At 49.0% G+C, this 68681-nt stretch overlaps 1 protein-coding gene across 8 annotated transcripts; it reads left to right on the top strand.

Annotated features, from left to right (window-relative positions):
• The first annotated feature begins 15109 nt into the window (after window positions 1–15109).
• SMOX (spermine oxidase) lies at window positions 15110–52880 on the top strand. 8 transcript variants are annotated; one of them, XM_036321985.1, is made up of 8 exons: window positions 15111–15297; window positions 41345–41578; window positions 43862–44088; window positions 48095–48268; window positions 48429–49188; window positions 49887–50047; window positions 51877–51966; window positions 52407–52880. In XM_036321985.1, the coding sequence occupies exons 2-8, from the start codon at window positions 41371–41373 to the stop codon at window positions 52542–52544; spliced, it is 1758 nt and encodes a 585-aa protein (XP_036177878.1). In that variant the 5' UTR covers window positions 15111–15297; window positions 41345–41370; the 3' UTR covers window positions 52545–52880. The 8 variants fall into 8 exon arrangements, with proteins under 8 accessions (XP_036177885.1, XP_036177878.1, XP_036177884.1 ...); XM_036321990.1 differs by lacking the exon at window positions 15111–15297 and adding an exon at window positions 16145–16251; XM_036321986.1 differs by lacking the exon at window positions 15111–15297 and adding an exon at window positions 21755–21992.
• The last annotated feature ends 15801 nt before the right edge of the window (window positions 52881–68681 follow it).

The raw sequence follows: 68681 nt of genomic DNA on the forward strand, positions 1-68681 counted from the left end.
TCAGAAAATAGTTAAAACGATTGAAAGATGCCAATTTACAGATTATAGAAGCTCAATTCTAAACAGTCTACATAAAAAAGAGATCTGTACCTAGATACACCACAGTGAAACTACAGAGAAAAATCTTAAGAGCAGCCAGGAGATAAAAATAAGACAGATTCCACTTAATTAGATGGCAACAGAAGGGAGAAGAAAGTGGAATGATATTTTCAATGTGTTGGGAAAAAAACTACTAGAATTCTATACCCAGCTAAATCATCTTTCCATTAAAAAGAAGTAAATATCTTCATGTGTTTTTCCATTGCCTTCATTTTCCAGCACTAAACCACACTCCCTTGTTATGGTTCTGCCATTTGCCCAGTGCTCAGGAGCTTCTACAGTAGAAATAAAACCACAGCTACCAAATGCTTTAGGCTGTGGTTCTCAACCTTCTGGCCCTTTAAATACAGTTCCTCATGTTGTGACCCAACCATAAAATTATTTTCGTTGCTACTTCATAACTGTCATGTTGCTACTGTTATGAATCGTAATGTAAATATCTGATATGCAGGATGGTCTTAGGCGACCCCTGTGAAAGGGTCATTCGACCGTCAAAGGGATTGTGACCCACAGGTTGAGAACCACTGCTTTAGGGTGTTGAGAAAAAAATAATTTCAAGGCCAGAGTATTTGCTGTCATCAGAAAGATGATGAGTCTCTCTCTCTTTTTTTTTTAAATGTGTGATGGAAACCACAAGAGAAAAAACAGAGAACATTTTGACAGTTACCAGATGGGAGGGGGGTTGGGGAGATGGGTGAAAAAGGTGAAGAGATTAAGAAGCACAAACTGGCTGTTACAGAATAGTCATGGGATGTAAAGTACAACGTAGGGAATATAGTCAATAATGTTTAAATAACTATGTATGGTGTCGGATGGGTAGGAGATTTAGTGGGATGATAATTTAGTAAATTATATAATGTCTCATCACTGGGTTGTACACCTGAAACTAAAATAATATTGTATGTCAACTATAATTGAAAAATAAATGATTTTAAAAACAGAAATAAAATAAAAATGACAATTAAAAAATAAAATAAACAGAACCTGAAATTAAAAAACATATTGACATCAATATTGGCTCATCGATTATAAAAAATGTACTACAATAATGCAAGATGTTAAAAATTGGGAAAGTTGGGAGAGAGGGTGAGAGAGTACACAAGAACTCTGTACTTTTTGCTCAAATTTTCTGTAAACCTAAAAGTATTTTAGAAAGCCTATTAATTAAAAAAAAAAAAAATGCCTAGCCAGTGTGGCTCAGTTGGTTGAGTGTTGTCCCATGCACCAAGAGGGACAACAGTTTGATTCCTGGTCAGGGCACATGTCTGGGTTGTGGGCTTGATCCCTAGTAGGGGGCGTGCAGGAGGCAGCTGATGGATGTTTCTCTCTCATCAATGCTTCTATCTCTCTCTCTCGCCCTCTCTTCCTCTCTCTAAAATCAATAAACACATATTTTTTAAAAAAGCAATGCAGCAGATGAGCTTTGGGTGAGAAGTTTAGTTAACCAATTTTATGTTGCGTGAACTTTCCTTCTTCTGCATGCACAAAAGTGATAAGCCATAACTCATTGATCCTAAGTCACAGTTTAAAAAAATACCTGAATAAGGATGCATCTTAAACTAGATAGCATTTTCGATTGATGAAATGTAATATGTTAAAATATATATGTCTAAATAAGCCTAAAGAAATTCTTTCAATAACTATTAAATAAAATCTAAGATTAGAAAATATGGTGTCATAGTTTAATTGGTGGTGTTTTTATTTTTAAGTGGAGCTTAATATAATAGTGCATTTTACAATTGATGTGTCTCCGATTAGATTAAATATAATATAGGTGTATACTATAAAATTGGCTAGATGGTGCATATTTAATTTGTCAATTGTTGAATCTGGTGAAGGGGTTTGAAATAGGAAGACAATTTGGATTGCAATGCTTTACTTTTGTATTTAAAAATGACAAAGCTACTGACATAAAATGTTAATAATGATTAAATCTGAGAAGCAGGAGCATGCTGTTTTGTATTTTTTGTCTACTTTATTTCCTATATTAAATTTTTTATTTTGAGGGTACATTTATGAAAGCTGGTGTCAGTAAATAAGAAAGGGCCTAGGTTAGAAGAAGCAACAAGAGAGACTAGGCGGGCTGCTTTGGCTCTAGAAATGTTATAGGAAAGAAATGAGCCGAGGCAAGGCTGCTTTAGCTCACTGAACAGTCACAGAAAAAGGGGGCTTGGAGACAGGGTTTAGGGGGTTAGCCTGGGATGAGCCGCTGCTGCTCTTTGCTTCCCTGGTTGCAAGACTTGCAGGGCCCTTAGAGTTTAAGTAGGAGATGCATGCTTGTGGGGTCGATATTTAAATTTTTAAAAAATATATATTTTGATTGATTTCAGAGAGGAAAAGTGAGGGAGCGAGAAATAGAAACATCAATGATGAGAGAGAATAATTGATTGACTGCCTCCTGCACATCCCCCACTGGGGATCGAGCCTGCAACCTGGGCATATGCCCTGGCCAAGAATTGAACCGTGACTTCCTAGCTCATAGATCGATGCTCAACCACTGAGGCATGCCAGTCGGGCTATATTAAAAAATTTTAAACAACAAAACAGAAATATCTGAAAAAAATAAAATTGAAGAACAACAGCTCAGAAACTTATTTGCTGGGGACTGTTCTTGGGCAATTGGGTATTGGGGGAACTTGGGGGAGGAAAAAGTCAGGCAGGCAGGCAGACACAAAAAGACAAATATTGCCTGATTCCACTTATATGAGATACCTGCAAGAGTTAAGTTTATAGGGACAGAAAGCAGAATAGTGGTTACCAGGCACTGAGGGCCGCGGGTGGAGGCAAAGTGGTGTTTTCATTGAATGGGTACAGCGTTTCAGTTTGGGAGAAAGAAAAGTTTCTGGAAATGCATTCTGGTGATTGATGGTTGCACAACATTGTGACTATACTTAATGTTATTGTGAATTGTACACTTAAACATGGTTAAAGTGGTAAATTTCTGTTATATATTTTTTAACACACACACACACACACACACACACACATACACACACACATACACACACACACAAACACACACACACACGCGCGCGCGCGCGCTGGACCCAGGAAGTCAAAAGAAGTCTTATTTTGGGCATGTTGAACTTGAAATGCTCACAGGTAGTTGGATAAAAATCCTACCTCAGGTAAGTGATTATGGGTTGTAGATGGGAATTTAACAGACACCATGTTGGAGTCAAGAGGCCAGAGAGAGAGTATGGAGAAGGGGTGGTGGTTGGTTTCAAGACCACGGGCTTCCAACACTCAGAAAAGGCCCGTCAAGTGAGGTAGGAGGAAACCAGGAGAGGTGGGGCGGAGGAAGCCAAGCACAGAAACCCTTCTCAGCAGGAGGCAGTGGTCAGCAGTGTAGACTGCTTCTGAGAGGCTGAGTGAGGTGAGCATCACTGGATTTGGCAGTGAGAGAACCATTAAGGTTTCTGCAGCATGAGAAGGAGGAAAGGCAGGCTGAGGTGGGGTGGGAAGGAAAGAAGTAGTGATGGGAACCATCCGCATACTTTGAAGAAGTTTTGCTGTAAATATTAGCTGAGTAATGGGGTGGTAGCAGGAGGCAGATAAGGAGACCTAGGGCAGCCTCTTTTGTTTTTTAAAGATGAGAGATACTGTAAGAAGTTTGTATGCTGGTGGGAGTGGGTCAATATTTCCATAAGAGAGAGAGAGAGAGCGAGGGCAGAACTAGGAGAGAAGGGAGAACAGAAGGAGAGGAACATGAGTGGTGTGCGTGGCCGTGTATGGGAGCTGGGCACCTCCTCCACCTGAGAATGGGCAGAGACGGTGGGCCCTGGGTGGGTGGGTCTGAAGATTTGGTGGTGGGAAGATGATAGCATCTGTTTCTTCAATGAGGAGTGAAGCAATGAAACAATGGTTTCTGCTTCCTCACCGCTGAGCTGGGCACAGGAGGGGGTGTTTGAGTACAGAGGAGACATGCAAATAAGTCACAGCAAAGAATGGGGAAGGCTACACAGGGGGTCTGTGGAGCCCAGTGGCCCTGATTATAAAAGGAGACCAGTGACAAGGTTGAGTGACTTTCTCTAGCAGCAAGCACAGGCAGGTGGGTCTGACTCAATTGTGATTCTTTTTTCTTTTCTTTTCTTTCTTTCTTTTTTTTTCATTTGTGATTCTCATAGTGTGCTTCAAGGACCAGTGGCATGAGCTTCACCTGGGAACTTGTGAAAAAGAAAAATGATCAGTTACCACCCTAAACCTATTGAATCAGAACCTTCAGGGTGGGGCCCTGTGTTTTTCACAAGCTCTCCGGGTGATTTGGAAAGTTTGAGAAGCTCTGAATTATAGTGAAGGAATGAAGGGCACTGGGGTTGATCTGCAACTTGTAGGTGCCAACTGGTGCCATCCTCTGGGGCGGAAGTTCCTAGTATTATGAGCTCTGGGTGTGTCTTCTCTCTTGATTAGTGACAGATCTATAAGCAAACTCTGGAAATTGCCAAGAATGGAAGGCCATTTAAAGGAACTTTGAGCTTTCTAATAAGAGATTATTTTGCAAGGCAAACACCATCTTTCAAATATACTTTTATTTTTTGAGTCTGAATTTGAATATTGAGTTTCCTGTGTCTTGATGTTCACACCTGCCCACAGTGCTGTGAAAGGACCCTCGACTTTCCTTGCCCTCCCCATGCCTCCCAAGAAGCAAGCCCTCCCCGAGGCCTGTTCCATCTTTCCACGGGGCTTGCTTCCAGGTTTCAAGTCTCTGGGGAAACGCGGTTGAACTAGTCATTCTCCTATATGTGAGGACTTCTCCTCCTGAGCTGAAATAAAGACAAGGATGAGTCAGCCTCTCCCAACCTGTAGGATATCCCAGTGACTCAGAGGATGGTCTGTTTAATGGATAAGAGCTCCTCCCAGGAAGTTGGCAGCCCCAGCCTCCCCCTACCTGAGTCACTGGCCCTGGGTGCTCCCCACCACGTATTGCCACCAAGATCTAGGGATATATGCCAAGAAAGATCAGCGATAAGGAGACCAGGAAAGAGGATGGAGTTGAAAGTCTAGCATGCAGGAAGGTAAATTTGTTTTTCACTTGCTGGTTGCCTTGGGTGAACCCACAGAGGGCTCAGTGTCCTTTTTTGAAAATGAGAGAAATCATGTATCCTACAATGTGGGCTACCCAGTAGTGGCCCAGAAGGAGAGAAGATGAGTCCTCTGGGAATATGTCTGCCTGGAGACACACTATGGAAGTATTCTGTGCCAAAGGAAGGGAGCCGTGGGGTGGTTCATCCTTGAGGATTTCTAGGATAAGCTGTAGCCTGAACAGGGCCTGCAGGAGAGGAGGGAGGCCTGCCCAGGAGGAGAGGCAGGAGGTCGGATGTGGGGAGGCTGGCCCGAGGCAGGGGAGCTTGGCAAGTAAGGTCTCAGAACAGCTGGTGGAAACACAGCAGTCCAAGACCTCGGTTTCGGTACTGCCTGTCTCCTTCACAGCCTGTCTCTGTCCATCTCTGTTTTTCTCTCTGTTGGTCTCCTCCCCTTTCTCCTACATCACAGAGTGGTGAGGGCTCCCCTCGTCACGGTTGAGTGTTTTCTTTCCTGTTTAGATGGTGACTGGCATCTGCTTATGGAGGCAGCAATCAACCCATCCTGTTTACTTATTGCTGACACAGAGAGCTGTCTGCCACAGCCTCCCTGGGTGGGGTGGCGACACACACAGGCACACACTCAGCCATTACCAGGTCAGTCTGCCCCACAGAACCAGTGGGTCCCGAGCTTCCCGCTCTGTTGTCTACGATGCTGTGGAACAGTCAGCTGGGCTGAGGTCACCCCCTCTGCTGCTGACGTCGGTGGCCCTGCATGCTTGGCACAGACTCAGGGCTCAGAAAAGATCTCCTGACTGAGGCTGAGAGCACAGTGCACAGTCCCTCCGAGGGTGGGGAGGTCTCAGATGGGAGAAGTGCAGCGCCCAGAATGTTAGAAGGCATCTTGCTCAGAGTTCCCATTTCTACACGAGGGAGTTAGGACCACAGAGTAGGCAAAGGACTTTCAGGTTGGGTCACCCTTTACCACATCCTCTTTCTGCTCTGCTTCTCAGGACTGGGCCCCTCCTTCCTTAATTCATGTGTTTTGAAACACTTCTCAGTTTGTTTTTCTTGGCCGCCCCCCCCCCCCCCCCCGCCCCAGTTTTTGGCAATTGCTGCTGTTCAGTGTTAGGTAGAGATTGACAAGGTTTCCAGGGCTTGGTGGTATGAATGGGGAAAGAGATGGGAGCAAGGCCAGTTCTGTGGGGGAACAGATGGCGGTGGTGATGAGCATTTTAATAGAGGCAAAGAGGAACCAAGGCTGAGAAGACAGTGCTCTTATGTTTTCAGAGTGTTTGACTAGGACCTAACTCCTAAACACAGGGCACAAGGGCCCAAGCAGACAAAGATTGTCAATCAAAAAGGCCAAGGAACATAGTTAAATTCACATAAGCTGAGAGTCTAGGTGGTTCTCAGAATTGCTGTGGCCATCTGGAGCTTGCCAGGCTTTGCCTCATGGCCTGATTGTAGACCAACTGTGATGGTGAAGAGCCAGTAGACCAGGGCTTGGTGGGAGCAGCTTTACCACTCACAGCTGTGTGACTTGGGCCATGCTCATTCTAGGAAATTATTCATTGTCTGAAATTCAGATTGAACTGGGTGTCCTGCATTTTCTATTTGTTAAATCTGGCCACCTTTCCAAGCCTTCCAAAGGTCAGCCCCCACCTCCAAGCCAAGGTAATAGCAGCAAACCCTGAATTACTTTGAAGTCTGGGATTTCATCTCAAAAATTCACATAAAGTTTAAAGTTTTCTCCATGTTCCTATCCTTGTTTTGGTATAAGCAGGTATTGAATTATCATTTTTAAAAGGTAAATATCTCCCACCTATTTATACCCAGTTGTGGATTAGTTAAGACCCTGCTTATCTGGATGGCCAACACAAGGAGGAAGACTTGGGGTGTCATCTGGTCACATTTGCTCAATTAAAAATATATATTCTTATTGATTTCAGAGAGGAAGGGAGAGGGAGAGATAGAAACATCAATGATGAGAGAGAATCATTGATCAACTGCTTCCTGCACGCCCACCACTGGGGAATCAAGCCCGAAACCCAGGCATGTGCCCTTGACCAGGAATTGAACCATGACCTTTGGGTTCATAGGTCAACGCTCAACCACTGAGCCATACTGGGCCACATTTGTTCAATTTAAAGGATTCCATTTGCCTTTTTGATATATGTTTAATTGTCTCTTCTTTCACAAAATGAGGATTATCTTAGTTAAAAAATGCAAATTCCCTTAGTTGGTAAAATAAAGGGTGGGCAGGCAGAGAGAGCCAGAGCTTCCGGGAAAAAGTAGGAAGGAGGCAGGAGGGTAAAATCCCTGAAAACAGCAAAAGGTGCTTTGAGAGCAGTGGCTACACAATGGAATAACCAGGAGGCCCAAGTAGCATCCCAGACCCCCTGCATCAGAATCTTGGGGTGCCATCGGGTGGCAGTGCCTTTTGAAGCTTCTTAGGTTATTCCAATGTGCAGATGAGAGTGGTATCATTGCTTTGAAACTTTTCTACTCAAAGTCTGGCCTGAGGACCAGGGGCATCAGCCTGCCCTGGGAGCTTGTTAGAAGTGCAGAGTCTTAGGCCCCACCCCAGACCTGCTGAATCAGGACTTGCATTTTAACAAGGTCCTCAGGTGCTTCATATACATGCTGAGAAGCCCTGCTTTAGTGGACCTGTCAGGAGCCTCACCTCCAGGGGGTGGTCTCAGCAGGAGCTGGCCTCCTTCAATGGGGACCTGAAGGTCACAGGTGCTGGTGTCTCCATCAGAGCCCGCTATAGGATCTCCCACTCCTGGGTGTATGAAGTTGGAGCCTTGCCCACAGTCATGGAACTTGTATCCTTTGTCTGGGTCTGTTAGTGTCTTTTCACTGACACATCATTGTTCCATCAGGACAGCCATACAGTAACCAAGGATGTTGGCTAAGGATCAGGGAGTCTTGTGCTGGTGGAGAAACCTAAGGACACCAGTCAGGATACGTGGAGAGGCAAGAGGAAGTATACAGCGTGGCCTTGACTTCGGATGCAATCTTCACTTGTTGCCTGGCCATGCAGACCTGGTTTTGAGCCATGTACTCTCTTGTTTTCTAACTCTTCCTTCAACCAGATGGACTCAATATAACTTATGAACAAATCTGGGTGAGCAAGGATACTTTTTATTTGTGCTTCTCTATCAGTCAGATAGAGAAATTTACATCCTCCAACTGGGAACAACACTCCCTTGGGGATTTGTGACCCATCCCTTCTAGAACTTTATAAACACCTTAATGGCAGAAACTGCTGCCTTTTACCCCCAAATCACTCCCCCCCCCCAAAAAAAAAATCACTTCCCCACTTCCCGGGCTCACAGCTGGAATGCATTTTCCAGCTTCCCTTGAGTAAGGTGTGATTATGCGGCTCTTTTGTTCAATGGTATGTATGTATAAGTAATGCCATTTTTCAAGCTAAGGCTTTTTTCTGCTGCTGGCTTTGTTGCAGCTAATGGTTGCTGGAGGTACAGGTTGGAATGAGCCTCGACTGCTGAATGTACAGGAAAGCCATCATGAAATGGGAACACCTCTTTATTGTGTGGGTAAGACTTGAATTTCTATTATGTTTGAAGCACTTGGGTCTCTTTGTTACAGCAGCCAGCATTACTGTAACTAACACTTCTTCTTTCTAAAAATATATTTTTATTGATTTCAGAGAGGAAGGGAGAATGAGAGAGAGAGAGAGAGAGAGAGAGAGAGAGAGAGAGAAACATCAATGATGAGAGAGAATCACTGATTGGCTGCCTCCTGTACACACCACACTGGGGATCAAGCCCACAACCTGGGCATGTGCCATGACGGGGAATCGAACCGTGACCTCCTGGTTCATAGGTTGACGCTCAACCACTGAGCCACGCCAGCTGGGCTGTAACTAACACTTCTTAAAGTCCTTCTTTGTTACTCTGCCCTCAGCACAGGGCATCCTGCTCCCTGTGACGAGAGTGTGGAAGTGCTTTGTAAGTTGTGACATGCTCTACACATGAGAAATCTGACTGTGATCAGTGCTTTGCTAATGTTTCAACACAAGACAGACTCTAAGTCAGCTGTATCAATATATAGCTAATAATTACTGACATCTTAGAAGGAGCCTGATGGCTTAGAAATCACTTCTTATTCCCTTTATTACTTGCAATACCTACCATAATCCTGAGAGACAGGCTTTTATCTTCAGGCCCATTTTAAGGATGACAAGAGGGAACATGCTGAACTTACTCAAGGACTCACAGCTGGTCAGGTGCCTGAGCCTGACCTTTTCCCCTTTGTTGTTCTGGGAGGAAACAATGAAGAACTGTTTTAGCTCTAATCCATTCTGCATCAATTAGGCTCTCCAAAGGCCACCTTGAGAGGATAGGAAAACAGGTTATATCCAAGGCTGTGGATGCAGAATTCAAGAAGTGTTTGAATTCAGGTTTATCCCTAGTTGAACCTGCCAACCCCAGGAATATGTTCTTAAAAATAAGGGAGAGGTATTATTGTTGAGTTTCTGCTTCATGGTAGATTATCTGCAATGATGGCTACCAAGGAGCCCTTCCATTCCTGTATGTGCATTTTTTATGGGTTGAATCATGTCCCACCCTCATAAATTGGTTGAATATATTAGAATATGTTGTAGTCCTAGCATCCACTACCTCAGAATATGACCTTATCTGAAGATTGGGTCTTTACAATGGTAATCAAATTAAAATGAAGTCATTAGGGTGGACACTAATCCCCTCATCCTATTTGATAAAGAGGGAATGTGCTCATTGACCCTCATGCCTTCGAAAGGATGGTGGCACCCACAGCCAATAATGAGGGAATATGCTAATTGACTGCCCCGCCCTCAAAGATGGCAGCGCCCACAGCCACAAGATAGCGGCGCCCAGTCCCCTCAGCCCCACTGGGGCAGCAGGCGTGCGGCAAGGCTGGGCCCACCCCCAGGTAGACCCAGCTGCTCTGCGTGCCTGCCTCCGGAGTCCCTCAGTCCCTCAGCCCCCCAGCCGCCCAGGGCTGGCCCGAGGCACAGGCAAACCTTGGATGGAGGCTGCCCAGCCAATGCCTGAGGCATGGGTAAGCCTTGGAGGGCAGCTGCCCAGCCGCCCAGGGCCGCCCGAGGCTCAGGTAACCAGGGCTGGCCAAGGCTTGCACTGCTGGCAGTGGCAGCAACAGAGGTGTGATGGGGTGTTGCCTTCCTCTGATCGCTGGATTGCCTCCTGCCCCTGAGGGCTCCCGGACTGTGAGAGGGAGCAGACCAGGCTGAGGGACACCCTTTCCAGTGCATGAATTTTCATGCACCGGGCCTCTAGTATCCATATAAGAAGGGGAAATTTGGATACAGAGATAGGGACAAGCACACAAGGGAAACTCATGTGAAGATGAAAGCATGAAGGCAGAGATCAGGGTGATGCATCTACAAATCAGTGGACATAAAAGATTGCCAGCAAACCATCAGAGCCAGGAGAGAGGAATGGAACAGATTCTCCCTCATGGAAGGAACTACCCTGACTGACAGTTTGACCTTGGACTTCCAGCCTCTAGAACTGTGAGATAGTAAATTTCTGTTGAATAAGCCACTCAGTTTGTGGGACCTTGTCATAGAAGCCCTAGTAAACGAATACAACATTCCACTCTTCCTAGCAAGATGTGGAGTCAATTTACCCTCTCCTTGAACCTAGGTTGGCTTCGTGACTTTCTGTAGCCAATAGAATGTGGCAGAAATCATGAAATGGCAGTTCTGGGCCTAGGTCTTAAGATGCTTGGCAGGTTCCATTTTTTCCCTCTGAGAAGCCAGGCTGCCATGTTGTAAGGAAGTCTAGGCTATCCTGCTGGAGAGGTCACCTGGAGAGAGAAGCCATTCACATTGTCCTAGGCCCAGCCAAGCTTCCAGCTGATGTCCTTAGTTAACATCACATGCAGCAGAAGAACTGTCTAGCTGAGCCCAGTCAACACAATATGTATATATTTATTGGGGGGGCGGGGACAAAAGTAGGTTAACAGTTGTGAGTATGCAAAATACAGAGTTTATTCTTTACTAGAGGCCTGGTGCATGAAATTCTTGCATGGGTAGGGTCCCTAGACCTGGCTGGTGATCAAGGCTGATTGGGGCCTTCTGGCTGCTGGCCAGGGCCTTCCTTTGTTCCGCGCCAGCTCCTGTTGGTCATTGTACGTCACAGTGAGCAATCGAACTCCCGGTCTCCCGGTCGAACTCCTGCAGGGACAATATGCATATTAGGCTTTTATATATATAGATTATTTTTTATCCTCACCTGAGGATATTTTTCCATTGATTTTTAGAGAGAATGGGAGAGAGAGGAAAAGACAGAGAGAAGTATTGATGTGAGAGAAACACATTGACTGGTTGCCGCCTTCACACACCCTGACCAGGGCCCAGGCCAGGGAGGAGCCTGCAACCAAGTTTTGTGGCCTTGTCTGGAATAGAACCCAGGACCCTTCAGTCCACAGGTTGATGCTCTATCCCAGTGGTCGGCAAACTGCGGCCCCTTGAGTGTGGCTCTTCCACAAAATACCACGTGCGGGCGTGCACGTACAGTGCGATTGAAACTTCGTGGCCACACTCAAGGGGCCAAAGAGCCGCATGTGGCTTGCAAGCCGCAGTTTGCTGACCACTGCTCTATCCACTTAGCCAAACTGGCTAGGATGAGTTTACTCTTGTATTATCATTTATTTTTTTTGTATGATCCTAAATAATAAAGAGGCAATATGCAAATTGACCCTCACACCCTCACAAGATGGCTACCTACGACCAGGCTGGCAGGGGGGTTAGTGAGGGACAACCAAACAACTGAACAGCAGGTTGCATGGGGCAATCAGGCTGGTGGGGGGGGGGGCAGTTGAGGGCGACCAGGCCAGCGGTGGGGGGGGGGGGGGCAGTAAAGGTGACCAGGTCAGCGGGGGGAGGGGCAGTTAGGGGTGATTAGGCTGGCGGGGGGGCAATGAGTGGTGACTAGGCCAGAGTGGGGGCAGTTAGGGGTGATCAGGCAGGCACGCAGGTAAGGGATTAGGAGCCAGTGGTCCAGGATTGTGAAAGGGATGTCCGATTGCCTGGGATTGGGCCTAAACTGGCAGTTGGACATTCCCCAAGGGGTCCTGGATTGGAGAGGGTGCAGGCTAGGCTGAAGGGGACCCGCTCCCCGTGCATGAATTTTGTGCACTGGGCCTCTAGTTTATTTATATTTGTTTTAATATTATTAGTTATTATTTTGTATCCTTACTTATGATTTATCTTTTAGGTAATGATGGTAGTAATTTAACCTACTTTTGCCCACCTCTGTGTGTGTGTGTGTGTGTGTGTATAAAATTTTTAAAAAGATTTTTTATTAATTTTTAGAGAGAGCAGAAGGGAGAGGGAGAGAGAGAAAGAAACATCGATGTGAGAGCAAAATTGACAGGCTGCCTCCTGCATGCCCTTTACTGGATCAAGCCCGAAACCTGGGAATGTATCCTGAACAGGAAATGAACCAGCAACCACTTGGTGCACAGCATGATGCACAACCAACTGAGCCACACCGGCCAGGGCTAAATTTGTGTATGTGTCTGTGTGTGTGTGAACCTACTGTGTGCTTGGCACACAGTTCTGGGTCCATTTACCTTGGAATTGTAAACAGTACTCTGACATCACCCTTCCTCACTCTCCATCCCTGTGGTGGTTTGGATAACAGGGTTGGGCATCTGATTGGATCACATATCATTGGATCACAATGATATGTACTCCAATCAGAACCAACTTGGTGTAACCTTGATTTTTTTGCTGGGACAGTTGAAAGAAGTGAGGTCTTGGGCTGTGAGGATGGAGCCTAGAGCTGCTGGCAGCCATCTTGCTACTGCAAGGAACAGAGATGAGAGGTGAGGAGAGAAAGACTAAGTTTTGATATTTTTTGTGCTTCTTGGTGCCCAAATAAATTATACCATTGGAGTCTTCTGTTATGTGAACATATAAATTTCCTATTTGCTTATACCAAGTCAATTTGAGTAGATTCTCATTATTTGCAAACTTTCAAGTCCATATATATATATATATATTAATGCTATTTTTTTATTAAATTCAGAGAGGAAGGAAGAGGGTGATAGAAACATCAATGATGAGAAAGAATCATTGATCGGCTGTTTCCTGCACAACCCCTACTGGGGATGGAGCCCGCAACCCAGGTATGTACCCTTGACTGGAATCAACCAGGGACCCTTCAGGCCAACACTCTATCCACCAAGCCAAACCAGCTAGGGCTATATTAATTTTCTTACTGAATATTCATAACAAGTCTTTGGAATAGGTATTATGTATTAACCTCATTTTATAGACGAGGAAACTGACACACACACAGAGGCCACATGGAGGCAGAATTCAAACCCAGGAAATCTAATCCTGAGAGCCCACTCATAAACATTCTGTTCTCCTTGGTGATGGAAAAGGATTCACAGAGGGATGTGTGACATCTAACCTAACATTTAACTCCAAGGGGACATAGAGGTTAGTCAGGAGCAAGGGGGAAAGACTTCTAGGTGGAGGGGATAGCTTGGGCAACGACAAGGCCTTTTCTGCGAAGAAGAAACCTCACCTGAAATTCACCATGTACATGCCCTTCAGCCTGTTGTGGAGGACAGACTGTTCCTGGTGTGACCGCTGCCAGACCCACCAGCTAGATCCTGGCCAGAACAGGGATTGCTTCCTCAAATCCCCCCAGACTGTTTAATTCACCCCTTCCCAGTAGCCCATGGTTCATGGGCTGGTTCATGGAACAGGCCTTTGCCCTAGCAAGCATGTAAGGCATTTGCCCACTATCTGGAGTCAGTCACCAACCAGTATCCTTACCCTTCCTGCCGGGTCCTATATAATTCTTTCGGGCCTGCCATGTGGTGAGCAGAGAGCCATGCCTTCTTGCCACCCCTGAAGATCAGCCTGGCATGTAAGTTCCCTTACTCTTGCCTGGGAAATTTTCCCAACACCTGTACCCAATCGGTCCCTCCTGCAGAGGAGCATCAAAACCCCTTACTGCAGGGAAACCTCTGTCCTCCCGGCCTCTGCACCCAGGGGGTTCTATGCTCTGCCTTGGGGCCTGGTGGGTTCATTGTGGGGTCCGAGTTGGGTGAGGCACACTCCTCAGTCTGAAAGACAGTTCCCCTGAAGGCTTGCACCCCTTGGACTGGGTCTCTATCAGCCCCAGGAAGCCCAGAAAATGCTGACAGGGCTAAATAGAATGAAATTGTAAGAGCCCCTGCTCCCCCCTCCTCCAACTGAGCAAATGAAAAACTGCAAGGGACCAGAATCTCAAACAGAAACCAAATAAATAATTTCCAAAGAATTCTGATTTAAAAACAAAAGTGACCCTGACATTTGTATTAGCTTCGGTTTTTATAAAATCAAGGATGAGGCAGTGGGTACCAGCAAAGGATATTTTCTTAAAGATGCCACTTCCACTCACAGTCGTGGGCTGCGAAGGGACAGGCGGTGGCGTTTTGGGTGCCCCATCACCCACGGCTGTTGGGGGTTTGAGATCGATTCTCGGAGGCTGGGGGGTGGGGCGGAGGGTGCAGCAGGGGTGTTGGGGAGAAAATGAGTTTCGGGGTGGCCCTTGGGCACGAGCCCTCTGACCCCAGGGGAGGGTCTGCGGGGGTGAAGGCAGCTCCAGGAGGAGAGAGGTGCCCTTTCCTTCCGAAAGGTAAACTCCGCGGGTAAACTGAGGTCCGCGTCCCGGCTCTGCTGGTCGCTTGGGCCCTGTGTTCCGCCCAGCACGGGGCTGGGCCGGCTACTTTTCCTTCGGGGATGGGTGGGGACTTTGGGCGCTCAGCTTGGCCAGGGGAGGGGGCGTGGGGCCCCGGTGGGGAGCGCTGGGCCCAGAGTTGGAGGTAGGAGCACCCGGCTTCTCATCCCGGGCGGTCGCCAGTTTCCCCGCCCCCGACGGGGCGGGCCGGGGAGGAGCTGCGCGCGTCCCCGCCCAGAGGCGGAGCGGGAGCCGGGCAGGAGCGGACCGGGCGGGGTGGGCCGGGGACGCGAGGCGGAGCGGGGCCCCACACAGGCCGCGGCGGCTGGCTCGGGCCCCTACGGTCTCGGTGGCGGCTGGAGGAGGAAGCCCGGCGGCTGGAGAGGAGGGGAGGTGGAGGAGGTCGAGGCTGGAGCGCCGTTCGCCGCAGACTCACTTCCCCGGCTCAGCAGGGAAAGGTATGGAGAGCCCGCTCCCCGCTCCCGGCCCCCGGCCCCCGGCCCCCGGCGCCAGGTTCTCGCTCCGGGCAGGCAGGGGCTGCGGCCGCCGCGGGAGGGCGAGGGGCCCGGAGCGGCCCCGAAGCCGCGGTCGGTGCGGGGCTTCCGCGGCCAGCGCGCTCGGGACGGAGGGCTGGGTGCGCGGCATTCCCCGAGGCTCGAGGGGAGCGGTGGGCGCCGCGCCCCCTTCGCCCGCGTCTGGGGAGGCGGTGGTCGGGCCCGGGGGTCGGTGATCTCGAGAGGGGGCTACGCGGGCCGGGCGAGCGCGCCGGGATGGAGGGCAGGCTGGACCCCGCGGGCTGCGTGCTGCCGGGGAGCCCGGGGTGCCTGGTGGGCGCGCTTTGTGGGCGCAGACAAAGCCGGGCGCCGACGCTCCGCGACGACTGGGGCCGCCCAGAGGGTGGTCGCTGGGGAGAGAAGAGAAGGCTCTGGGGCCACGGCCGGGACTAGGGGAGAGGCCGGGCCGCCCTCCCTGCGGGCGTCTGCGGGTGGGGGGACGCCCTACAGGGTGGGAGCAGCTCTCGCCTATGGGCCAACCAGCAGCTCACCGGCTGCGACGGGCTTGGCGAGAGCCAGGCTCAGGAAAGGGGAGTGTGTTGGAGGGCTCACTTTGGGGGAGGGGCTGAGGGACGACTCTGTCCTGCGGGTGGGGGCTGGGCTTCGGTGGGACCGGTGGGGGGCCCGTGGACCCCCTCCAAGCTTGCACCAGGAAAGGGTACGGCTTGATATGATAAGCCTTGTGGCTGACACATATGATGAGATATGTCCACAGGTTGTTTGCGGAACCTGCTGGTGGTGGCACATCCCGTGCCAGTCTACGGGAGGGCCACTTGTCCTAGCAGTGAGACAAGGCAGACGCCCCCGGGGCCATGGAAGTGAGCACGCGTGGAGGGGTGTGTAGGCATGCATCTGAGAGTGAGTACAGTGAGGGTCCCACAGCTGCATTCAGCTGCGTTCCATCCCCTTCGCCTCCCCTTCCCTCTCGTTAGGGACATGAAGAATCCCAATTCCTGCCACAGGCCTACGCCTCTACTTGGGCTCCAAGGTGCTCTGCTCCTGTCCCCCATTCTTCAGTGACTTCCCCTCTCTCCAGTGTTAGAAGGGGCTTCTCCCCCTCACCCCCGGGTTATTCACACAGTGTAAGAACATGCTTTGGCACCCTCCTCCATCACACCCTACATTTCCTAGTCCCCCTTTTGCCTTCATCCCTCATTCTCCCTCAGCCACAGACCCACCTCTCACAGCAAAGCTTCTCCAGAGAAGCTTCTGTCCCACCATTCACTGAAACTGCCCTGGCCCCCCCCCCCTCCCCCCTCCACCAGTCAGTGTCTCCAGTGATTTCTACACCCCCACAAGCAGGTTTTCCTTGACCTCCCATGGTCTTGTTGAAAATTCTTTCCTTCTAGAACCAATGATCTCTCTTGGCTTCTCTTGGTTGTTTTCTCTTTCTCTGCCTAGCCTTTCCTAAGTCATTTTTGGGGACACCGTCACTCAACTTTGAATGTTGGAGGATCTCAGGGCTCTGTCCTCAGTCCCCTCCTCTTCCCCAATTCCCTTCTGTTGACATATACTCCCCTGCCCCCTCCAGCCCCCCACCCCCCGCCCCCAAGCTCTCATTCTTTCTTAGACTTTTAAAATCAAGCATTGATTTACAAACACAAAGATCTTAAATGTACATAATTTTCATTCTCATGATTTTAAGTAGCAGATTTTATCTCTAGCCTATCTATCCAACCACCCATGTGATGATTTATGGTGCCCTGATTGTGTCAGAGGTATGAACAACTTCATATGGATGAGACGGAACCCTGACAGCAGTCCCCAAACACAATCCTCCACAGGCCTTCCCATCTCAGTAAACCCAGCTTTAAAGACAGGAAACCAGGTGGCATCAACTCCTCCCTTTGCCTCCATCCCCACAACCAATCCAACAGCATATCCTTTTAGTCCTTTCTGCAAATTCTATCTCAGGCGTGTTCTTTAAGCTCTGACTCCACTGCTACCACCCTAGGCTTCTGCCTCAGGACTTTTATGTCATACCTGAATGCTGCTCTAATCATTTTTAATAAAGAAGTATTTAGGAAAATATTGATTAAGATACTCTTGTTCTCTAAAACCCTCAATAGCTCCCTATTGCACATAGAATAAAGTCTCAAAGTTTTCCCTGGCCTATGAGACCCTTTATGATCTGGCCATCTCTGACTTCCTCCAGCCTTATCTTGTCCCTATGTCTGCTTCCGGACATCCACACCTGAATCACTTTGCCCTGGAACATCCCAAGCTTTTTTCTGTCCTGGTGCCTTTGCTTATGCTGTGCTCTCTGCCTGTAATGTCCTTCCAGGGTTTTCTACTGGGTTGGCTTGGCTCCTTATTTTTCAGGTCTCAACTCAAACCCCTTCCCAGTCTTGGTAGAGGGCCACTCCCCAGCCCATAATTCACCAAAGCTCCTGTTTTACTTTCTTCATTATGTTTATCACAGTCCATAACTGTTTGTTACAATTATCTTTCTACTTTGCCTGGCTGGAGCCTTGACTGGGTGGCCCACTGCTGTATCTGGAGCATCTACACAGTGCCTGCCTGGCACACAGCTGCTGCTCAGGAAATCTTGAGCCAGGTGGGAAGGTTGGCGTTGGGCTAGGCAGAAGGAGGTGGGTATTGCAGTCAGCGCAGGAGTCCCCTTAAAATCTCAAATGACCCCTAACATTTTATTTTATTTCCATAAAAGCAGTTGTGCAAATGGCTGTAACAATCTGAGGCGTGTGAAGAAGGTAAATGGAAAAGGTCAAGTGTCTCGAAGGTGGGCCTGTAAGCCCAGGGGGGAGATTCGAGAACCTGGGGGATGTGGAGTCAGTGTGGGTCGCTGTGGATTAGGGATAAATGACTTCCTTTGCTCTCTTTGGTGGGCATCCAGGCTAGGTTAACAGAGGGATGTGTGTGTGTGTGTGTTCTCTAACTCGGGAGATGGGAATGGTCTGGGAAGCTGGGGATTTACCTCAGGCTGCTCTCTGGCTGCTGGGTGCCCATCCTCGGCGGACAGGGAGTTGGAAGGGTGGGACAAATGGGCTGGTGGTCTCACTATTAGACTTTTGTCTTTCCTCTTTGCACAGAGGAGCCAGCTGAGAATTGAATTGTGTGGCTGGTGCTCCCAGAATGCAGGGCCAAGAGCCAGGGGACCTCAGAAATAGAGGTAGGGGAGCTGGGCCCTGGGCAGGCAGACTGGTGAGGAACCAAGGTAACACTGTGAGATGAGCGCTGGAAATAGGGGCTGGAGGTCCAGATCTAGAGCTGGGCCGGCATGTCTGAGAAAGGCCTTAGCCTGGGATGGTTGGGAGCAAGGAGGGTATCCTGGGTGGGAAATCAGGCAGAGGACAGGAGGCTGGGCAGGGCCCTGCTATATACTCTGGGGTGCCAGGCAGTGTTTTAAGGACTTTGCAAATATTAACTCTTAATCCTTTCACTAGCTCTATAAGGCAGATCTTTTTTTTAAAAAAAAAATATAGTTTTATTGATTTCAGAGAGGAAGGGAGCGGGAGAGAAAGGTAGAAACATCAATGATAAGAGAGAATCATTAATGGGCTGCCTCCTGCACGCCCCCTACTGGGGATCGAGTCCGCCACCCAGGCATTGCCCTTGACCAGAATCGAACCCGGGATCCTTTAGTCCGCAGGCCGCTCTATCCACTGAGCCAAACCAGCTAGGGCATATAAGGTAGGTCTTACTGCATTTAACAGCTGGGAGGACTGAGGTGCAGTCGTACAACACAATAGTGACAGAATAAGGAAATGAACCCAGGCAACCTGGCTCCAGAATCCATGCTGTAGCCAGTGGTCGGCAAACTGCGGCTCGCGAGCCACATGCGGCTCTTTGGCCCCTTGAGTGTGGCTCTTCCACAAAATACCGACTTCTGCGCATGGGCGCGCATGTACAAGCGCATTGAAACTGCGCGCCATGCGCAGAAGTCGGTATTTTGTGGGAGAGCCACACTCAAGGGGCCAAAGAGCCGCATGTGGCTCGCGAGCCGCAGTTTGCCGACCACTGCTGTAGACCATCCTACTCTACCACTTTTCTCATGCCTCTCAGGTATGCACCAGCTGAAGGCTTCTTCTTAACAAGCAAATGGTTTTTCCAGACTTGCAGTTTGACATGCAGACTGCATATCTTGGAGACTGGGGAAGGTGGGAAAGAAATCATAACCTCTAAGGTAGGAGGGATCCTTGCTCAACGAGTTTCTCTGCTTCATGTCCTGGGGAGATCAACTTCTTCTGGTACTAAAACAGTTCCCTGCCTGAGATGCCACCATGAGAATGCCACCCCTCTGGGTTTAGCACTGACCTCTTCCTCTGCCTCTGGAGAGCCCGGGGCGGCCAGGTAGGGGCTCTAACAATACACTGGCCTGGTTTGGATTCCGTCTGGAATGTTGTGAGGTAGAGATTCAGACTTGGCCGTGGAAACCTGGAGGGGGGTCAGAGTAGGGCTGGGTCAGATGTGGGAGCCGAGATGGGGGAACAGAGAAATAGGAACGGAAAAGAGCTTAATCCACTTCATGGTTGGGTCTGTCCTTACCTCTTTTTGTCCATAAAATGGGATTAGAGAGGCTTTATTCCTTTGCTCTCCAGCGGTTGTGGAAGCCAGGAACTCCTGAATGTCTTCTTGCAGGCTCAGTATGAAGGAGGGCTTCCCATAGGACACCAGCTCTGAGGAACTGGGCCAGGAAGGAGGGAGCCAGGAGGTGTGGCAGCCCTGTCCTGCAAGGCTTTCCTGTTTGGTTATGAAAAGATGCCTCTAGCCTTAGCCGGTTTGGCTCAGTGGATAGAGTGTTGTCCTGCAGACTGAAGGGTCCCGGGTTCGATTGTGGTCAAGGGCATGTGCCCAGGTTTCAAGCTCAATCCCCAGTAGGGGGTGTGCAGGAGGCAGTCAATCAATCATTCTCTCTCACTGATGTTTCTATCTCTCTTTCTCCTCCCTTCCTCTCTGAAATCAATAAAATTATATATTAAAATAACACACACAAAACGATGCCTCTGGACAGGTGACTTGGCCTCCCAGGGGCCTGGCTGGCTGGCCGAGCAGAGGTTTGCTGACCACACAGGGATGGAGTCCCTTTTCTCCAATTTCTGAGCTTCAGAGTTTAAGGGATCTGCTCATCTATCTTGGCAGACTCTGCCAGCCCACCAGGAAAAGAGGAAGGCAAAGTTGGTGGCATTCTCTTCTGTATTTTGGGAAACTGAGGCACAGAGCAAGCAGACTGCTGCTGGAAGCTCATCAGGCCCATCGTTTTGGGAAGAGTCCCTTCTCCGGCAGGGAGTATGCAGGAGCTTATCCACACTGCCCGAGTCCTTGTCTGCTGGGTTGAGGTGAAAGCTGTGGCAGAGCCAGAGGCTGGCAGACTGGAGCTGAAGGTGGACTTCTTGACAGCTGGACATGGGCCCTTGTTACCTTCAGGCATCATTTGACATCTCCTATGCCCCAGCCCAGTGTTCACAACCACTGGCAACACAGGACGGGATCCTCACTCTCCAGGAACTAAGAGTGAGCCATGCCAGGTGTGATATGATGAGGTGCAGTTCCGACCAGCTTCCTCGAGGAGGTGGTGCTTTTACAGGGTGCTGAGCGACTTTGGCCAACAGAGGAGGAGTTGGCATTCCCAAGGTGGAGGGGGAGCCCAAGCCTGGAGTAGTGGGTGGAAGGCAGGTTGGGGAAGGCCTTGACTGCCAAAGTGCTGAGTCTGGACTTGATTCACTAGGCCCCTGGGAGCCACTAAAGGCTATGGGTGCAATGGCTTGATTAGAGCAGTGCTCTATAAAAGTGCATCTCAAACTTCAACATACACCTGGGAAGTTTGTTAAAAGCGCAGATTCTAACTCAGTAGGTCTAGGGTAGGGCCTGCGACTCTGCATTTCTAACAAGCTCCTGGGTGGTGTGAAGTAGCCAGTGGCGGGGGGTGTTCCCTGGGCCAATCTTTGTGTAGTAAGGGCTGAGATTATGGACTCAGGCCAGGCAGGTGCAGGGATGGGTGCCGGTCAAGTGAGACCTAGAACAGGTAAAGGGGACCATCCAGGCTCCTGTGGATTGTGTTGGGGGAGGTGTGGGGACTGCCTCTTTGGGGGCTGAGGTGGAGGTAGGGGATAGTGTAGAGGATGCAGGGTGCTGGGAAGTGGGGCTAGATGAGAGGGGGTGTCTGGGGCTTGAGTCTCAGGCCAGGAACCAGGACTATCTCCAGGGTGTCTGGCAGTGATGAGTTCCCAAGACTATCATAAGGTGTGTTAGGTAACTGCCCCAGGGCAGGGTGACATGCAGGCGGCACGTAGGCATCTTATCTGTGCCCACAGCTGAGCCCAGCCCTGTGGGTAGCCAATCTGGGGTGAGCATTCTTCCTCTATCCAGGCTTGGCCCAAGGAGATTGGGGAAATAGCTGACTTCAGCCCCAGACATAGCATCTTCTCCTAGAAGCCCCCAGAGTCTCCTCAGCGTTCGAGCCATTCCCTCCAGCAGATGCAGCATCCCTTATCCTGGCCTGCATTCTTGCAGCCGCTGCAAATGGTTACATGAGCTGCTGCTGTTGAGGCCTTCTCCCACTGGGCCCCCTCCCCGGTGCACCTGGAAGTGGGGAGGCCTAGATGCTTCCCTCTGCTCCGACCCTGGCTGGGCCACTACAGGCAAGTATCTGCTCCCCTCTGAGGCCTCAGTTTCTGTAAATTGAGGGATTCCATCCTCTCCCTGGGGAGCAGGGGAGAGGGTCACAGGATTTGTTGTGTAGGGTATGGCTTCTTCCTAGAATGGCAGCTGAATACATTTTAATTTTGTTTTAATATTAAAATTTGAATGGAGCAGAATGAGCAATTGGCATGAAAGAACTGTCCAGTGTGCTTTGGGGTCTCCCAAGGCCCTTTGCTCTCTGGGCTTGGCATGGCCTGGGGTTCGGAATCTTAGGGCACTGGTCAGATGAGGTCTCTTTAGACCCTGGCAGGAGGGTAGTCAGTCACCTCACCCAAAGGAAGGTGGTACGGTTCTGCTGCCCTGGGCAATGTCAGGAGGGGCTCTCAAGCTGAATCCCTCAAATATCCCACACACTTCCTAAAAGGACTGTAGGACTCAGTGTCTGCCTGGGTGCCCCTGCTGTGCCAGGCTCTCCTGAGGGGGCGGGAGGGGGCTGCATTTTTCAAAGACTGCTCTGAGAAACTTCAAATAAGGGTAGAAACTGGCAAATTCACTCCACCACACAACGGGAGGTTCAGAATGCTCTTTAAGAGAATTAAAGGCTCTGACAAGTCCTGCAGAAAAGAAGCCATTTGGTGTTTCCCAAAATGATTTGACCACGGAAATCTTTTTTTTTTTTTTTTCCAACTTCCTACTATCCCACCAACCAGGAAAACACCCAATGGGAAGGGCTGACGTGGAAATGCGCTGCTCCATGAAAGACTACAAACATGGGTAGCGTCCAAGTCCAGAAGTGCTGGGGAGGGAAGGAAGGGTGGATGGATAACTTCCTAGGGGAGGTGGACTTGGTAAGATGGGTACCATTTGGACAGTCAATGGAAGAAAAGGACACTGCAGAAGGAGGGATGGCGTGGAGGGACATGGGTCAGAACCAGCTCTGGGTTTTCATGGTGACAGTTCTGCTTCCCTGGGTGGGTGAAGAAGAGACCTGGGAGGACCTGTCTGGTGCCTAGGACCCAACAGTTGCCAGGCCCGGGTCTTTGGGATTCTGGCAGTGCCTCCCAACCCGCTGCTCCTGCCATCTCCTCGCTCTGCAGGTTCTCTCCCAGCTGTTCATCTCAGAAGAGAGCGGGTTGTGTCCTCTGGGCAAGAAGCTAAACCTCTCGGTGCCTCAGTTTCCTCGTTTGTACTGTGGGACTAACATTATTTCCCTTGTAGGGTTGTTGTGATCATTGAATACGTATTGGTTGCTCTTAGTGTGGCTTAGAAAGGGGACAGTGGTCAGGGACGTGAGAGGCACAAAGGCCAGCAGAGGGCATGGTGAGGCTTGGGGTGGGGTCCTGATTAGACCAGAGGAGGGGTCTTCCGTAGCGGAGGCAGAAGTGAGGGCAAGGTAGCCAGGACTGACTTCCTGGAGGAGTGGCGGGCAGGGTAAGGAGATTTGGGCAGAATGAGGAGATTTCACAGGCCACTTTGGGCCCTAGGGAACTGGTCTGGGTGTGGGAGTCAGAGGATCTTGTGGGAATGGTGGGTGGGTGTAGGAGAGGGGAGCTGAAGACAGGGAGGAGATGTCGGGGACCTGCCTTCATTCATTAGACTATGGCAAACCATTGAAAGTTTGTGTTTATTTATTTTTTAATCCTCACCTGAGGGAATGTGTGCGTGTGTGTGCGTGCACGCGCATTATATGTATGTAATTGATTTTAGAGAGAGAGGAATGGGTGGAGAGAGAGAAAAACATCGATGTGAGAGAGAAACAGCGATCGGTTGCTTCTCATATGCTCCCGAATGTACCCTGACTGGGGAATCAAACCTGCAACCTAGGTGTGTGCCCTCACCGGGAATCGAACCAGAAACCTTTGTGGTGTACAAGATGACGATGTTCCAGTCAGCTCAGCCACCTGGCCAGGGCCTGCCATCGAAGGCTTTTGAGCAGGACAGTGGTTTGATCAGAGTAGTGTTTCGGTGAGAAACATGACAGAGGTGTGATGGTGGGTTGAAGGTGCAAGACATCTTCCCCAACATTGGACCTCCTCACTGACTAGCTGTGCCCCTTTACAACTCAAAGCATGGGCAGGGGTCAGGTTGCTTATATGACCCTTATCCTCAGATTCTCAGAGCTCTGAGTCATTTTCCCCAAAAGGTTGGGAATCTCATCCTGTTGCCTTCCTGGAAGGGGTGTTGCAAGTACAGGAAGGGGGAGGGGGAGTTCCAGGGCCCTTGCTCCCTTCTACTCCTCCCCTGTGGCTGGTGGGGACCGTCCTGCCTTGCTCCTTGCTACACCTCATTTCCTCTGGAGTGTGAGGACTCTTTGTGCAGCAGCTCAGGGGGGGTGACGGGGGGGGTGACGGGGGGTGGCATTTCAAACAGTGACCCAGGAGGAGTTCCTTCAATGGTACAAAGTCGGGCAGAACGGAGGGCCCTGGCAGAGGATGCTCAGTGAGCCTGCTCACCCAGCCCAGCCACACTCTCCTGTCCTGCTTTGCCCTTCTCTTTCTTTTTTAAACAAGCAGAGTCTGGGGCTTTTCTGGCTCTCTCTAAACATGCTGGGAGGGTGGAGAGGGAAGAAAAGCATTTAGTTCAGCCAGAGCAGGGTGGCTTGGCTGGGGGAGCGCAGCACCCCTGATATCCCAATCCAGATTCCTATGTCCTCTAGCTACTTCTCGGAGGAGGGTGTAAAGGAAGGTGTGATTTAGCCCAGGAGAGGAAGCACTCGGAAATGAGCTGTAATTTATTAGAAACAGAACAAAGAACCTAGCCATCCCCTGCCAACTTTGTACCAGGCCCTGGCAGACCCAGAGTGCCTGTCCTCTCCTCATGATGCCACACTGGTAGTACCAGCAAATGATATGTCTGGGTCTCTAACCCAGGTTCTTGGACATCCGGTCCAATGTCCATTCTTCATCTCAGACCCCTCAGAGCCTGTCCACAAACCTTTAACCATGCCTTCTCACCACAACCAGACCTCACTTCTTCCCCTCCCCCACCCCAAGCTAGGCCAACCCAGCTCCCCAACTTCCTGACCCCAGGGAGGAGGGGCTGCTGGATGCTTTCGGAACTGCAAAAAGCTAGACCTTGAGTCAGCTAGATTTTAAGATGACTCAAGCAGAGACACTCAGGACCATCAATGAACAAACATTGTTGAGAAAGCTTTTTAAATGAGGCCTTTAAATGTTAAACATACAGATCCCCTTTACTCTCTTTTTTTTGGAAAACTAATTTAAAAAATCATACACAATTAATGGGAAATTTTTGATTTAATATGAAAAAGTAACACAAGACAATGACATTGACTCCTTGGGTTTTAAAAAAGAGTAAAACTTGAGCCTTAGTATCTTACTAAGTGAATTTTGGAGTGCCTTATTTTAGATGGCAGGCGTGGGACTTCTCTTGACCTGAGTTTCCTCTTCTGTAGAATGGGGATATTGACTGAGGATTCACTTATACGTACCATGTGAAATGCTTAGCACTGCGCTCTGTACCTCAGATGTGCTTAGTGAAAAATAGCGATAATGATGATGATCTATAATAATAAAAGTGTAATATGCAAATCGACCGAATGGCCGAACAGCGGAACAATAGATTGGATGACCTTCTGGACGACTTTCCAGAGAAAACCAGGGCTGTGAGGGCTGAGCCCCTTGCACACATTTTGTGCATCGGGCCTCTAGTAGAATTATAAGAACAAGTATTTGTGGTTTTTTAAAATCTGTTTTAATTGGTTTTTTAGAAAGAGAGGGAGCAAGAGAGAAACATGGACTTTTTATTGATTTTTTTTTTTTTTTTTTAGAAAGAGAGGGAGGGAGAGGGAGAAACATCGATGTGAGAGAGAAACATGGATCAGTTGCCTCCCACAAAACCCCCCCTCCTCGGGGATTAAGCCCTCTACCTGAGCATGTGCCCTGACCGGGAATCAAACTGGTGACCTTTTGGTGCATGGGACGACATTCAACCAACCGAGCCACACTGACCAGGCAAGCATTTCTTGATTTCAAAGGCTGGTGAGCTATTAAGTCTCTCTTTGAATTCAACAAAAGGACTTGAAGAATATGTTTAGTATCCAAGCTGTGTCTTAACTCCATAGGTGTTTTATGGGTTGAATCATGGCTTAAGGACCAACGTGAGCTTTTCGAAATGAACACCATTGGCTTTTCAGACCTGGTTCCAGCTCCTGCTGGGGTCCTGCTTCATTGTCGAACTTAATGGAGAGCCCTTTATTGATGATCCTGTGTTAGGAGATCCTGTGTTAAGACTTGTTAGAAGACCACAGTTACACCGCCCTGTAGTTACCAGGCAGGGAAAATCTTGGGCCGTTGAGAGAAGAGGGGACGATCTAGAGCAGGGGTGGGGGCCATCCGGCCTGCGGGCTGTATAAGGCCCATCAATCATTTGGTCTGGCCCTGCCACAGCATTAGGGGCGAGTTAATGAAAAGTTTCACCCACGAAAGCAGGCTAATTTTTAAGTTGATAATTTTGTATGGCCTGCAAATGATGTTATAACTATCCAAATGGCCCTTGGCAGGAAAAAGGTTCCCCACCCCTGGTCTAGAGGGTAGAAGGAGTGAGTTGCTCTTAGAATTTGTGTGTGTGTGTGTGTAGGCACAGCAATTAGACCAGCATCCCTGTCCCTGTTTTTGGAGGATAAAACCAAGGGCCAAAGGGTTATGGCTTAGTGTAGTGCCTGGCAAACCTTGAGCAAGCCCCTATGAGACAGGGAGACTCAGGCAGCCCACTGACCACCCCACCATCACCCTGGGCAGGAGGCAGGTGGCAGCCCTTGTTTTTGGCAGTGCAGCCAGGTTGAGCCGCTAGGCTTGGGGATGCCTCCTGCCGGACAGCCCCGAGTGCCTGGCACAGTGTGTGCAGTGCCAGTCTGTGGGGAGGGGTGAGACAGTAGAAGTGCCAGGTGGAGGGCAGTCCGTAGGCCTGCTGCCTCTGGAGGCCATTGGGCCTGAGAACTGAGCAAGCATTGGGCAGAAAGAGATGAGCTCAGTGTTGTCAAGCCCTGCTCTGCCCTCACTTTATCTGGGTGGCCTCCATCACATCTGTTGACCACCTTGAGCCTGCTCCCTCATCTGTAAAGTGGGCACCCGGGTGTTTGGGAATATCAAATGTTGCCATGAATGGAGAGTGCCCAGCTCAGGGCCTCATAATGAGGGACTCCATAAATAGGGGTTTACTGTGTGGTTCATCTGGTGGCTGGATTTTTGGGGGATGTTTTCCTTTTTTCCTCTTGTGATCTTGCATGCCACCTTCACTCTGTGATCTGTGCTGAGTGGGGGCCATAAGAGAGGCAGCTTTGTGGGAAAAGAGTTCACAGTGAAGGGGGACCCCCTCCCCACAAATGCTGCTTGGACCCAGCAAGCCTTGGGCACTTAGCTCTGCCATGTGGGCTGCAGTGTCTCTTCGGGGGCAGAGAGCTGGCAGAGGGGGGACCCGGTGGCTCTGGAGAGAGGATGGGCTTGCAGGCGACCCCCTCCTCCTGGGGGCTGGAGCTGAAGCACAGTCAGGCTTTGTGCAGAGTCACGAGGGGGCGGCGGGGGGGCTGTGCCCGGGCTTGGGCTTGTCTCACAAGTCTCAGTTCTTGTCAGTGGTTTTGAAAGAGTCAGTGGAAAGTGCTGACGGGGCAGTCCTCCTTCACCCCAGAACTGCGGGGCTGCGGCTCCTGGCAGGGAGAGGGTAGAAACCTGGCAGGGAAGCCACCTATCATCTGCCAGCTCATACCTCCCAGGCTTCAAGTGCCCCAGGTGCAGAATGGGTGGGTGTCTGTGTGGAGACACTGACCCGGTCAGGAGCTGGTCAGGACAGTGCCTGCAGGTGATGCCTGATGGAGTGGGGTTGGCAGAGGGACCTGAGGTTGTGTGTTGCGGGGTGTGCTGGGCCCTGCCATGGGAGGTGGCCTCGGGAAGTGTTCCCAGTGCTGGTGTAGGCTTGAGAAGAGAACTGGGTTCCGGAATGAGACCATCTGGGCTCCCCTCCCACCTGCAGGTCCTGCCCTAAGTTGTTTGGCCTCAGTTTCTTGTCTTTCTTACCCCACAGGCTTGTTGTCAAGGGGAGAGGGATGACCAGTTGACATAGAACTTGTCAAGGCTGGTTCCTGCGGAGTCATGACTGGTTGCCCAAGTCATCCTTGCCCTCATCCCCACATCCTGTCACTCAGCAAGTTCCCAGAAGGTCACCATAGCACTTCTCCCTCTGATCCCGTGCGGTCACTCCCTCTGCTCCATTGTCACCTCTTCAGAGAGGCTTCCCTGACCTCCCCGCACAGAGCAGCTGCGTCCCCTCACCCTGCTTTGCTTTTCTTGTGGCACCTGTTACCTCTGTTTGGTTAGATCCTCGAAGGGGAGGCTGTTGTTGTGTCCGAGGGCCTGGCACATAGTAGGGCTCGCTAAGCTTTTTGTTGTTCTTATTTTTATCGTGGTAAAATAGACATGACATAAAATTTACCATTTTAACCATTTGTAAGTAGTCCCTTCTTATCCACAGGGGATATGCTCCAAGACCCCCGGTGTTTGCCTGAAACTGTGAATACACTATATAGACATTGTGATTTTTAGTGTACATACAGACCTATGATAAAGATTATAAAGTAGACGCAGTAAAATTAACAACAATAACTTATAATGAAGTAGAATAATTATAACAATATACTATAATAAAAGTTGAATGTGGTCTTTCTCCCTGTCAAGTATTTTATTGGACTGTATGTCCAGTGTGGATACACTGGACACAGGGATGATTCACATCCCAGGCAGGATGGACTGGAACGGTGTGAGATTTATCATGCTACTCAGAAGGGTACACAGTTTAAAACGCATGAATAGTTTATTTTTGGAATTTTTCATTAAATATTTTTGGATTGCAGTTGAACGTGGGTAACTGAAACCTGGGAAAGTAAAACTATGGGTAAGGGGGGACCCCCAGGATGCCCCGTGCCCAGCCCAGACTGCTCGCCGCGTCGTGCATTGGCTCTGCAGTGCCTGCACTGTTGCTGAGTGACCATGCTGCCCACCTCCCGCTTTCTCTGGATGGTTGGGACTGCAGGTGATGCCTACAGTGGAGGGGCCATTCTCCACATTCCTCTACCTGTAGGATCTTGTGCAATCTGGGGAGCTGGGGCCATTCTGCCCTTTCTCTTGTGTGCCCCATGGGGGTGTGCTTACATGTGTGGCTGACTGGCTTGGGGAAGCTCAGGGCAAGCCCTCCATGCCTGCATTGTGGCTTGGGTAGTGGCTGCTGCAGCTTCGGAGGAAGGCCAGGTGAGTGGCCATGTGGGGCTTGCAGGGTGGTGCGTGGAGGGAAGGAAAAGCGGTATTGAGAGTTGATCTTACTAGTAAAAGCAGCACCTCGGAGTCTTTGCACATACAGTTCCCTCTGCTGGAATTAATTTCTAATTTCTTTCCTAGAAATCGTCTCTGACCCTTCTCCCTGCCCCATTAGGCACCCTTCCTCATCCTCTCCCACATTGTTCATTACAGTCCTTATCAAATCCTTATCATTGCATGTGATACCTGTGAGTTAACTGGCTGTGTACCTGTCTGTTTAACCCATTGCTGTGTTCTTCCCTGGGCTGGGAGCCTAGGACCCCTTAGAGAGCAGAGCAGTGGTGATGTAATTCCCATTTTTTTCAGATGAAGAAACAAAGTCTTCCCCAAGATCACTCAGCGCTAGATCCCATCCTGCACCCTGGTCCTCTCGAAGGAGCAGTCCCCAAGGGCAGAGGTTGGCCCTGTCTAGCTTGAGATGCTTTATAGACTTGGAATGTACAGGGCTTAGGGAGCTGGGCAACTGTGGGGAGGGGGGTAGAGGGAGACCCTCAATTTAAGCTGGGGGTAGAGGAGTGGAGCTTGGACACTGCCTGGCTTGCTGTTCTCTCTGCCTCCTCCTGTCCTGCATAGGCAGACATGATATTTCTGGGTAGGCTTGGAGTCTGCATTAGGAGCCTGCTATACATTAGCTTCATGTAGGACCTTTTTTTTTTTTTTTTTTTTTTTTAAATATATTTTATTGATTTTTTACAGAGAGGAAGGGAGAGAGAGATAGAGAGTTAGAAACATCGATGGGAGAGAAGCATCGATCAGCCGCCTCCTGCACACCTCCTACTGGGGATGTGCCCGCAACCCAGGTACATGCCCTTGACCGGAATCGAACCCGGGACCCTTCAGTCTGCAGGCCGACACTCTATCCACTGAGCCAAACCGGTTTCGGCTTCATGTAGGACCTTTAAAAAAATATCCATGCTGGGACCCCAACCCCAAACAGTCTGATTTAGATGATCCAGTTGAGGGGGGGTGGGGTGGCAAGAGGGGGGCTGGGTATCAGTCTTTTATAAAAATCTCCACTGGCTGGGAAGGAATTCCTGTCTCCTGGGCCTTGTAAGTGGTAGGGGCTGGGCCAGGCTCTCTGCTCACTCCACCCCAGACCTGAATTTCAGAAAAGAGGGAGCTGGGGCCCTGAGTGAAATGGGGAATTTGCTCTGGGTCCCCATCCTGGGGGTGTTCCCCCGGGAGAGAGATTTGATGACTATATTAGTTACCTAGTGCTGTGTAACAAACAACCCCAAAACTTAGTAGCTTAAAACAGCAGTAAACATTTATTATCCAAACATTTAGTATCCTCACAGTTTCTGTGGGTCAGAAACTTGGGAGTGGTTTTGTTGGATGCCCTTCTCTCCTAATCCTCTGTTTCTCCCCTGTCGTCAGATCACAGCAGTGCCACTGCAGGGTGAGGTGGTCTCTCCGAGGCCTGGAGGTCATCATCCTATAGTAGGGTCTTTGACCTCTCTATTGGCTGGACTTCCTCCTGCTCTTAGCACATTTGGTGTCCTGGCCCAGCCCTCCCAGTGGTCACCCGACTAGTGTGCAGACTCGGGCCTGTAGGAATATAAATATACCAATGCTGTTACCTGCCCAGTTGTGGGCTAAGCACTCTGCATTGTCACACTCAACCCTGTGAGGCAGGTATTCTTTATCCCCATTCACTTGATGAGGAAACTGAAGCTCAGGTTATTGGTCTAATAAGTGGTAGAGATTCAAACCACCGGTATTAAAAAACAAGTGATCTGGCCCGGCTGGTGTGGCCCAGTGGTTGAGCATTGACCTATGAACCAGGAGATCACTGTTTGATTCCCAGTTGGGGCACATGCCCGGGTTGCAGGCTTGATCCCCAGTGTGGGGCGTGCAGGAGGCAGCTGGTCAATGATTCTCATCACTGATGTTTCTATCTCTCTCTCCCTCTCCCATCCTCTCTGAAATCAAGAAAAATGTGTATTAAAGAACAAGTGATCTGACCCCAGGCCTGTATGAAAACCATGGTGCTATAAGGTGTCCCCTAAGGAGGGGACTATCAAGTTACATCATCAAGTGGAACACAGTAAAGTATGTTTTTGTGATTATGTTTGTGTGTATCTGAGACTCCTCCAGGGGCATGGTGACTTGGAGGCTTCAGAACAGGGTTGGTGTCTTTTTTTTTTTTAGTTTAAATATATATATTTTTGTTGACAGTATCCAGATGTCTCCCATTTTCCTCCCTTGTGCCCTCCTCGGTCCGGCCCCTATCCCCTACCACTCTATTTTCTGTGTCCATAGGCTATGCATATAAGTATATAAGTTTTTTGGTTTATCTCTCCCCATCCCCTCTGAGATAAGTTGTTCTATGCCTCCATGCCTTGGGACTTATTTTGTTGGTCATTTTATTTTGTGCATTAGATTCCACAAGTAAGTGAGATCCTGTGATCTTTGTCTTTTTCTGACTGGCTTATTTCACTTAGCACAATAATCTCCAGATTCATCCATGCTCTCTCAAAGGGTAAGAGATCCTTCTTTTTTACAGCCCCACAGTATTCCATTGTATAAATGTACCACAATTTTTTTTATCCACTCATCTACTGATGGGCACTTGGGCTGTTTCCAGATCTTAGCTATTATAAATTATGCTGCTATGAACATAGGGGTGCATGTATTCTTTCTGATTGTTTCTTAGGATATATTCCTAGAAGTGGGATCACTAGGTCAAAATGGCAGTTCCATATTTAATTTTTTGAGGAAATGCCATACTGTTTTCCACAGTGACTACACCAGTCTGCATTCCCACTAACAGTGAGTGAGGATTCCCTTTTCTCCACATGCTTATCAGCCGTTGCTGTTTGTTGATTTGATAGTAGCCATTCTGACAGGTGTGAGGTGATACCTCATTGTCGTTTTTATTTGCATCTCTCTGATGACTAATGACTTTGAGCATTTTTTCATAAGTCTATTGGCCATCTGTATGTTCTTTTTGAAGAACTGTCTATTCAGTTCCTTGGCCCATTTTTTAATTGGGTTATCCTCCTTTTGTTGAGTTGTATGAGTTCTTTATATCTTTTGGAAATTAACCCCTTATCAGATATATCACTGGTAATTATACAGTAGGTTCCATACAGTGGGTTCCCTTTTCATTTTGATGTTGGTTTCTTTTGCTGTGCCAAAGCCTTTTAGTTTGGTACAGTCCCAATTATTTCTTTTTTCCTTTGTTTCTCTTGCCCTAGGAGATGTATCGGTGAAGCTTCTTCTACATGAGCTGTCTGAGATTTTGTTGTCTATGTTTTCTTTTAGGATTTTTATAGTTTCTTTACTTACATTTAGTCTTTCATCCATTTTGAGTTTATTCTTGTGTATGGTGTAAGTTGGTGGTCTAGTTTCATCTTTTTGCATCTGCCTGTCCAATTTTCTCAGCAACATTTGTTGAAGAGACTGCCTTTGCTCCATTGTATATTCTTGCCTCCTTTATCAAATATCAATAGACTAATGGTGTGGGTTGATTTCTGGGGTCTCTGTTCTGTTCTGTTGGTCTATATGCCTGTTCTTGTGCCAGTGCCAGGCTGTTTTGATTACGGTGGCTTTGTAGTATAGTTTGATATTGTGACCCCTCCAACTTTGTTCTTCTTTCTCAAGATTGCTAGGGCTATTTGGGTGGTGCCGTGGTTTTGAGGCTGGTTTTCTCTCTAGGATCAGCCCTTTTAGGAGAACTTCCTCCCAGGGAAGTGAGTGATTGTGAGTACCATTTCATATCCGTCCTCTTGTGCCCACAGTCTGGTGTGCTGTCCCCAAGGGCAGTCTGGCACCAATGTAGTAAACCAGGATAGTGACCAACTTTGTGGTTCCTTACAATCCTGGGGGTGCTGACTTCCTGGAAGGGGGTCCCAAGTTGGGGTGTCAGGTACTGCTTAAAAGGAGGGAACCTAGGCCCTGGGTGTCTCATCCTAAAGTTTGCTTAAGGGAGCCATAGTGAAAACTGTGCCTTTAGGACTTTTCTCAGAGACACAGGAGACTGGCTAATAGAGTCTGGGATCAGGGCCAGCCTTGTTAAGGGTAGGAGAGATTATTCCCATTTTACAGATGGGGAAACCAAGGCTTAAGCCAATGGACTCTCCAAAGGCCACACTGGTTAGGGGCAGAAGTTACTGTCTGGACAATTTTATCTCCTCCAGGCGTGTCCAGAGGTGGCATAGTCATCATATAAAACCCTGACCTGTCTCTGGGCTGAGGGAGAATGGGATTTGCCTGTTTCTGTAAGATCTGGGATCTTAGTGGAAGAATGTGGGCCCTGCTGGCAGACAAGTGACTGCCTATCCTGCCAGACAGGACATCTACGGGTAGATGCACACACAGATGGGAAACCAGGGCATGAGGTTGGAGATGGAAGCTGAGCTCACTTTCCAGGGTGTCTGGCCCAGATTTTTAAAGTTCATAGGAGATGTTTAGAAGCCATCAACACCAGCACTTGATCTGCTCTATTGTCAGAGCATGATCCACTCACATGCTTTTGCTGAAGGTAGGATCTCTAGGGTGGAGTTTGGGGTAAAGCTGTTGGGGTTGGTATGGGAGCAGGAATTCAGTCGTAGGCTCTGTCCTGGCCCATCTCCACCTCTCTTTCTCTTTCCAGCCATCAAGACTGCGAGCTGAACGTTATGCCCATCAGAGACCTTACCCTTTCTCTGGCTTTTTTCCATGTTTGCTTCCCCCTCCTCTGTCCCCAAGTAGGCTTCTAGCCAGAGGCTGGTGGTCTTCAGGGTCTGTCCCTTCAGGCAGCGATAAGCTGAGGTCCTGGAACAATCCACCTGGGTCTCTCTGGCCTTGCAGAGCATCATGGGAAATAGAGGCTGGTCCAGAGTGCTCACCTCTCCAAGAATGACACTAGTGCTTATGTGGGCCGTGCTGTTGGCCATGTCCCTCCCAAATGTATAGTCGAAGGCTGCCTCTCTCCACGTAGTACAGGCTTCCCACTTCAGAAAAGGCTTACAAAGACTTTCAAAGCTGTTCTTTTAGGGACTTTACACATCTGGCTGTGGGGAAGAGATGTGGCTGACAAAGACGCTGTGCTTGGAGAGAAGTGTGAGTGCCAGGAAGGATGATGGGCCCTCCCCAGAGCTTCTTCCTCATCTTGGTCTCGAGGGGGCATAGCTGGTGGGAGGGCTCTACGGAATGAGGCACCCACGCCTTGTTCCTTTTATGATCCCATCTCTGATACCTGTCCCTACCCCCAGAACTGGGTAAGTTGAGACAGTGTTGAGAGTAGTCTGATTGATGTCAGGATCAAGACAGAGAGTAGTCTCTTTGAGAACTTTTTCCTTTTGTTCTCTCTCTGAGTCCCACCAGGTAGCTGAACCTGTCCCCATTTTATAGATGGGAAAGCTTCAGGTCTAAAGGAGGCAGTTAAGCATCTGATGGGACGTAGACATGTATGTCCCGGAGGCGGGGTACAGATGCTGTGCCTTTGGGGTGAGTTCAGATGTGTTGGCCAAGTATTTCCCAGAGAAGGTGTCACCTGGCAAAGGAGAGACTGAGCTGGGGCCTGGGTCTCTGGGCTCCCAGGCCCATGTTCTCTCCCTCTCCTTGTGTCTCCTGGGCTCATAGGCTGTCCTTGTCCTGTGTCTGCCTCTCCCACTCCACCCTCCCCCCCCCCCCCCCCCCCATCAGTCACTGGCCAAGCCTGGCTCAGCTATCCTGCCTCTTTCACTTCCTGATTGGCTGGGCAGGGTGAGGAGTACTGGGGAGGGTCTGGCTAGGGGGAGCTCAGGCCCAGCCCCTTCCTGGGTTGAGGGGTAGGAGGGGCCTTGCAGGCAGACACAGAGCCCCTTTGTCTGGGCCGCTGTGCAAAGCAGCTGGTCTGGGATTTCTGGGTGTTTTTACATCTGAAGAATAATTGCATTGTCTGGGGGCCCCTCAAGAATCCAAATTCCTCCCAGACCTGCCAGGCAGTCCAAAGAGATTCCCTTAAAAGCCCCCCTCCCCTCCTGTTGGAAGCTGAGGCAGAGTTCCCTCCAGGGAAACTGAGGTAGGGCTGCTGCCCTCGAGCACTGAGCACTAGGAGTATCCATTGAGAGGAGAGACTTGGAATTCCCCAAGGTTGCTTGGGGAGGGTGCAGGTGGTCCCCACAGCTCACAGGAGCTTTGGGGCTTAGAAGAAGGGAGGAGGCTGCTGATTGGAAGGGGTGGGTCTGTTTGGAGTGCTTCAGCTGGTGGAAGCTGGACCCTGAGGGGTGAGGAGCCAGGTGGGCTAACTGCCTTGGCCATGCTCTTCTCCTCTGGGAAATGGGTCTTGCACTTGGGTGACCTTGAGAAAAGGGCAGGAGGCAGGCACATTTGGGAGTAGCCCATGTTCAGAAGGGAGCCAAGGAAGGGCGGACATTTTTTGTATTTTGTGAGGGGTGACCTTGGAAAGGTGTGGGGCACTTGGGGAGAAGGCCCTTGCGGCATCGTTTTTGTTGTAGGAGCTCCTGATGGGGAGGGAAGTGGACTCCAGCACTAAGGAGAAGGGGCACCTTGTGCTGAGCTGGACCGCTGGACCTCCCTGCAGTTCGTTCACTCCTGGGACTGTGGCCCTGCTCAGTGATCATGGGGCTCTAGCCTCCCTCCAGAATAATAGGCAACAGCATTTCCTGGGGCTGAGATGCCCAGGCTTTGAGAATAGGCAGGGGGCGGGTAGTGGTGATTGCAGAGCAGAACCAGTATAAGCAGCTCACATTTCCAGGGTGTCTGTTGCTTTAGGAAACATCAGTGGAGCAGGCCTTGCTGGTGGTTCAAGCAATAGACAACCGTGCAGCTACACAGCTGCACAACCACAGCGCTCTGCACACGGGTGTGCGTGTAAGAGAACCGAGAGCCAGATCCTCTGATGTGTGCAGGAGGTCGTTTCCCACAGGCCTTCAGCTGGGCTGCACTGGGGATGTTCAGCTTTAGTGAAGTTGGGATATGTGTGTATGTTTGAGGAGGCAGAGTGCAAACTGAAGTCACAAAGGTCAGCTAGGTCCAGAGGGTCAAGTGCCAAGGCCTTCCTTATGCCTGGTTCAGGTGGAGGAGGCAGGCCCCGCCTGGGGACGTTGAGTGTAGAGGCAAGGTTATCTGGACTGTGGAGTTGACATGGTTTGACCCGATGGATAAGGGCGGGTCTTCCATGAAGGATGCCTTCAGTTTTGAGCCTGGGAGTGCCTGGCAGGCACTCCAGCAGTTTTAACTGCCATGGGGAAAGCGTCAGGCGATGTGTGGTGACCCCAGCTCAATTCTGGGCATTTCCAAGAAGGGCTGGGCAGGGTCACATGTGGGAGGCCAGGACTAAAACATGTCTCTGGTATTTGGTGATCGGGAGGCAGTTCTTGGAGGGTAAATCTCAGGGTGACAAAGGAAACTGGTGAGGATATTGAGAGAAGGTGGGTGGGGAAGTTGACACATGCTTGGCTGCTAGTGCCCATTTCCGTTGGGTGGCCTCCTAGTGTTCATTCATCCTTGTTTGGTGACCCTGCCAGGGGACAGGGTTTTTGTTCCCTGTGTCCTCTCTCCTCCCCCTGCTGCCCTCTGCTTTCCAGTTTGGTTTCTTGGGCAGGTCAGTCAGGGCAGTGTGGGCTCTGGGCAGCAGGGGGAAATGGTGGCCTGCAGGCTGGAATGGGATGGAGGATGGGGGTGGGCAGCAGGGCCTCTTGAATGGTGGTGAGGCCCTCATGCAGTGTCTGGCCTGATTCCTTGAAGCTGCCGGTCTTGGCCTGCTTGTGGACTTGGGGATACAGGCTCCCACCCCCATTTTGGCATGTAAGCAGGGACAAGAAGGCAAGTGCTGTTGTCCTGTGCCCCTGCCCATCTCCTCCCCATCCCTCTTCCTCCTCCCAACCCTCCTCCTCCTCCTTCTCCCCCTCCTCTTCCCTGCCTGGCTGAGCCAGCACTTTTTTTTTTCTTCTCTCCTTTATCTGCTTGAAAAGTACAGGGTGTTCTGTTTCTCCTGTGCATACAGATCAAGGAGCGGATGTTATTTATTTATTTATTTCCCCAAATCTAGAGAAGGGCAGGTGGGCACTGAGGAGCATTACGTGATTCTTCCTCAATAAGGCATTTTCTCTTAAAATTAAAAAAAAATTTTTGAAAGGGAAAGATGACACAAACCAATGAAAAATAAATTGCTTTCCCCACCCCCAATCAGATAACAGGGCACCTGAAAGTCCAGTTCAGGGTTTAGCTGGGGCCCAGCACACAGTAGGTGTCCCTGGACATAATTTTCTCTCTCCCTTTCAGTTTGGACCCTGAGGTGTGTTGGCTCCAAAGGCTGATATGGGGGACATGGGGCACTGACTCCTTACCTATCTGCCGTCAGTGGGCTGTGTGTGTAGCCTCTCTGGCTTCTTGGGGGTGCTAGGGGTTGACGGGCCCATCTGGGATGAGCTGTGAAGGTCAGGTGACCTATACAGCCCACTTACCTGCTTCTACTGTGGCACCCCAGGTGTGATGTCTGAGTTCAAGGTCTCTGATGCTTGGGAACTCAGGATTCTTTCTGTGTTCATCTTAAAGGCAAGCTGCTTGCCTGTACTTCCCACAACCCACTCCTGAACCCGGTCCCAAAGACAGTCTGCTCATAATTTAGGTACGGAACTTTACAAATAATTCGTATGCACGACGCTTTTGAGAATCTGGTGACATCCACATAGGGCCTTATTCGACTGTCACAACAGTGCAGTGGGGGGTTCCCTGATGAGACTAGTTTCATCCCAGCCACACTCTGGACTCCACAGGAGCTTTTTGAGAAGGGGATCCACCAGTAAGATTTGAGAACCACTGTGTTGATCCCATCCCTTTATTGGATAAAAGAGGTTGTTTTTTTTTTTTTTTTTGGGGGGGGGTGGCCTAGGGCTAGGGGTGGGGATGGAGGCCAAGAAACAAGCATGCAGGCAGAGCGCCCCCAGCCCCGGGGAACGGGCGTGGCAGCAGGGAGGGCAGCAGAGCCACATCACATTGCGTCATTGGGTGCCCAGCAGTGGTGACGTCAGTGGCAGCTGGCAGCTAGGAGCACCCGGTGTGTTTACAGACCTGCTGCAGAGCAGGTTCCTTGCCTGCATTGAATCTCTGACCCCTTCTCCCTGCTGGCTGCCCTGGCAGGGGGTGCACGCAGCCGTACCCTCACCTTTATCTATATTTACTTCCCTGTTAGAACCTGGAGGGGGGAAGTGGAGTGGAGGAAAGGACTGCAGGCAGCCCTGAACGCCCCCCATGTAGCTGGATAGAACATCAGGAGGGGCTGGGGGAAGGGGTTTAGAGGGACAGAAGAAGGAGGAGGGAGGAGGAATGGGGAAAACCTGGATACAGTCTGAGTTGGGGAGTTCCCTCCCAGGAGCTCTGGGCCATGGCACCACCTTCCGGCCCACTGATGAATCATTTCTGCACTGAGCTGGCCTGGGCCTGGGGAGTTTGGATGGCATTTGGAGGCAGTCCATGCCCAGGTGTGGTGTGGGAGGTGGAGTGGCTGGGGGAGGGGTGAGGAGCAGTTTCTTAGCCTGAGTATATTGAGAAAAAGACTCTTTGCTATAACTTGAGATGTGTGGAGAAGGAAGTCAGTGTGCTGGTATTATTTTCTTTATAGGGAGCCAGGAATGGATATCTGAATGGTTACTGAGGTAGGCACACACATACATGGAATGGCACAAATTCTAAATATCCAACTCTGTGGATTCTTATATGTACACTAGAGGCCCAGTGCACAAAATTCATGCGGGGGGGGGGGGGCGGGAATGGGACCCTCAGCCCAGCTTGTGTTCTCTTGCAATCCGGAACTCCTTGGGGGATGTTGGGCCTAAACTGGCAGTTGGACATCCCTCTCACAATCCAGGATGCTGCATGTACCCAGTGACCATACTTTTCATACAGATGAAAGGCATCTTGCTGTTGTATGGGCAGCTACATTTTTTTGCCCTGATTTTGAAAAGTAGTTTATAGCATGATCCTTCTGAGGCAGTGGTACCATTTTCCCCATCTTATGGGTGGAAAAACTGAAGCAGAGAGAAATTAAGTAATTGGCTTTGTCACACAGTTATAAGTGTCAGAATCAGGGCTGACCACAAAATGTGCAAGCCAGAGTCCATGCATGGCATCGCTGCATCAGCCTGTGTTTTCAGTGTTAGAGTAGCCTTGCCAGGTTTTAAATTTTAAATCTAAGAGACTATTCCCAATATATAGGGTAGGGTTCTTAGGCCTGGCTAGCAATCAGGGCCATCTGTGGGGCAACCAGTGGGCAGGGTGATGGTGGGGGGGCCTGCTGGCACCTGCCTTGGCTGGCAGCCTGGTGCTGCCTGCTGGCCAGCCCCGCCCCCCACTGCCACATCACCTCCCTCTGCGAGGTGACCTGTGGGCAGGGCGATTGGGGGGCCCCACTGGCACCTGCCTTGGCTGGTGGCCTGGCGCCACCCGCTGGCTGGCCTTGCCCCCCCACTCCCTGATTGCTGCCACCGCCGCCGGTTGCCTCCCTCTCTGGTGGCAGATGCTCAATACAGGAGCTGCCCCCAACTGGTCAGTGCATCTCATAGTGACCAGTCGTTCCACCGTTCGGTCAATTTGCATATTAGGGTTTTATTATATAGGATTGTAACCACCATCCACACCAAGGTACATATTCTTCCACTCCAGAGAGTTCCCTCCTGGCCCTGTTCAGTTCCCGTCTCGCTTCTGTCATCACAGATTGATTTGACCTCTTTGTGAACTTTACATGAATGGAGTCATACAGTATGAACTCCTTTATCTCTGGCTCCTTTTGCTCAATGCAATGTTGTTGAGATTATTGCTGAGAACTATTTCCTTGCGTGGCTCTGCTGTACATAGCACGATAGATTTATTCATTCTCCTGTGGCTGGACCTTTGGGTTGCTTCTGGGCCTTGACTATTAAGAATAAAGCTGCTATGAACATTCTTTAGCATATCTGTTTGGTGGAATATGCCGTATTAGGTACAGGTGACAGCTCTTTAGATGCCCCCTGTCCGCTGCCCAGCAACCACCTTCCACCCATATTTGCTCCCTGTTGTTAGGTCCTGGATACTATTGTAGTCTGCAACTCCTGCCACTGAAACCTCAGCAAAGGCAACTGGAATCTAAGTTGCTTGGGCCAGGGAAGGAACCCATGGACACCTTCAGACCTTTGTGGTCACTCTGGGAATAGAGAGATAGCCTCTCCCAGCCCTTGGGCCCGATTCAGGGACCCCTTCGCCTCCTAGCCATCAGCTGCCTGGCCTGGCGTCTCTGAGCAAGCTGGCTCAGTGTAACTGTCAATTTGATGTCTGGCCTCTGGTGCCACGGTCCTCACGGTTCACTGTTTCCTGGGCTCCTTGGTGCTTTGCGGTGACTGAGGGGCTGGATGGCTGGGGAAAACAACCAGAGGTCTACCCGGAATAGCAGAGGCTCATCCAATACCGGCCTCGTGGCATTTTTGGGGGGAGGGCGGGACTAGGTCCTGCCCACCAAATTGCCACCTCACTGAGGCTGTGAGAGAGCAACAGAAATCCAGAGGAGAAGAGAAGGGGCAAGAAAGAGAGTGTGAGGGAAGAACTAGGCAAGGGAGGGAGAGAAGAGGGAGAGTATCTGGGGTTGGTGTGAGCATCCTGAAGTCCATGCAAGCATCCTGGGGTCAGTGGGAGCATCCTCAGTCTGGTGGGGGCTGAACCCCAGCGGCTGTGCTGGCCCAGCTGGTCCAGCGCCAGGCAGTTTCTCTTGACTTTGACCTTCTTGGTCATTCTCTCCCTGGCTGGCTCTTGTTTCTCAGCCTTGGGCAAGAGGTAGTACCTAACAGGTTTTGGATGGGATTGATGGCTTTCAGGAGCTCCAGGTGGGCCCCCAGCTCTCCTGCTTGCTGGTGAGGGCCCACAGTGCATCCCTTCCTCCTGCTCTCCCTCTGTGTGTCTCTTCTTCCCTCCCCACATCCATTGGAGATGGCTTTTATTTCCAGGTCCTGGAGGAGGACAGGGTGGACTCGAGGTCTCCCCTTGAGAGCAGAGCCCGTGAATGCCCCTTGGGGCAGGTGGGAAGTGAAGGTATAGTAGGTGAGCTGTGGCATTCCTGTTCCCTGCAGGTTCCTAGGAGGCGAGTGCGGACGGTATGCAAAGTTGTGAATCCAGTGGCGACAGTGCGGATGACCCTCTCAGTCGTGGCCTACGGAGAAGGGGACAGCCTCGCGTGGTAGTGATCGGTGCCGGTTTGGCTGGCCTGGCTGCAGCCAAAGCACTTCTGGAGCAGGGCTTCACGGATGTCACTGTGCTTGAGGCTTCTAGCCGCATCGGAGGCCGTGTGGAGAGCGTGAAACTCGGTGAGTGCCACCTCAGCCCAGCTACCTCCCAAAGCCACTTCTTATCCCCCAGTGCCTTGGCCTTGCCTGAAATCTCATTGCTTTAGCAGCTTCTCTGGGGTAGTTACTCCACCATGCATGCTGCCTGGATGTTTTCCAAAAGCTTCCTTTGTCCTCTCAGTAGCCCTCCTAGGTAGGCAGGATAGGGTTCTGGCCTCCGTTTTTGGAATATGACCTAGGGTTCAGTGTTTAGGAGGGAGGGGATATCCAGAACCAAGTTCTCTTAGCAGTGGATGGACCAGTTTCTATTTCACAAAAAGGGGAATTCTGTGAGCTTCTATTAGTCATTAACTTTTGGGTGTGAATTAGTGTATCATGACCGAGAGTTAGCTGGGACAATAGAAACTCAGGGCAGTGGATGTGTAAGGGGATTTTGGGCCTCCTTGTGGATTATGGCAGGTCTCTGGGAAAAGGGTCTGTCCAGGTTGCAAAGTAATGAAGACTCTGGAGAAAGCAGCCGGGGTAAGAGACTTACCACAGGGGTGGGCAGATTACGCCAGGGATTCTAGAAGATGGGGACTTGCCTGACATGCCGCTGGAGACCAGAGCTTCCCAGCCAGGGGGTCTGGCCATTGAGAGATTGAGCAGGTAGGGACCATGGACTGTAGGCTGTATTGACTATAGGATTTTGTGTCTGTGGCTGTTCCCTCACGGGCTGCAAGGCCAAGAAGATTCTGTGTGTCCACTTCTGATGGGTTGGTAAGAGAAGTAGGTGGTCAGGCTTAGAATAAGCAGAGGTTGAGGACACCTGGGTACTTTCTTCTTTCGGAGACTTTGGCCACATGAGGACTCTTCCCCTATAGCATGTACTGGACAGCGTACATGAAGTTGCATCTGTTGTCCCCTGGCACACGCAGGAGAGTATGTTAGCAGTAAGGATGAAAGTGCATCCAAGGCACTTGTAAATGTGGGGACAGCCAGCAGGGAAGGGGGAGACTCTTTGCTTAACACCTGATTAAGGTCTTAGAGAGGGGGCTGCTGCATTTGTGGCCTGGAGTCTTAGAGAGGGGGCTGCTGCATTTGTGGTTCTTGAGTCTTGATAAGACATTCTGAGATGGAAGCAGAAGAAGGCAGCAGTGATAGCTGACAGCCAAGACATGCTGTGCAGTGAAATGATGGTACAGGTAGTGAGGAGGGAGAGATGGGGCTGCAGGAGCCTGAGAGGATGCACAATCAGGCAGGAAGCCTTCCCTGGGAGAGGGAGGTTGGGTGGGTCTCAAGTGTTGGGGGAGGTTGGATAGTAGTGAGAAGGCTGAGGTGATAAGTATGGAATGATATATGTGAGGAACACCAAGGCAGACCTGCCAGGAGAGGGGAGAGCGTGTCCAGGCAAGGGCATATGTGCATGTGTTGTGTGTGCTGACACCCAGGGCTGAAAGCCCAAGCTGCAGTTGGGCTAGCTGGAGTGTGAGATTGTAGCTGTGAATCTCAGTGATAAGAGCAGGGGTCAAGGACGAGAGGCCCCAGGGACACTGTGTGTAGACCTGGAGATAGTAACTGGTACTCTTCGGATGCAGCGGTGTAGCAAGGATGACGCAGGCGGAGAAGCATGTGGGAAAGGATAGGAAATATCCTCGGACTGGGACCTGCTTTGGGCTGCCCCACCTCCTGGCAGAGCCTCGTGGATAGGGCTGTGACACTGATCTTGCAGCTGACCTCAAGCTACTCCCCTTGTTCCTGTTTTTGCTGAGCGTCTGGAGCCAGGAAGGGTACCATATTCCTAGACATTACCTCCCAGTGGCTGTGTGACTTGGAGCTCCCTGCTCTGCCCTGGGGAGGGTCCCCAGGGTTAGTAGGGTCTCCAGGATGCTGGCCCTATTCTGTCCCTATTGGGAGCTAATACGAGGCAAGATTCTTAGGGAGCCTCACACCTGAGGCTCTAAAGATTGATTAGTAAAAAAATGCCCTCAGGGCCCACCAGGAACGCACTCGAAGCAGGGCACTGGGTTTTTGGCTTTTGGTGTCCTCTGGGCTACCCACTTCTAATTAGTCCAGTGTGGTGACTCTGGGGCAAATCACTGAGTCATTCAGGTAGCAGTTATCTCAGCTATAACGTGGAATCCATTTTGTGCCACATACAGTTTCACTGCAAACTTTGGTTGGTTGCCAGAGGGGGACCCTAATCCCCATCTTTCCTTTTGTGGGGGTGGAATGATTCTCCTGGAAGAAGGAGGGTGAGGCAGTGTTCTAGCCCTCTCTGAAGAAATTCCTACGCCTCTAAGGTCTTACTGTTGTCACCATCAGGACACTCGACCTTTGAGCTGGGAGCCACCTGGATCCATGGCTCCCAGGGGAATCCCATCTATCATCTAGCAGAAGCCAATGGCCTTCTGGAAGAGACCACCGATGGGGAGCGCAGCGTGGGCCGCATCAGCCTCTACTCCAAGAATGGCGTGGCCTGCTACCTTACCAACCACGGCCGCCGGATCCCCAAGGACGTGGTTGAGGAATTCAGCGATTTATACAACGAGGTGAGGTGTTAACAGGCCAGCTAGGCATTGAGTAGGGGCAGGGAACCCCCTGGCAGTGTGCAGGAAGTCCTTTAAGATCCTGGTCATGTCCTTGCACACTCTCCGGCCCTGCATTTGGAATATCAGGACCATTTGTGGATAGAATGAAGATGATGAGTAGAGAACTACTAATTAAGAGATTGTTGGTACACATGATTAAATATTTCTCCAGAAAGGCCTTAAACATCTTTTATTAGATTTATTACTAGGTACTTAGGCAGTGATTGTTGTTATTGCTTTTGGGTACTCTTGTAAATGGTAATTTAAAAACAATTTTATTTTCTAGTTGTTCCTGGAATATAGAACTATAACTGATTTTACATATTGATTTCAACTACCTTGGTAAATTATTATTTTAATTCTAATACTATATCTGTTAATATGTTAATTTATATTCTAATAATGTTTTGGAATTTTATGTATATAATTCTATACAAAAATAGATGAGAATTTTATTTTTTCCTTTCTAATCCTCAGACCTGCATTGTCTAATAGAACTTTCTACAATAATGGAGATGTTTTATGCCTGTACTATCCAGTATTGTAGTCATTAGCCACATGTGGCTCTTGAGCTCTTGCAATGTAGTAGTAAAACTGAGTAAGTAAATATTTAATTATTTAATTTTAAATTGCTACAAGTGTCTAGTGGCTACTGTATTGAACAGCACAGCCCAAGACTATTTATTTTTCTTGCCTTATTTTCTGGCCAGTATCTCCAGTATAGTGTTGGATAGAAGTGGCACACATCCTTGTCTTACCAGGTTTTTAAAAATTATGTCAATATTTTTAGTATCTTTCAGTGTTGCTGTGAACTGCACTGGACAAGCAAGGTAACATGTAGGCCCGTGATGGCGAGCCTATGACACGCGTGTCAGAGGTGACACGCAAACTCATTTTTTTGGTTGATTTTTCTTTGTTAAATGGCATTTAAATATATAAAATAAATATCAAAAATATAAATATTTTTTTTACTATGGTTGCAAATATCAAAAAATTTCTATATGTGACACGGCACCAGAGTTAAGTTAGGGTTTTTCAAAATGCTGACACGCCGAGCTCAAAAGGTTCGCCATCACTGATGTAGGCCCTGTTTTCTGATACCTTGTTGTTATAATATAACAACCCTTCACTGTAGGCCCACAGATTGGCCAACAAACACCTATTGTACATTTTCTATGGGCATGGGAAAGGAGATATGACCTTTGTTTTGGGGTAGTTCCTGCTTAGGGAGGCTGGCTCAGTGTGTGTGCACCCACAAGGTATGTTGTGTGCAATCCCATGGTATTATGTGTTTTCACTCATGTACAAAGAGACGGAATTGTTCATGAGTAGATAAGAACTAGTATTCTTCAAAATGGAACTTCCTGGTCTACTGGGAATCAGTCATGCTCTGATTGTGAGTATTTCAAGCATGGATGCCTTTTGAGAATGACTCTTAGGGTCCATGACTGACTTGCTCTTTTAAACCCTTAAAAATAGATCATCATCAACTTCTGCTGTGGGCTTGATATTTGAAAATCAAGAGTGTAAGTTGTAGAAAGTAAGATGGATAAGGTGGGTTATTGGTCTGGGTGGTGATGCTTTATGTGAGAAGGAAAGGGTGTTAACCATGAGGTCCAGAGATAGAGCTCCCTGTGTGGCTGTCCACCGATGCTGGAGGCTGTTCTGAAGTGGTGCGCTCTAAGCACGGGAAGCCCTGCCTGAGGGTGGTTTCCTAACAGATAGGCAGCCTCCTCCAAAGGTGATGACTTTGAAGGGCTTCTCATTTGAATGCATTATATTTGTTAACAAATAAATGAGTTGCAATAGTATAGAGCTCACTCTCTGGAGTGAGACTATCTTGATTCAAATACCAGTTTGACCCTTTATTAGCTGTGTAATCTCGGGCAAGTTATTGAGCCTCTCTGAGCCTTACTTTCCTCATCTGTAAAATGGACATAGTTATACCTACTTTATAGTGTCATGAGGACTAAATGAGATCCTGATGAAAAGTGCTTAATGGGAACTGGGGTATTAGCTGTTACAGGCTTGTCTCATTTCCCTTGGGCGACATTGGGAAGGTGTCATTTGACCCAGGGCAGGCGATTGTACCCATATGAAAAACCCATATTCAGTTAAGGCTGTCCTCACTGGTGAAGAGTCACGTAGATGGACTGAATTTGTTACTCAGCTGGCATTTTGGCCTCTAGTCAACATAAGGTAAGGACTGGGTACCATGTTGGTTATCACCCAAGGAAACACCCATGGAGGAGGAGGCAGGTTGAAAGCCTGACTCCTTGGCAGCAGCACTGGGTGAGGAATTTGCTGAGAACTCTAGTTAAGGCCAAGCGCCCAGCATCTTGTGACTGAAGGGAGGAAATATAAACAATTTCACTCATTTACTTCTTTATATTTTACACTTCAGAGGCGTTTAACTCATGTTTGTATCTCCTGTGGAGATATATGGTTGGGAATGGGCAATGCCGCCTTTCTTCCTCCACCCTGCAGCCCAAAAGTCTATGCCAGGGCTGGGTTAAAGGGCAGATCATTCCCATGAATGTGTGTGCTTGACCAAATTCAAACACTTTAGGAAGGAAAGCACACCGTTAATAGGCACCAGCCCCAGATGTTTGGCCAGGGAGCCTGCATTTCCAGTGTTCTGGGAGGGAGAGGGAGTGTGTGGCTGTGCTCACAACGCTTCAATGATGCCAGGGCCTTGGATAAAGTCCAGAGTCCTTGACAAGCCCCTTAGTCCTTCATGCTGGGCTCCTGCCTGCCTCTCCAAAGTTATCTCTTTCCGTGCTGTTCACTTCAGCAACATTGAACCACTTTTAGCACAAGGCATCTTACGTTCTCTCTCCCCTTCTTCCTCTCTTTCATCTTTGAATATGCTGTTCCTTTGTCCGAAATACCTGTCCTCTCCCTCCCACTGCCAACCTGACTCTATCCTGACTGTCCACGGTTATCTGGGTTGATCTCACAAATCCTGGGCTCTTTCCTGTCACAGCACATTTTATGGTGTCTCCCCAACTTTAGGGCAGGGGTCTAGGACTCTGTCTGTCTAGCTTACTTTTACAACCTGTGTCTGGCAAAGAGCCCAGTGAACGTTTGCTGATGAATGTTGGAGCTTAAGCCTTGCCTTTTGGGGAATCCCATGCCTGATCCAGGACTGGCTTCCTTTCCTCAGGGAGACCTGCCCAGTGTTTGATGGGGGTGATATACCACAAAGGCAGGAAGGCAGTAGGCCAGGGGTTGTTCATTTCTTTCTGTTGATGAGGTGTGGGTTGAAGTTCTTGACAAAATATGCCTGTGAAGTGCATTCCCATTCCTTGGCGCACTGGGGCCTCCCTGCCCTCCACATACCCTGCCCCAACATGGCATCTTCCTTACCTGAGTCTGAGTCCCACCGTAAAGGGAGCACCTTGTGTGGATCTGAGCAGAGCCAGGCAGTGTCTCCTGGGAGATCAGACTTCAGGGCCCCTTCTGCTCCATCTCCCTCAAAACACTGGCCAGGCCACCGCCCCAGACTGCCCTCTCGGGAGAGAGCGAAGCAGACAGGCTTGGGCAGAGGTGGCAGGGAAGCGGTTTGTGCATTTGGTTCCTGGAAAAGGGAAAAGTGTGCGGATCTAGGTTCTAAAGTGGGTTGTCGGCTTGGCCACGTAGAACCCACGAGGGGTGGGTCCTTTCCCACAAACTGTACAGGCACCAGACATTTCCCTTTTCTAAGCGGGGGCCCAGCTCCCTCACAGGCCCGGGTGGCCTTAGAGGGCGGTGTCGGAGGAGGCTGGCTGCCCCCGGGGGGAGCTTGCCATCCCTGAACCAGGACCCTGTTGAGTCTCAGTGCAGTGGGGAGCACCACCTGAGGCACCAAGGGAGGGGGCTGTGGGCGTGGCCTCTCTGGGGACATCTGGGAAGTGTTGGGGCCCTTGGGCCTGAGATGGAGGGTGATGAGGGAGTGTGTGCTCAGCCCCTCGGGTCTCCCCGGCAGGTCTATAACTTGACCCAGGAGTTCTTTCGGCACGGTAAACCAGTCAATGCTGAGAGTCAGAACAGCGTGGGGGTGTTCACCCGGGAGGAGGTGCGCAACCGCATCCGGAACGACCCTGAGGACACGGAGGCCACCAAGCGCCTGAAGCTCGCCATGATCCAGCAGTACCTGAAGGTATCGTTGCCCGGTGGGAGCTCAGTTGAGTATAGGTGCCAGAGCCCGGAAGGCCATTCCTGGGAATCTGGGTCCGAGGACGTCACGCTGCCCGGAGGTCCAGCCCTGCCCCCTGCCCAGCCCTGTGAGTCACCTGGCTCCTCTCTGGCTCTTCCCACAGGTGGAGAGCTGCGAGAGCAGCTCGCACAGCATGGACGAGGTGTCCCTGAGCGCCTTCGGGGAGTGGACGGAGATCCCCGGCGCCCACCACATCATCCCCTCGGGCTTCATGCGGGTTGTGGAGCTGCTGGCCGAGGGCATCCCGGCCCATGTCATCCAGCTGGGGAAAGCCGTCCGCTGCGTGCACTGGGACCAGGCCTCGGGCCGCCCCCGGGGTCCCGAGATCGAGCCCCGTGGTGAGGGTGACCACAATCACAACGCCGGCGAGGGCGGCCAGGGAGGCGGGGAGCCTCAGGGGCACGGGCCGGACGAGGACGAGCTGTGGCCGGTGCTGGTGGAGTGCGAGGACTGCGAGGTGATCCCAGCCGACCATGTGATCGTGACCGTGTCGCTGGGCGTGCTCAAGAAGCAGCATGCCAGCTTCTTCTGCCCGGGCCTGCCCGCCGAGAAGGTGGCTGCCATCCACCGCCTGGGCATCGGCACTACCGACAAGATCTTCCTGGAGTTTGAGGAGCCCTTCTGGGGCCCCGAGTGCAACAGCTTACAGTTTGTGTGGGAGGACGAGGCGGAGAGCCGCACCCTCACCTACCCGCCGGAGCTCTGGTACCGAAAGATCTGCGGCTTCGATGTCCTCTACCCGCCCGAGCGCTACGGCCACGTGCTGAGCGGCTGGATCTGTGGGGAGGAGGCCCTCGTCATGGAGAAGTGCGACGACGAGGCGGTGGCCGAGATCTGCACAGAGATGCTGCGGCAGTTCACAGGTGCGGCCCTGCGCCCGCTGCCTGCTTCCACCCGCCCCTCCAGCCACCCACCTCTCCAGCCACCCACCCACCATCCCTGGCCAGACCCTCTGAATCCCATGAACCGTGTGGTCGCTCTCCTCTCCACAGATTGCGAAACTGAGGTGGCACGGCCACTGGGAGAGCTGCCACCGGCCGCCACGTCTCAGCCTTGGGCTCCTAAATTGTGGGCTCTCTCCCCCCTGTCTGGAGCCGGAGACACCCCAAACCATAGGCTCTGTGTTTCTTCTAAGGGTTGATGGTAAAAACTGGGATGTCACCGCAAAACCTCAGATTGCCCGCATCCTAGCCATTGCCTTGCTAAGAGGTGGATTTGTGCTTTACTGTCGGATTCTTTTAGTGGAACATCTTTCAGCCACTATCCTGGGAAAGCCCCACAGGAACCCCTGAAGTTGGAAGGAAACAGGATTATCTAGATTCTAGAATGTTTCTCGAGTAGGAAAATTAGGGCCCAGGGAGATGAGGTGTTTTGCCGGGGTCACAAGGAGGCAAGGGGTACGCAGCTTGAACTCGGCCTCCCTCCTCCATCCCCCAAGCCTCTCCACAGCAGCCCGGCCCTCCTGGAACCCCGGAGGTGGACGGGGAGTGCTCTACTCAGGGTGTCTTTGTGTGGCCATTGCTTATCCTCCTTCCTCTTGGCTCTTCTGACTCTCCAACAGGGAACCCCAACATTCCCAAACCTCGGCGAATCCTGCGCTCGGCCTGGGGCAGCAACCCTTACTTCCGAGGCTCCTATTCGTACACGCAGGTGGGCTCAACGGGGACCGACGTGGAGAAGCTGGCCAAGCCCCTGCCATACACCGAGAGCTCCAAGACCGCGGTGAGTGTGGGGGGCAGGGCGAGGAGGCCTGGGAGGGCTGCTTGTGCGTATTCTGCATGTGTGTTTGTCCAGGCGGAGGAGGGGGAAGTGTATTCACGGAGGGGTACCAAGTGAGACAGGGGTGGAATACCTCCTGTAATGGAAGAGAAAACAAGAAATTATGCACTTAACATCTGGAAGAAAAGATGGAATCAAACTGAGGCGTTAAACACTTTCTTGAGATGATAAAAACGGCCATGTAATGCTGCGCTGTCCAATATGGTAGGCATTGGTCACATTTCATGTGATTAATTAAAATTTAAATTAATAAATTAAAATGTTAGGTCCCAGTTGCACTACCTCCATTTCAGGTTCAGTAGCCACTTGTGGCTGGTGGCTACCATGTTCGATTATGTAGCTATAGACTATTCCTATCATCATGGGAAGCTCTATAGGAGAGCATTGATTCAATGAAAGTAAGTTTCCCCAGTATGTTTTCAGCCCACCTGCCAAGATGTTTTAGGATATAAAATTGAGAATACTTCTCCTCCCCCAAATTATATCAACTTTATAATAAATAACACATCGAGAAAGATAATAACTAGGAGAGAAATAATTATATATATATTTCTGTCCCCATAAAGTATTTTTGAGTCCCTCTCTGCACACACAATAAATGCTAAAACCCCAACAGAATTACATTTAAAACGATTTTTTGGTGGAGTTGGTGCTTCCACTGGCCTCTCTCTATCCGCCAAATGTGGAGTCAACCAACCAGCAAGGTGCATGGTGCCTGCCCTGGCTGTGCTCTGGGGAGAAAGGACAAGGACCTCACTGCTGCTACAGCCATCCTCCTAAGAAGCAAAAACCAAATAAAAATAGCTGTGGCTTAAACTAGACAGAAGTTTACTTCCATCACACAAAAGGAAATCCAGAGTAGGTGTCAGGACCTCATACCATTAGCAACCTGCTTCATCTTCAAGGCCTCCTAGTGGTCCAAGAGGGCTGCAGAGGCTGCTTCTCTCATCTGCATTTCAGGTTGGAAGTTCGGGGGGGTGGGGGGGAAAACACATGGGGCTGGATCAGTGTCTCTAAGCAACAGTACACTGAAGCTGATTGGCCAGAACTTAGCCGCATGACTATACCAGCTGCAAGAGAGGCTGGGATACATCATTTTTATTCTGGATGGCAGTGGACCCTGTTAAAAATCAGGGCTTTGTTACTGAAGAGAAAGGAGAATGGGTGTGGGAGTAGGCAGCCTGCCCTCTGCCATAATATGGGTCCCCCCTTTCAGTTTCACCCGCTCTGTGTGCTCCTTGTTGGTGGGTTAAAGCTTCGCTACTCAAAGTGGGTGGTCTGTGGACCAGCAGCCCCAGCATCACGTGGGAATGTGTTAGAAATGCGGGCTCGCAGTCCACTCCAGACCTGCTGAGTTAAACACTTCACTCTGCCAGAGTCCCCAGTTGGTGCTTTTGCACATTCCGTTTGAGAAGCCCTGGGAAAGTCCAAATTCAAGCTTCAGATGTGAGCACTTGTGCTTTGCCTGGAGCCCAGCTGGACAGCCTGCTCTCTCGAGGTTGAGGCCTGGCTCTACCAAAATTGTCCCTGTCCCCTGAACACGGTCTGCTTTGCTGCATTTTTGCCCCCTTTCCTTCTTCCTGCTGTCCTTTGCCTGTTTATTTACCCAGCGTTTTCCAAGAAGCAGTCCAAAGGTCCTGTCGTCTGGGAAGCTTTGTGTGTCCCCCCAACCATGAGCCTCTCCTCTAGGCTCTCAGCGCCTCACTCAAACACCCATCACGTCACATATAACACTGTTAATAATTGGGTTTCGTGTCTGGCTTCCCCACCAGCAAGGAAGCTCCTCAAAGCAGCAGCCTGGTCACCTTTTATCTTCCAAGTGCCCAGAACAGTCCCTGGATCCTAACAGGGGCTCCATAAAGGTTTGTTAAATTACCACCTAACTTTATCGAGTGCTTATGTTCTTCCAGGTTCTAAGTGCTTTAGATACATTATTTCACTTAATCCTTTCAACAACCCTCAGAAGCAGTGGTATGAACCCATTTTACAGATGAGAACACCAAGACTTAGGGAGGTTAAACTGCTTTCTCTGAGTTCACTGGTAAAGAGGGACAGTGAACCTCTGAGACTGCAGAGCCAGAATTTCTAAAAGCCGCAGAGCAGACAGAACTGAGGCCTGGTGCTTGGGGCAGAAGCAGGGGAAGGTGGCCACGTGGGGTGGGCAACTCCTCATCCTGTGGAAGCAGCAATACCTGCTTACTCATACCTCTGACTTATAGTATGGATGGGGATTTCTGGAGCAGATAGGTAGACTCTTGGCCTCTCTTACTCCTCCACCCTCATTTCCCTATCCCCCTCCCAGCCCATGCAGGTGCTGTTCTCAGGTGAGGCCACCCACCGCAAGTACTACTCTACCACCCATGGTGCTCTGCTCTCTGGACAGCGTGAAGCTGCTCGTCTCATCGAGATGTACAGAGACCTCTTCCAGCAGGGGACCTGAGGTCCCTTGTTACTGCTGAGTGCGTTCCTTAAAGAACCACTAACTCGTGACTGCCAACCCTGCCTCTTGATGCCATGTGCCCCTAATTTCCTAATCCTCTGTAGAATGATTTGTACCTTTTGTAGAGCTAGACACCCTGACTGGCTTCAGACCTGGTTTTGTAGCTTTTCCTTTTCTCCATGCCGGGTGGTGACTAGGGTGGGGCCTGTTGATTTACCTCTGTGCTCTGACCTCTGACCTACCAGCCCCCCTCCCCTCCCACCTTGTTATTGTAAGTGCCTTCAATACTTTGCATTTTGGGATAATAAAAGAGGCTTGTCCTTCCTGTGCTCCTCAGCTCCTCCTGTTTTTTTCTCAGACGTCTACTAGTGTGTGTGTGTGTGTGTGTGTGTGTGTGTGTGTGTGTGGTTTATTACACTTCCTTTGAGTGAGAGGATGGTGGGGGAGCTGTGGCCTGGCTGTGCCTGCCTTGACGGGAAGGGATATCCCTTCACTCCTTTGTGGTGGTTTGCCTTCCTCCTGGAGAGGCCCCTCTGAGATAAGGGCCCCTCACTACTCAGCCCCAGCTCCTTCAGGATAGGCCTGGAACTGCCTCTGGCCCTTTACTGGACTTCTCAGAGCTTAACTGGATGACATGGCCACATGGATGAAGGTGCGTTCCGTGGGAGAGGACACCTGTTGTGGCTCCGTGCCAAGATCAGCTATGTTAATTATTAATCAGCATCACCTGGCTCTGGGCCCTGGGTCAGGCCCTCAGGTGGCCTCTGTTGACTTCTGGGAAGGTGACAGTCTGGCCATTTTTGGGGCAAGTGGATATCCCTCAGTGTTTCCCACCGATTGTGTTCAAAGGGCCTACCCCTTATAGGGGGGTAGTCTTTTCTGCTCTTTTTGCTGAGTGAAAACACACACATAGACAAACACACCCCTTACATACTTGCCCTCCCCCCACACAAATACACTATCTCACACCCTACACACAGCTGCCTCTACACACATATGCATTGAACCTGAAAGAACATTTAGTCATATTTTTACTCCAGCTTTCTATTGATAGAGTTTGAATCCTATAGAATTGAAGGGTTGGGTGGTGGGGGAAGTTGTGAAAAGCCAAGCGGGCCCCCTGGTTTAACTCTGTATGAGCTTAGATTGGGTCTTGTTCTTGGACGTTTAGGGCACTGCCCTTAACATGACTCTACATCCTCTCCCCCATCACCTCAGGTTATGATGGGACTGTACAATGTGTAGACACACCTGTGCACATGCCTGCCTGCACCCACCTGCATGCACACTCACCTGCACGCACATGTCTAGCAGGCATCTTGCTCTGCCAGGGTTGATCTTCATGGAATTTATGTCAGGGATTTATATTCACCTGATGTACAACTTAAAAATATATAAGTATAGACATTAAAAATATTTTGAATAGAGGAGCTATTGATGTGGTTCTCAAAGCTCAAAAGTTATAAAAGGCTACCCTGAAACATCTCCCCACAGATATCCATTTCTAGGTATGTCAGTAGAGATATATACCCTTCTCTGTCCTTTTTATACAAAAGTGACAAAGTAGTCATCCTGTCTAAATTTTGCTCCTTTAGTTAAGATAATGTATCTTGGTGGTCTTTCTATAATTAGTACTTAAACAGACGATGTAAATTTGGACCTTACTTTGGTCACAGAGTGTCTGTATCCCTCCTGGCCTCAGGTTACTTTGTGGGAAGGACCTTCTATTAATTTCACTTTGGGAGGCACTGACCCAGCGTGGACGCTCCCCCTGTCCTGGGTTTCCGCCGCTAGCTGTGATGGGATGGCCAGAAGTGGCCCATCATGTAAGCAATGGGGAAGAAAGTCGTAAGTAGATTCTCAGGATCACAGGGGTAGGAATTTTAAAGGACTCCTTGAGGGTGAAAAGGCCTGAAACATTTTATTTGGTGACTGCACGCGGGGAGCTTTGGTGTGGGCAAGAGGGAGGGAGAGAATATTTGCTCAGTGCTAACCACCTGCCAGGCAAGATGTCAGTTGTAAATGCTGGACATCTCCGGCGGGGGAGGGCGATACATCCCCATGGGAAGCAAAACCTCCCAGGGTTAGTAATGTAACACACTACTCAGGTAGTGTGTGCCACTCAGGTAGGTGGTGATGCTGAGACTTGAATCGCAGTCTGTCTGACTCCATAGTGCAGGCTCATTCTATTGCACAATGAAAAGAGGCTTGTGCCATCCAGAAGAAAATGGGACAAAACAAAACAAAATAAAACAACACCACCAACCCCCCTCCTAGGTTCATGGCTGCAGAGAGTGGAAATGGGTACAGCCACGCCGAGACCGTGTGGCAGATTCTACTAAAGCTGGTACATGCCCACCAGCCTTTCCACTCCTGAGAAATGATGAGTGCCTGCATCCACCCAAAATACGCACTAAATGTTCATAGCAAAGCAGTTTGTAATAGCTAAAAACTGGAAACAGCTCAGCTGTCCATCAATAGCAGAATGGACAAAACGCAGTACATTCGTCCAGTGGAATGCTAGCATACCAATGGAATAAATGAGTTGCTATTTGTGACATGTATTGATCTCAAAAATATGTCGAGTGAAAGAAGCCAGACACAAGGCTACAGGCATACCTTGTTTTATTGCTCTTCACTCTATTGCGCTTTGTAGATGGTAAGTTTTTACCAACTGAAGGCAAGCCCTCCATCAGCAAAAAGATGATGACTTGCTTTATTGCGACACTCACTTTATTGCGGTGCTCTGGGACCAAACCACAGTATCTCTCAGGAGGTATGCTTGTATATACCATATATTTTCTTTTATATGAAGTTTAAGAATGTGCAAAACTAATCTGTGATGCTAGAAATGAGAGGATGGGTAATGTCTGGGAGGGAGTGTGGGGGTGCTTTATGGGTTGGAGGAATGTTCCATATCTTGATCTAGAGCAGGGGTGGGCAAACTTTTTGACTCGAGGGCCACAATGGGTTCTTAAACTGGACTGGAGGGCCGGAACAAAAGCATGGATGGAGTGTTTGTGTGAACTAATATAAATGCAAAGTAAACATCATTACATAAAAGGGTACGGTCTTTTTTTTCCAATAGTTTTATTCATTTCAAATGGGCCGGATCTGGCCCGCGGGCCGTAGTTTGCCCACGGCTGATCTAGAGGGTGGTTACATTTATACATTGGTATAAACGCATTGGGTTATATACTGAAGATATATGTACTTTTCTGTGTGCATGATATAACTCCATTTAAAAAGTTTAAAAAAGAATCTGAGGCTACTCTTCTCTGGCTCCTCCCATCCCAAAACATAGTGTTGTGTTGACCCAGAGAATTTCTTCCTTGCAACAGAGATGCTGCCTTGTGAGAGCAGACAAGGGAGGAAGGACCTACTGATGCCCTGCTGTCTGGTGATAGGGACTGGCCTTGCATTTACATAGGATGCCGCCGTTTACCAGACCCCTTGTCTGCGCCCCCTCCTCTGGGCATCTGAGGCCTCATGAGGGAGGCGGGGATTGTTTACGAGCAGAGGACATCCAGGTTCCCAGAAGGACTTGTGTGGGGTTGTGTCATCTCAAGGGGAAGGAAGTGACCCTGGGAGGAAAGTGGGGGTGACTTGGGGACACAGATGGGTACCAGTGCAGGAGGGGTGGCCTTGGAGAGTTTGCCAAAGCAGCCAGCCCTGCAATGCATTGCCTTCATAGAAAATACTTGTGTAATGTGGGTAGCACTTACGAGTTGCAACTTCAAAAGCAGATTCAGCCCAGCCAGCGTGGCTCAGTGGTTGAGCATTGACCTATGTACCAGGAAGTCACGGTTCGATTCCCGGTCAGGGTACGTGCCTGGGTTGCAGGCTTGATCCCCAGTATGGGGTGTGCAGGAGGCTGCCAATCAATGATTCTCTCTCATCATTGATGTTTCTATCTCTCTCTCCCTCTCCCTTCCTCTCTGAAATCAATAAAAATTTTAAAAAAGCAGATTCAAAGCAGATAAAGAAAAGCAAGAGTGTTCGAAAAGGGAGGAGAGACTAGATGCACCAGGAGCAACACAGCATGAGTTCCTCGCTGGGACTATTTCTGAAGCTGCTCAGGCCTTGATTGAAACCCAAAGGACTCGATCAGAGGTGGAAAATGTGGCATGCTCAGGCCAACACCTGCTCTCCAATTCCTATCACCTGTGGAAGGTCAGTTGAAAGGAAAGTTCTTTCCTGGCACTGGATTCTGTGTAGAATTGTTTGCATTGTTTCCTGTGCTATCAGCATCAGTAAATCCTTGGGCAAGGTGTTCGGTTGTGGGTTTGTGGAAGCCTCAGAAATGTTCCCTCAAGGGGCCTGGGGCACTTGGCAGATACTATCTTTGCTGCTACTGGACAGGTGAGCAGTATGTTAGCTCCCACTTGATGAGAACCATTTGGAATGTCTGCCCTGCCCACAAACATAGGAGTGAAGCGTCTCTGGTGTGAGTCACCCTGCATTCACTGGGGCCTGTCGGGATGAGCCCGAGGGTAATCCTGAGGCGCAGAATGAGGTGGGCTGCTTGTGCAGTTCTCCGGAGCTGCCTGTCTAATGAATGGTCTGCCGAACATAATGGTGGTGTTTACATGAGGCAGTGCTTTTTTCATAATGACTGGCTGGGCTGCTTGCGGAGGCTCCTCGTGATTTGTGTAGGAAAATCAAACAGAGGATTTGTGGCCATACCAAGGTGGCATCGAGGACATCTAAATTCATGTTAGGTATGTCATATAACAGAGAAAAGGTTGGCCCTGGCCAGTGTGGCTTAGTTGGTTGAGGGTCATTCCATGCAATGAGAAGTTGCCGGTTCCATTCCCAGTCGGCACACATGCCTGGGTTGTGGGCTCCATCCCCAGTAGTGGGTGTGCAGGAGGCAGCCAATCTGTTTCTCATTGATGTTTCTATCTCTCTCCCTCTCCCTTCCTCTCTCTTTCTAAAATAAATAAAAACATTAAAAAAAAGAAAGAAAGAAAGGGCTGGTCACAGCCCTGCTTCATAATGTATAGCTGGAGATGATGGATAGAAAAGCTGTTCTGGCCTCCCATTTCTAGTGGTGATTGTTGAACACTGATTTTGTAAGTGTGTTCAAGATTTGGATCTCCGTTAGGGGATCATGCCAGGCATGTTTTATTTCAGTATGAGCTCAGTATGTGAGTGGTTTTGATCTGTTGGATTGGGTGTTCCCACTCCATTTCACTGCAAAGCCCATTACTAATTTTTGTCTTGGATCTGTTATCTTCCTCCTCTCGTGTGGGGCATATGGGGTCACATAGTCATCTGTCCATGCCTAGGTCAAGGCCGTGATCAAGACCGGATGTTTCCCAGCTTTTCCTTCCCATTTCTGAGCCACTTCAGTACCCTTTCCCGAAACACCAGCTATTGGTTCCCCTTTTACTTAATTAGCTTGGGTTAGACTTTTTTTCTTTCTTTTTTTTAAAAGATTTTATCAGCCTTTTATTTATTTTTATTTTTTTATTATTTTTTTAAATCTTTATTGTTCAAATTATTATAGATGTTCCTCTTTTTCCCCCCTATAGCTCCCCTTTACCCGGTTCCCACCCCACTCCAGGCTTCCCCCCCCCACACACACACTGACCTCGTCCATAGGTGTAAGCTCTTTGTCCAATCTCTTCCTGCACCCCCCACAACCCCTTCCCCCCAAGAATTGTCAGTCTGCTCCCTTTCCATGCCCCTGATTCTATTACATTCACCAGTCTGTTCTGTTCATCAGGTTTTTTATTCATTTGATTTTTAGGTTCACTTGTTGATAGATATGTATTTGTTGTCACTTTGTTGTTCATAATTTTTTATCTTTACCTTTTTCTTCTTCTTCCTCTTCTTAGAGAATACCCTTCAGCATTTCATATAATTCTGTTTTGGTGGTGATGAACTCCTTTAGCTTTTTCTTGTCTGTGAAGCTCTTTATCTGACCTTCAATTCTAAATGATAGCTTTGCTGGGTAGAGTAATCTTGGTTGTAGGTTCCTGGCATTCATCACTTTGTATATTTCTTGCCACTCCTTTCTGGCCTGCATAGTTTTTGTTGAGAAATCAGCTGACAGTCGAATGGGTACTCCCTTATAGGTAACTAACTGTTTTTCTCTTGCTGCTTTTAAGATTCTCTTTGTCTTTTGCCCTTGCGTTTTAATTATGCTGTGTCTAGGTGTGGTCCTCTTTGGATTCCTTTTGTTTGGGGTTCTCTGTGCTTCCTGGACTTGTAAGTCTATTTCTTTCACCAGGTAAGGGAAGTTTTCTGTCATTATTTCTTCAAATAGATTTCAATATCTTGCTCTCTCTCTTCTTCTGGCACCCCTATAATTCAGATGTTGGCACGCTTGAAGTTGTCCCAGAGGCTCCTTACACTATCTTGATATTTTTGGGTTCTTTTTTCTTTTTTTTTTTCTTTTTTTTTTTTTAATATATTTTATTGATTTTTTACAGAGAGGAAAGGAGATAGAGAGTTAGAAACATCGATGGGAGAGAAACATCGACCAGCTGCCTCCTGCACATCTCCTACTGGGGATGTGCCCGCAACCCTGGTACATGCCCTTGACCGGAATCGAACCTGGGACCTTTCAGTCCGCAGGCCGACGCTCTATCCACTGAGCCAAACCGGTTTCGGCAGGGTTCTTTTTTCTTTTTGCTTTTCTGGTTGGGTATTTTTTGCTTCTTCGTATTTCAAATCTTTGACTTGATTCTTGGGATCCTCTAGTCTGCTGTTGGATCTCTGTATATTATTCTTTATTTTAGTCAGTGTATGCTTAATTTCTGATTGGTCCTTTTTCATATCTTGAGGTTCTCACCAAATTTCTCGGAGGTTTCTAGAAGATTCTTGAGTAACCTTATAACCATGGTTTTGAACTCTATATCCAGTAGTTTGCTTTCATCCATTTCTTTCATTTGTGACTTGTTTCTTTGTCTCCTCATTTTGGCTGCTTCCCTGTGTTTATTTCTATGTACTGGGTAGCTGCTAAGTCTCCTTGAGTTGATAGAGTGGCCTTGTGTGGTAGGTGTTCTATAGGGCCCAGTGGCTCAGCCTCCCCAGTCACTGAGGTGGACGCTCTTCGTGCACCCCTTTGTGGGCTGTTTGCAGTCTTGTTGTAGTTAACCCTTGATTGCTGTTGGTATCACTGGGAGGAATTGACCTCCAGGCCAATTGGCTGTGATGACCAGCTGTGTCTACACTGGAAGATCTGTTGTGCAGGAGACACCCTTATGGGGCAGGACTTGCTTCAGTGGGGCTTTGGTGCTCACTGAGCCTGCCCCTTGAGTGTGTCTCTTATGGATGTGAAGAGTTGTAATCCCGTATGGTCTCACTCTGACCACTGGATACACTGGCTCTTGGATCTCCAAGGAGGTGCAAGGTCAGCCACTGTCTTGTGGCTGCCCAGCAGGGGCTACAGAGACATCTGCAGATTCCTCCTCTTTGTATGGGGTTTGGAAGTGCTCAGACGAAGCCTAGCTGTGAAGCAAGGCAGGCTGCTGCTGCTGGCCATGGGCCTTCTTTTGGAAGCTCTGGGGCTCTCTGACCCAGCTGCAGTTTGACAGGTTTTAGGCAGAGAGAGGAGAAGCCATTCATATGCAAAAGCAGATGCACACAGCTTGGGTGGGGTTGTAAATTGGGTGGGGCGGGGTCTCTGGGAATCACCAGCGTGGAGCAAACAGCAATGGCTGCCAGTCAGCCCTGCACTGGAGAGGTCCCTGGGTCTCCATGTCCTGAGCCCCGTGCAAGAACAATGATCGCTGCGAGCACCTCTGAGAGAAAGCTGTCCTCTTGTTCCTGTCCCGATGCCAGACAATCCAATTTCTCCCCGTGTGTGTCTAGGTCCCCCAGAGTCTCGCCCGGAACTGGAGTTCAGAGCAAGCGGGAGCTTGTATCTCTCTCATATCTTGAGGTTCTCACCAAATAGAGAACCTCAAGATATGGAAAAGAGCAGCACATCCAGGTGCCAGCACTTTCCGTGCCTCTGCACCTCTTACCGGTCTCAATGCGCTTTCTTCACCTCTCTAGTTGTGGAACTTCCACTCAGCCAGCTTCCCCTCGGTTGTGGGTGGTAGTGTTCTGCCTTTTAGTTGTAATTTTGATGTGGTTGTGAGAGGTAGCAAGTATAGGTGTTTACCTATGCCGCCATCTTGGTTCTCTCCCCTGGCTTAGGCTTTTGTAACTAGTGTTAATTAGTCCTGACTAATTAAAATTGGTCCCAGGAGTGGGGTTTCCAATTATCTATCATTTCACTAGATCTCTTTCTGATATCCTCAACTCTCTTGCCATTTGTTCTGTTAGAGCCCAGTTGTGGGCCCACTGTCTGCTTTCTCCACAGTTGTGTCTGAGTCGCCAGTAGGTACAGCTGGTGAAAAACATGAAGCCACACCTGCTGGCCCCAAACACAGCAAAGCAAAGCAAGCAACACAACACTGCCTATAGGAGCTTTCCACAGACTTAACATGTCCAAAGCAGACCTCTTGATCTGCTCCTTCCCAAATCTACTCTACTCGATTTGAGAAAGGGGTTCCACCAATTGGCCCGGAGCAAACACCTTAGTCATCATCTCCTTTTCCTTTCCATTCCACACCTGATCATCAGTTTTGCCATCAGCAAATGTTGGCTTTACCTACAAGACATCCTGAATCTGATCACTTGAAACTTTCTGCCCTATCCCTCTCATCTCTGCCATCGATGCCTGCTGTAGCCTCGTGTGGTGTTCCTTCTTCCACACTCGCCCTTAGCCTGCTCTCCACACAGCAGCCAGTGCGACCCTTTTATAATAAGAATCCAGTGATATGTTTCCCTGGGTTCCAACGACCCCTACCACACTGAGCATAGAAGGTGATTCCCAATGCCGTATGTGCTCTGCCCCCTGGCTCCCACTTCCTGCCTCCTCCGCTCCCCCATTGGCCCTGGTTGTCCCCTTTATCTGGAATGCCTGTCCCCAGGTATTAGCAAGTCTTTTTTCCTCACTCTGTTCAGATATCTACTCAGCTGTCACTTCTCTGGGAAGACTTTAAGCACCCCATTTCACAGCACTTCTGGTACACTGTTTCATCCCCTTATCCATTTCTTAGCCCTTCTCTTTCCCTCTATCATTTTGTATTTGTTTATTTATGTTTATTTATTTGTCTGTATCCCCATGTCCCCTCCACCCCCCTCTTCCCAAAATGTAAGTTACAGTGTCCAAAATAGTACCGAGTGTAATAGTAGGTTATCAAATATTTGCAGAATGAATGAACAAGAAAGAAGTCAAACTGAATGGTGCCAACTTCTGGGCCCACTCTTGGTGTAGGCTGGCAACCTGCCTGGGTTTTCCATGCCAACCTCTGACTCTCCTGCCTCTTCACTGTCAGCAGGCAGCATGGTCTCCTGTGTCACGAAGTAGAAGCCAATTGGAGGCAACTTGCTCATCCAATCTACAAATAGCCAGCCTTTACCCCAGTCCTTTTAGACTCCCCTCATCATCCCCACTCCCCCCCTCCCCCTCATCCTATGTCTCAAACTCAGGAACTTATCTGTTCCTCTCCCCCTTCTCTCTAGGACATCCTTTCACCCACATTTCAATGTGTTCATGTCTTTCCTATCACCCCCCTCCTCTTGCTACCACCTTCCCTTGCCTCTCCTTCATAGTCAAAATTCACACTAGCATTTTCTACATATGCTCTCTCTGCATCCTCACTTTCCTCATCCTCGGTGTTGTTGGTGGGGAGTCTCAGGTTGCTGAGGGAGACACAGGAAGGGCTGGGCTGGCTCCCCTTCTCACCATGGCTGGGAGAGGTGGGGAGGAGCTGCCCTTGACCCCAAGGTCTCTGGAAGCAAGAACAGCCTCATTGGTTGAACTTTGTCCTCTGGCGCTATCTGCTGGCCATATTGGATTACAGCCCTCTTGCTGCAGGGAGAACTATTTTTGGATTTTATGTGAGCTTTTCTGATTTAAAAATATATAAATCACAGAAAGTACTTTTAATTAATATTGAATAAAGGAATTAAATAAGATTGTAACTTATCCTAGAGTATTATTTTTTATTCTTAACAGTAAAACCAGGCCTTGGTCCCCAAGATGAAATAGCTCGCTCATTTATTAATTCAATTTTGGTATCTGATTGATGGCACTTGCAAAGGGTATTCTACTATTGTTGGGTGGAGTGTACTATAGCTGTTGATTAGATCCTGTTAGTTGATGGTGGTGTTGTCCTCTTCTATATCCAGGCTGATTTTCTGTCTAGTTGTGTCAGCTGCTGAAAGAATAGTGTTGAAGTGTCCCACTATACTTGTGTATTTGTTTATTTAGTTCTATAAGGTTTTTTTTTGGTATCAATAGACTTTTTTTTTTTAGAATAACTTTAGATTTATAGAAAAGGTAAGTATATAGAGTCTCTCCTATTTTCCCTATTATTAACATCTTACATTAATCTGGTACATTTGTTACAACTAATGAACCAATATTGGAACATTATTATTAACTAAAGTTCATAGTTTATTCAGATTTCCTTAGTTTTTACTCAATGCCGCTGTTCTGTTCCAGAATTCCATCCAGGATTCCACATTGCACGTTGCATTTTGTTATCATGTTTCCTTCGGTTTGTTCTCTCTTGGTTGTGACATTTTCTCAGGCTCTTCTTGTTTTTTATTCCAAGTAATAAAGATGGTATTTTATGTTTAAAACATATTCTTAAACTTTAATGGACTTGTGGTAGGAGGCAGGGATCCAGGTTTACTCTTATTCCTCATTGTTGCCTGGTCATCCCAATGCTACTTGTTGGATAATCCACCCTTTCCCCACTGATTTAAAGTGGCATCTAGTGATAATTGCTGGGGAATAGGAGGAATTTAGTTCTTGAATATTGATTTAGACTTGGCTAAATTATAAACTCTTTTGTTAGTTTGGATTTTTTTATCAGTTACTTTTCTTGGGTTTTCTAGATATATCACATTACCTGCAAAGTTTGATAGTCAAGTTTCTTTGCTTTCAGTATGCCTGTTGTTGTTGTTATTGCATAAAGTATAACTACTGGCACAATGTTGAGTAAAAGAGTGATATGGAGATTGTAGCCTTATTCCTGATTTAATGGGAATGTTGATAATGTGTCTAATAAGTATGCTGTTTGCTCTGTTTCTGGATACCTTTTATCAGGTCAAAGAAATTCCTTTCTATATTAGTTTATGAATGTTTTGTCATGAATGAATATTGAATATTATCAAATGTCTTATACATCTATTGAGATGATCATAGGATTTTCCTCCTATTACCTGTTAATGTGTTAATTACATTGATAAAATTTCTAATGTTTTTCTTGTATTTGGGGGACAGTCTTTGCTTTGTTGTATCAGTCAGTTTAGGCTAAGTTCGACTCTGGTAACAAACACCCCCCCAAATCTTAGTGAATTACAACGGAAGTTCATTTCTTGTGCATCATGAGCCCAGAGGATTGATTTTACGTCCTCTTAATTTTAGGACCCACTGCGATGGAGCATCTTATGGTTGATAGAAAAGAAAGATAATGGAACATTTTAATGTTTCTGATCAGAAGTAGCATGTGTTACTTCTACTCACATTTCATTGGTCAAATGAAGTCAGTGCCTGAGTTTGATGTCTGTGAATAGACATATAATTCTTTTCCAGAAAAGTATCCAGCAAGTTTGGGGCAGCAAATGTTTTGTCAATAATCTAATCCACTACACTGGCCTTGCTGGATTTCATGTGCTTATATTTATTTAGGCTTTTGCACCTATGTTCACAAGTGACCTAAGATTTTTTTTCTTGGCCTTTCCAGGGCTTTCCCCCCCTCCCTCTTGGGCTTTTAAAACAATGTGGGTATCTTTTTACTATATACATTGAGAAAGTATGTATAAAATGTTAATTATCCATTTCCTGGAGACTCAAAGAACTTACTTGCCAAACTGGCTGGACTTGGTGCTTTTTATTGGGGGGGGGGGAAGGGAGTAGATCTTTGACTATTGTTTTAATTTCTTTCATGGTTAATGTGCTGCTATGATTTCCTACTTTGGGGGTGAGATGCAATTTTGGCAATTGATATTTTACTAGAAAGTTGGCCTTGTAATGCTGTTTTAGCATTAGTGGTCTAAAATTGGTCAAGTATGTATTCTCGCTTGCGACTAGTTATATCCCCGTTTGTTTCGGATTTGTTGTTTTCATTGTACTTGCATTGACTTGGCTTTGTTGGAGGGTCCTTTTACAAAGAAGAGTTCATGCGTGTTTGGGAACATCTGTCTTTTGCCTCTTTATGTATAAATGACACCCTACTTAGCTTAGGAAACTACAGTTTCTTCTTAGCGCTCCCTCTATTCTTCAAAACAAACAACCAAACAAACAACCAAACAAACAACCATAACAAACAAACAACCAAACAAACAAACAACCAAACAAACAAACAACCATAACAAACAAACAACCATAACAAACAAACAACAAAACAAACAAACAACCAAACAAACAAACAACCAAACAAACAACCATAACAAACAAACAACAAAACAAACAACCATAACAAACAAACAACAAAACAAACAACCATAACAAACAAACAACAAAACAAACAACCATAACAAACAAACAACAAAACAAACAACCATAACAAACAAACAACAAAACAAACAACCATAACAAACAAACAACAAAACAAACAACCATAACAAACAAACAACCAAACAAAAGAAACCACATTCCCAACAGGATCTCATTTGATTCTTACAAGAAAAGTGTGAGCCGGGCCCTAATGACAGCGGAGGAAACCTAGGGCTGGGCAGGCTGAGGTCCTTGTTCCGTGCTATTGGAGTGGGTAGTCCAGCCTAGGCTATTGGAGTGGGTAGTCCAGCCTAGGCTATTGGAGTGGGTAGTCCAGCCTAGGCTATTGGAGTGGGTAGTCCAGCCTAGGGCTATTGGAGTGGGTAGTCCCAGCCTAGCTATTGGAGTTGGGTAGTCCAGCCTAGGCTATTGGAGTGGGTAGTCCACCTAGGCTATTGGAGTGGGTAGTCAGCCTAGGCTATTGGGGTGGTACTCCAGCCTAGGCGTTTGGAGTGGTCCATCCTAGGCTATTGGAGTGGGTAGTCCAGCCTAGGCTATTGGAGTGGGTAGTCCAGCCAGCGCTATTGGAGTGGGTAGTCCCCAGCTAGGCTATGGAAGTGGGTAGTCCAGCCTAGGCTATTGGAGTGGGTAGTGCCAGCCTAGGCTTATGGGAAGTGGGTAGTCCAGCCATAGGCTATTGTGAGTGGGTAGTCCAGCCTAGGCTATTGGAGTGGGTAGTCCAGCCTAGGCTATTGGAGTGGGTAGTCCAGCCTAGGCTATTGGAGTGGGTAGTCCAGCCTAGGCTATTGGAGTGGGTAGTCCAGCCTAGGCTATTGGAGTGGGTAGTCCAGCCTAGGCTATTGGAGTGGGTAGTCCAGCCTAGGCTATTGGAGTGGGTAGTCCAGCCTAGGCTATTGGAGTGGGTAGTCCAGCCTAGGCTATTGGAGTGGGTAGTCCAGCCTAGGCTATTGGAGTGGGTAGTCCAGCCTAGGCTATTGGAGTGGGTAGTCCAGCCTAGGCTATTGGAGTGGGTAGTCCAGCCTAGGCTATTGGAGTGGGTAGTCCAGCCTAGGCTATTGGAGTGGGTAGTCCAGCCTAGGCTATTGGAGTGGGTAGTCCAGCCTAGGCTATTGGAGTGGGTAGTCCAGCCTAGGCTATTGGAGTGGGTAGTCCAGCCTAGACCAGTGCTAGCTCAGGGCCAGACCTAGACTGGCGTTGCCATGTATGGTAGGTGATGGCAGAGTGACCTCCGTTCTTCCCTCCTCCCTGTGACTGCATGCTTCGCCATGTGACCTTGCATCTCCTCCCGCTAGAGAGGCGGTTCTTTCCCCTCTCCCCCAGTTCATATGTTGAAGTCCGAACCAGGCTTTTTGAGCTGGACCGGAAGATTGTTCAGCAAGGATTCAGTCACGTTCCTGTCCCTCAGGAACAGAGTATATTTTCCTGCTCCATTGACTTTGGGCTTGGCCATCTTACTTGTTTTGGCCAAAGAATGTAAACAGCCATAATGCCATATGAGCAAAAGCTTTAAACATGTTTGCATAGGTGGGTTTGGCATCTCGTGTACTCATCATTTGTCATGAGAATAATATGCCCCTGATAGCTGATGTTTCAAGGAGAATATAGAGAAAAGGGGAATCTATCTGACTGAGCCCATAGAAGCCTGAAACCAAACCTAGGACCTGCAGACAGAAACATAAGCAAGAGAACAAATGCTTGTTCTTGTAACCTGTAAATTTTGGGGTGGCTTGTTTTGCAGCATTATCACAGCAATAGCTGACTGATACACCTCTGTTTAGGAGTAGCTGACAGATACACCTCTGCTTAGGGGAGTCATCCAGCCCAAAAGGGATATTTCTAAGAGCTAGAGCAATGGACCCGTAGATAAGGAAGCCACCCAGAATACAAAGGTGGCTCAGTCACAGCAATGAGGCCTTGTAAGAAGGGGCCAAGAGATTCAGGTCCCTGGAAGATGCACTTCATGGATTGACTCTGGCTCAAGGAGCTGGAGGAGACAGAAGCCAGTGGGCATTCTTTTAGTTGTGCTCTACCAGACTGAGGGAAATCTACTCCCCACTGCCCAGTTTTCAGCAAATGAGGAAAAACTTTAATCTAAAAATTCAGAGATGCTGGCTATTTCTTTTCTGTCAAATAGAGCACTCGAGAAATGATACTGTTCTACTCTGCTCTCAAGGTCCCTTGTGACCTCAGACCTACAAGACTGGACAGTCCAGTGAGCAGGTAGAAAGTTCCTGCAGGGAATTGTGTCCTCAGCTACTCAGAAAGCAGTTGCTGGGCAGTAGGACATGGCTGGAGATTAGATGACTGGGCAGGCCCTTCTTGGAGTTAGGGGTAGGGTGGGAGGTGGGAGATATGCAGTGGAAAGGGTAGAGCCTTTAATGTAGAGGCAAGATTCTGGCCGGGCCCCTGAATCTGTCCTTTAATGCAGCTTCCTCAGCACTGGAGTCCCCACTCTTTGCAAATGGTTGACTGGTATCCTTACTTTTCCGACCTGTTTTGAATTTCTATCCTCTTTTTAGGTCTCTGTTGGTGTTTTAAGGGGCGGGGTCTTATAAATGGCTTGGTAGGATGCCACCTTAAGATAGGAAGTATCTGTCCGTGACTTAAAACACATCTTTCCTACACCAACAGTGTATATGACCTTCAGTATTGCAGTCAGGAGGAAATTTGTGTATGGACAATCAGAGACAACTTTACATGTTTTACCAAAGTAAGTATTAGGTAGTGACGACAGTGTTGGAGCTGGAAATGTGGATTTGGGACATGGATGCTCCTATGGATGGCATTGGAGGAAAGAAAAGAAAAAGAGAAAGAAAAAAGTAGAACTTCAGGAAATGCTTAAATTTAGGGGGAGGTGAAAGAGGGGCAGGAAAAAGAAAACTTTCCTGAGGGGTTAAGACAGGCATGAGCAGAGCAGGAATGATAGGCCACATACAGAATGTCACCGGGGCAGAAAGTCCTGCGGGCCTAGCAATGGGCAAAACGTGGAAAATAGTATCATAGGGCAGGACCTTACCCTCAGGGTGGCCTTTCCTCCCTGGCACGTCACTTCATGCTGAACGCAAGGACTGAGGTCTAACACCTAACTCCACCAATGACAGGGCCTCCACAAATATCAGTGTCGAGGTCCCTGGAGCTGCCTTCAGTGCATCTCTCATTCTGGCTCCTGGCTCTGAAGGCTCAGACTTTTGTGGCCCCAGTGTCTGGATTTCTTCTTGATTCCAAATTCTTCCTGCAATTTCCACTTCATTCTCACCCAGACCAGAGCAATTTGAGAATATACTAGCAGGCTGGGCCCTATTCAACATTCCCTTTGTTTCCCTGTTTCTGCCAAGAGGTGGGTTGGGGAAGGGAAGAAATATCAGCTCAGCCTAGCAGGAGAGTGAGGGCAGCACCCGCTTCCCCAAAGTCCCACTTCCAGTACCACCTGGGCCCACCAGGCTCCCTAGAGAGCTATTCTGAGCAGGGAGCCTGAGGGACTGGTTTAGCCTTTACGAGCATCTGGTTTTGTGCTTTGCTGAAGCCACGGGAAGAGGAAAAAAAAAAGAAATTTTTTCCAAGTAGATGGTGAACATGTAACCCCCTGGGGTGTAACAGGATGG

Source organism: Myotis myotis, unplaced genomic scaffold (assembly GCF_014108235.1).
Source record: "Myotis myotis isolate mMyoMyo1 unplaced genomic scaffold, mMyoMyo1.p scaffold_m19_p_9, whole genome shotgun sequence".
Lineage (NCBI taxonomy): Eukaryota > Metazoa > Chordata > Mammalia > Chiroptera > Vespertilionidae > Myotis > Myotis myotis.

Excerpts from the sequence above, each read along its gene's own strand:
- SMOX (XM_036321985.1), top strand. The coding sequence starts at position 41,371 with ATGCAAAGTTGTGAATCCAGTGGCGACAGTGCGGATGACCCTCTCAGT. Across the intron at positions 41,579-43,861 it reads TGTGGAGAGCGTGAAACTCG|GACACTCGACCTTTGAGCTG; the intron begins GTGAGTGCCACC and ends TGTCACCATCAG. Across the intron at positions 44,089-48,094 it reads TCAGCGATTTATACAACGAG|GTCTATAACTTGACCCAGGA; the intron begins GTGAGGTGTTAA and ends TCTCCCCGGCAG.